Source organism: Papio anubis, chromosome Y (assembly GCF_008728515.1).
Source record: "Papio anubis isolate 15944 chromosome Y, Panubis1.0, whole genome shotgun sequence".
NCBI classification, from domain to species: Eukaryota; Metazoa; Chordata; class Mammalia; order Primates; family Cercopithecidae; genus Papio; species Papio anubis.
Window position 1 is genome coordinate 6,115,500 of NC_044997.1, and position 72,089 is coordinate 6,187,588.

The window sequence follows — 72,089 nt, forward strand, 5'->3', positions numbered from 1 at the left end:
AAAAACTGGTCATCATCACTCACCATCAGAGAAATGGAAGTTAAAACCACAATGAGATACCATTTAGAATGGCACCAGTTAGAATGGCAATCTTTAAAAAGTCAGGAAACAATACATGCTGGAGAGGATGTAGAGAAATAGGAACACTTGTACACTCTTGGTTGGAGTGTAAACAAGTTCACCTATTGTGGAAGACAGTGTAGTGATTACTAAAGGACCTAGAACTAGAAATACCATTTGACCAAGACATCCCATTACTGGATATATACCTACAGGATTATAAATCATGCTACTGGGGGCAGGCGCCCAAGATGTCTGAACAGGAATGGCTCCAGCCTCCAGCTCCCAGCATGAGCAACACAAAAGATAGGTGATTTCCGCATTTTCAACGGAGGTAGCGGGTTCGTCTCACTGGGGCATGTCAGTCGTGGCTGGTCAGCTGGTGCAGCCCAACCAGCGAGAGTTGAAGCAGGGCGAGGCATCGCCTCACCTGGGAAGTGCAAGGGGGAAGGGAATTCCTTTTCCTAGTCAAGGGAAACTGAGATACACAACACCTGGAAAATTGGGTAACTCCCACCCTAATACTGAACTTTACCAAGGATCTTAGCGAACGGCACACCAAGAAATTATATCCCACACCTGGCCCGGAGGGTCCCACAACCACGGAGCCTCCCTCATTGCTACCACAGCAGTCTGAGATCTAACTGCAAGGCAGCAGGGAGGCTGCCAGAGGGGCGCCCACCATTGCTGAGGTTTAATTAGGTAAACAAAGCCACCGGAAAGCTCAAATTGGGTGGAACCCTACGCAGCTCAAGAAGGCCTGCCTGCCTCTGTAGACTCCACCTCTAGGGACAGGGCATAGCTAAACAAAAAGCAGCAGAAACCTCTGCAGATGTAAATGTCCCTCTCTGACAGCTTTGAAGAGAGCAGTGGTTTTCCGAGCACAGAGGATGAGATCTGAAAACAGACAGACTGCCTGCTCCAGTGGGTCCCTGAACCCTGAGTAGCCTAACTGGCAGATATCCACCAATAGGTGCAGACCAACATCTCACACCTCACAGGGATGGGGACACCTCTGAGAGGAAGCTTCCAGGGCAAGAATCAGACAGCAACACTCACTGTTCAACAATATTCTATCTTCTGCAGCCTCCGTTGCTGATACCCAGGCAAACTGGATCTGGAGTGGACCTCAAGCCAGCTCCAACAACCTGCAGCTGAGGGTCTTGACTGTTAGAAGGAAAACTAACAAACAGAAAAAATACCCACATCAAAATCCCATCAGTACATCACCATCATCAAAGACCAAAGGCAGATAAAACCACAAAGATGGGGAAAAAGCAGTGCAGAAAAGCTGGAAATTCAAAAAATCAGAGCACATCTCCCCCCTCAAAGGAACCCAGCTCATTGCCAGCAATGGAACGAAACTGGAAGGAGAATGACTTTGACAAGTTGAGAGAAGAAGGCTTCAGTGGATCAAACTTCTCAGAGCTAAAGGAGGAATTACATACCCAGTGCAAAGAAACTAAAAACCTTGAAGAAAGAATGGAAGATGGATAACTAGAATAATCAATGCAGAGAAGGCCATAAACGAACTGATAGAGATGAAAGCCATGACACGAGAACTACGTGACAAATGCACAAGCTTCAGTAACTGACTTGATCAACTGGAAGAAAGAGTATTTAGTGATTGAAGATCAAATGAATGAAATGAAGCGAGAAGAGAAGTGTAGAGAAAGAGTAAAAAGAAATGAACAAAGCCTCCAAGAAATAAGGACTTACGTGAAAAGACCAAATCTATGTCTGATTGGTGCCTGAAAGTGAGGGGGGAAATGGAACCAAGATGGAAAACACTCTGCAGGACATCATCCAGGAGAATTTCCCCAACCTAGTAAGGCAGGCCAACATTCAAATTCAGGAAATACAGAGAATGCCACAAAGACACTCCTCGAGAAGAGCAACTACAAGACACATAATGGTCAGATTCACCAAAGTTGAAATGAAGGAAAAAATCTTAAGGGCAGCCAGAGAGAAAGGTGGGGTTACCCACAAAGGGAAGCCCATCAGACTAACAGCAGATCTCTGGGAAGAAACTCTCCAAGACAGAAGAGAGTGGGGGTCAATACTCAACATTCTTAAAGAAAAGAAGTTTCAACCCAGAATTTCATATCCAGACAAACTAAGTTGCATAAGTTTAGGAGAAATAAAATCCTTTACAGATAAGCAAATGCTTAGAAATTTTGTCACCACCAGGCCTGCCCTACAAGAGATCCTGAAGGAAGCATTAAACATGGAAAGCAACAACAGGTACCAGCCATCGCAAAAACATGCCAAAATGTAAAGACCATCGATGCTAGGAAGAAACTGCATCAACTAATGAGCAAAATAACCAGCCAGTATTATAACGACAGGATCAAGTTCACATATAACAACATTAACTTTAAAAGTAAATGGACTAAACAGTGCAATTAAAAGTCACAGACTGGTAAATTGGATAGAGAGTCAAGACAGATCAGTTTGCTGTATTCAGGAGACCCATCTCACATGCAGAGACACACATAGGCTCAAAACAAATGGATGGAGGAAGATCTACCAGGCAAACGGAAAACAAACAAACAAACAAAAAAACAGGGGGTGCAATCCTAGTCTCTGATAAAACAGATTTGAAACCAACAAAGATCAAAAGAGACAAAAAGGCCATTACATAATGGTAAAGGGATCAATTCAACAAGAAGAGCTAACTATCCTAAATATATATGCTATATCCTAAATATATGAGCACCGAGATTCATAAAGCAAGTCCTTAGAGACTTACAAAGAGACTTAGACGCCCATACAATAATAATGGGAGACTTTAACATCCCACTGTAAACATTAGATCAACGAGACAGAAAGTTAACAAGCATATCCAGGAATTGGACCCAGCTCTGCATCAAGCGGACCTAATAGACATCTACAGAACTCTCCACACTAAATCAACAGAATATACATTCTTCTCAGTACCACATCACACTTATTCCAAAATTGACCACAGAGTTGGAAGTAAAGCACTCCTCAGCAAATGTAAAAGAATAAAAATTATAACAAACTGTCTCTCAGACCACAGTGCAATCAAACTAGAACTCAGGACTAAAAAACTCAATCAAAACAGCTCAACTACATGGAAACAAAACAATCTGTTCCTGAATGACTACTGGGTACATAATGAAATGAAGGCAGAAATAAAGATGTTCTTTGAAACCAATGAGAACAAAGATACAACATACCAGAATCTCTGGGACACATTTAAAGTACTGTGTAGAGGGAAATTTATAGCACTAAATGCCCACAAGAGAAAGCAGGAAAGATCTAAAATTGATACCATAACATCACAATTAAAAGAACTAGAGAAGCAAGAGCAAACACATTCAAAAGCTAGCAGAAGGCAAGAAATAACTAAGATCAGAGCAGAACCGAAGGAGACAGAGACAGAAAAAAGCCTCCAAAAATTCAATGAATTAAAGGGGTATCACCACCAACCTCACAGAAATACAAACTACCATCAGAGAATACTATAAACACCTCTACCCAAATAAACTAGGAAACGTAGAAGAAATGGATAATTTCCTGGACACTTACATTCTCCCAAGAATAAACCAGGAAGAAATTGAATCCCTGAATAAACCAATAGTAGGCTCTGAAATTGAGGCAATAATAAATAGCCTACCAACCAAAAAAAGTCCAGGACCAGATGGATTCACAGCTAAATTCTAACAGAGGTACAGGGAGGAGCTGGTACCATTCCTTCTGAAACTATTCCAATCAACAGAAAAAGAGGGAATCCTCACTAACTCATTTTATGAGGCCAACATATCATCTTGATACCAAAGCCTGGCAGACAACAAAAAAAGAGAATTTTAGACCAAAATCTCTGATGAACATCAATGCAAAAATCCTCAATAAGATACTGGCAAACTGAATCCAACAGCACATCAAAAACCTTTTCCACCATGGTAAGTGGGCTTCATCCCTGAGATGTAAGCCTGGTTCAACATACGCAAATCAATAAACGTAATCCAGCATATAAACGGAACCAGAGACAGAAACCACATGATTATATCAATAGATGCAGAAAAGGCCTTTGACAATATTCAACAGCCCTTCATGCTAAAAACTCCCAATAAATTCGGTATTGATGGAACATATCTCAAAATGATAAAATCTATTTATGACAAACCTACAGCCAATATCATTCTGAATGGGCAAAAACTGGAAGCAGTCCCTTTGAAAACTGGCACAAGACACAGATGCCCTCTCTCACCACTCTTATTCAAAATAGCATTAGAAGTTTTGACTAGGGAAATCAGGTAAGAGAAAGAAATAAAGGGTGTTCAGTTAGGAAAAGAAGCAGCCAAATTTTCCCTGTTTGCAGATGACATGATTGTATATTTAGAAAACCCCATCATCTCAGCCCTAAATCTTCTTAAACTGATAAGCAACTTCAGCAAAGTCTCAAGATACAAAATCAATGTGCAAAAATCACAAGCCTTCTTATACACCAGTAACAGACAAACAGAGAGCCACATCATGAATGAACTCTCATTCACAATAGCTTCAAAGAGAATAAAATACTTAGGAATCCAACTTACAAGGGATGTAAAGGACCTTTTCAAAGAGAACTACAAACTACTGCTCAGTGAAATAAAAGAGGACACAAACAAATGGAAAAACATACCATGCTCATGGATAGGAAGAATCAATATTGTGAAAATGGCCATACTGCCCAAGGTAATTTATAGATTCAGTGCCATCTCCATTAAGCTACCAATGACTTTCTTCACATTATTGGAAAAAAACTGCTTAAAATTTCATGTGGAACCAAAAAAGATCGGCATTGTGACGACAATCCTATGCCAAACGAACAAAGTTAGAGGCATCATGCTACCTAACTTCAAACTATACTACAAGACTACAGTAACCAAAACAGCATGGTAGTGGTACCAAAACAGATATATAGACCAATGGAACAGAACAGAGCCCTCAGAAGTAATACCACACATCTACAGCCATCTGATCTTTGACAAACCTGACAAACACAAGAAATGGGGAAAGGATTCCTTATTTAATAAATGGTGCTGGGAAAATTGGCTAGCCATAAGTAGAAAGCTGAAACTGGATCCTTTCCTTACTCCTTATACGAAAATTAATTCAAGATGGATTACAGACTTAAATGTTAGACCTAAAACCATAAAAACCCTAGAAGAAAAGTGGGTAATACCATTCAGGACATAGGCATGAGCAAGGACTTCATATCTAAAACGCCAAAAGCCATGGCAACAAAAGCCAAAATTGACAAATGGGATCTAATTAAAGAGCTTCTGCACAGCAAAAGAAACTACCATCACAGTGAACAGGCAACCTACAGAATGCGAGAAAATTTTTACAATCTACTCATCTGACAAAGGGCTAATATCCAGAATCTATAAAGAACTCAATCAAATTTACAAGAAAAAAACCAACAACCCCATCAAAAAGTGGGGAAAGGATATGAATAGACACTTCTCAAAAGACATTCATACAGCCAACAGACACATGAAAAAATGCTCATCATCACTCGCCATCAGATAAATGCAATTCAAAACCACAATGAGATACCATCCCAAACCAGAGTGGCAATCATTAAAAAATCAGGAAACAACAGGTGCTGGAGAGGACGTGGTGAAATAGAAACACTTTTACATTGTTGGTGGGACTGTAAACTAGTTCAACAATTGTGGAAAACAGTGTGGTGATTCCTCAAGGATCTAGAACTAGAAGTACCATTTGACCCAGCCATCCCACTACTGGAGATATACCCAAAGGATTATAAATCATGCTGCTATAAAGACACATGCACACATATGTTTACTGCGGCACTGTTCACAATAGCAAAGACTTGGAGTCAACCCAAATGTCCATTAATGACAGACTGGATTAAGAAAATGTGGCACACATACGCCATGGAATACTATGCAGTCATTAAAAAGGATGAGTTTGTGTCTTTTGTTCTCACTCACAGGTGGGAAGTGAACAATGAGATCACTTGGCCACAGGAAGGGGATCATCACACACCGGGTCCTGTTGTGGGGAGTAGCATTAGGAGATATATCTAATGTAAATGACGAGTTAACGGGTGCAGCACACCAACATGGCACATGTATACATATGTAACAAACCTGCACGTTGTGCACATGTACCCTAGAACTTAAAGTATGAAAAAAAAAAAAAAGAAAATGTGGCACATACACACCATGGAATACTATGTAGTCATAAAAAAGGATGAGTTCATGTCCTTTGTAGGGACATGGATGTAGTTGGAAACCATCATTCTCAGCAAACTATCGCAAGATCAGAAAACCAAACACCGCATGTTCTTACTCATAGGTGGGAACTGAATAATGAGATCACTTGGACAGAGGAAGGGGAACATCATACACTGGGGCCTATTGTGGGGAGGGGTGATGGGAGACGGGGGAGGGATAACATCAGGAGATATACTTAATGTAAATGACGAGTTAATGGTTGCAGCACACCAACCTGGCACATGTATACATATGTAACAAATTTGTATGTTGTGCACATGTACCCTAGAACTTAAAGTGTAATTTAAAAAATATAAATCATGCTGCTATAAGGACATATGCACACGTATGTTTATTGCGCACTATTCACAATAGCAGGCTTGGAACCAACCCAAATGCCCATCAATGATAGACTGGATTAAGAAAATGTGGCACACATACACCAAGTAATACTATGCAGCCATAAAAAAGGATGAGTTTGTGTCCTTTGTAGGGACATGGATGCAGCTGGAAACCATCATTCTCAGCAAACTATTGCAAGAATAGAAAACTAAACACCGCATGTTCTCACTCATAGGTGGAAATTGAATAATGAGATCACTTTGACACAGGGTAGGGAACATCACACACCGGGGCCTATTGTGGGGTGGGGGACAGGGAACGGATAGCATTAGAAGATATACCTAATGTAAATGATGAGTTAATGGGTGCAACACACCAACATGGCACATGTATACATATGTAACAAACCTGCACCTTGTGTACATGTACCCTAGAATTTAAAGTATTAAAAAAAAAAAAGTTCTTTGAGCCTGGTACAAATATGAAATCCAGGAACTTACCTTTTGCTCTAAGCCTAGTGATGAAAGGTATAATATCATCTCCTATTGGCTAAATTTCTATATAAGCTTGACGATTATGCCTGTGAACTGAAGTAAGAAATATATCGTAATCCTATTTGTGGGCAAAATACTAGGCAGAAGGGTAACATCACATAGGTGCTGTGCCATGCAACAGACTAAGACAGAGCCAAATCATGAGTGAATTCCCATTCACAACTGTTTCAAAGAGAATAAAATACCTAGGCACTCAACTTATGAGGGATGTGAAGGACCTCTTCAAGGAGAACTACAAACCATTGCTCAGTGAAATAAAAGAGGACACAAACAAATGGAAGAACATTCCATGCTCATGGGTAGGAAGAATCAACATTGTGAAAATGGCCTTACTACCCAAGGTAATTTATAGATGCAATGCCATCCTCATGAAGTTACCAATGACTTTCCTCACAGAATTGGAAAAAAAAACTACTTTAAAGTTCCTATGGAACCAAAAAAGAGCCTGCAGTGCCAAGACAATTCTAATCCAAAAGAACCAAGCTGGAGGCATCATGCTACCTTACTTGAAACCACACTACAAGGCTACAGTAACCAAAACAGAGATATAGACCAATGGAATAGAATAGAGCCCTCAGAAATAATACCACAGATCTACAACCATCTGATCTTTGACAAACCTAATAAAAACAAGAAATGGGGAAAGAATTTCCTATTTAATAAATGATTCTGGGAAAACTGGCTAGCCATATGTAGAAAGCTGAAGTTGGATTCCTTCTTTACACCTTATATAAAAATTAATTCAAGATGGACTAAATACTTCAATGTTAGACATAAAGCCATAAAATCCCTAGAAGAAAACTTATGCAATAGCATTCATACCACAGGCATGCTCAAGGACCTCGTGACTAAAACACCAAAAGTAATGGCAACAAAAGCCAAAATAGACAAATGGGATCTAATCAAAGTAAAGGGCTTCTGCACAGCAAAAGAAACTACCATCAGAGTGAACAGGCAACTTACAGAATGGGAGAACATTTTTACAATCTACCCATCTGACAAAGGGCTAATATCCAGAATCTAGAAATAACTTAAACACATTTACAAGAAAACATAAAAAAAAACCCATCAAAAACAGGTGAAGCTTATGAACAGACACTTCTCAAAAGAAGACATTTATGCAGCCAACAGACACGTGAATAAATGCTCATGATCACTGGCCATCAGAGAAATGCAAATCAAAACCACAATGAGTTACCATCTCACACCAGTTAGAATGGCGATCATTAAAAAGTCAGGAAACAGCATGATATGTTCTTCCATTTGTTTGTGTCCTCTTTTATTAGAGGACACATTAGCTCTTAGATGCTGTGTGGGCTCCAGACAGGATTGCAGTCATTCATTGTAAAGGACACCAGATGGAGGTGGCATAGAGGCACAAGGAAATAGCAAGGCAGAGAAGCCAGGCAAGCAGCTATGTCCAACCTAGGTACTAAAAAGTAGACCCCAACCCTGCCACTTCTTCTACAGTCTTCCTTTACTGAAGCCCCAAGTTACTCTTCAAATGAGAGAGCTTGGTTTGAACAAGAGAGTGGAAGTTACATAGAAGGAGGCCGGTGGAAGTTCTCAGATGGAAGGCTAGCCATTCCAGATGCAATAGCCCCCTGATTTGTGAAACAGTTTCATCAAGGAACGCACATGGGTAAAACTGCTTAAGAGACTCTTGTAGCACAGCATTTTTATGTGCTGCACCTTACTGCTATCACTCAAGCTGTTTATGGCAATGCGTGACTTTTGCTCTGAACAATCCAAGGCAAGGGCCAACTCAGCCCCCAGGAATTCAAGGTACAGGAGCGACACCTTGTGAGAACTTGCTTGTGGACTTTACGAAACTGCCCCAAGCAGGGGGCTAATGGTGCATGATAGTGTTTGTTTGCAATTTTTCAGGATGGGGTTAAGCATTCCCCACAAGGACAGAGAAAGCCCGAGAAGTAACCAGAGTATTGCTAAAGGACATTATTGCTAGGTTTGGATTGCCTCTGACCCTAAGATCAGACAATGGCCCAGCATTCATGGCTGAAGTTGTATAGCAACTAACTCAGCTGCTAAAAATAAAGTGGAAATTACACACAGCCTACTTCCCACAGAGCTCAGGGAAAGTAGAATGGAGAAACCAGACATTGAAGCAGTTGCTGAAGAAATTCTGCCAAGAAACTCATCTTATGTTGGATCAGGTCTTGCTCATGGTCCTTCTCTGAGTCAGATGTACCCCTACCAAATTAACTGGGTATTCACCCTATGAGATTGTGTTCAGCTGACCACCCCCAATTATATATCAGATTATAGGTGATCTCTGGGAACGAGGAGAACTAACTTTAAGAACTAACTAAGGCAAATGCAGGCCTTAGGGCAAGCTATGCAGAAGGTCCACAGCTGGGTTCAAGAAAAGATGCCTATTAGCCTGACAGACCCAGTCCACCCTTTTACACCTGGGGATTTTGTTTGGGTTAAGAAATGGAACCCAACCACGTTAGGGCCCACATGGGATGGGACCCACCCTGTCATCTTGTCTACTCTCACTGCTGTTAAAAGTTGCAGCTATCATACCCTGGATTCATCACAGTCAACTGAAGCTGGCTGCCCAGGACCAGTGGACCAGTTGGCAGGACGCAGATCATCCAACATGACTGATTCGGTGGCAAAACCAAGCCACTGCTGAGAAGAACTGCCCTGCTCTGACCACACCAGAATCTGGTCTATGCATAGCTGAAGCTTGAGGAGTCTTCAAGCCCTGCTCTAGTCACACAACTGAAAGCTGACTAGTCTACCCACAGCTGAAGCTTGAGGAATCAGCAATAGATAAGTAGATGTGGATACAATTCATAAGTCTAGTTTTGATTTTATCAGTATTAATTATCTTGTTATAATGCTGTTACTACAACTATTGCCAATCCCTTGGCCCAGGAGAAAGCCCCCCCTGCCCATGTGTAGTGTAATCATGTTTCTATTATATACACTAATGTTGTTACCATTTCTGCCTAATTCTTCCTTGTCTCTTACCTCTTTTCCTCAGAAGTGTTCATTCAACTATAGAAGCAATCATGGTCAGACACACTACTGCATGAAAAATGGCATTGACTGAGTATCAGGCTTTGCCCCAAGAAGAATATGTACAAGCCCAAGAAGAAATAAACAATTTTGGTGCTCTCTATTAAACAACATTAATACAGAGCACCAAAGTGAGGATGAAGTGGGAAATTAAGAAAATAACAGAATAGTAGCATGAGTAATAACAGTAAAGATTATAATAATAGTAAGAAAAATAACAACAGTTCATAGAACGAATTTCTGTATTAACCAAGGCTGAGAAGAATTTAGCCCCCCAAAGTTAAAGTTAGAAAAGAATACTGTCTGTTCGAAGAAACACTAACTATATCTACCAACCACATATTTTGTAGGCTCTGTAAACTCCTGTTTCTTTCTTCCCTGCACAGCTGCAAGGTCACAAGACAGATAAGCATAAGCTGCAAACCAAGTTAAGACGTGTTACAAAAGTGTCACAGCAGACTTTTGCTCTCGTTTCTGTAAGCCTGCTTCACATAGTACCTGCCTGAAAATGCTTAAAAGGGAATCATTTTCTTTGTTCTGGCCTCAGCCTTTAGAACAAATGTCCGCTAGGCTGGTGTACACCTTAAAATAAACACTTTCCTACACTCCATCCCGTCTCTCTGGTTCCTTAAATCCCACTTCACAATGAAGCAAGAGAAAAAATAAAGTACTTTCAAGTTGGAAATGAAGAAGTGAAATTATCTTGGTTTGTAGACAGCATCATTTTACACACAGAAAAACCTAAAGGATTCATCAAAACCAGAACTAATAAAAGAATTCAGAGGTCGGGTGTAGTGGCTTACACCTGTAATCCTAGCACTTTGGGAGGCCAAGGTGGAAGGATTGCTCGAAATCATTCAAGATCTTCCCACCTTGGTGTTTAAGACCAGCATGGGCAACATGGCGAAACTCCATCTCTACAAAAAATACAAAATTAGCCAGATGCGGTGGCTCACGCTTGTAATCCCAGCACTTTGGGAGGCCAAGACAGACACATCATGATGTCAGGAGTTTGAGATGAGCCTGGCCAGCATGGTAAAACCTTGTCTCTACTAAAGATACAAAAAATTAGCTGGGCATGATGGTGAGTGTCTGTAATCCCTGCTACTCAGGAGGCTGAGGCAGGAGAACTGCTTGAACCCACGAGGCGCTGGTTGCAGTGAGCCGGGGTCGCACCATTACACTTCAGGGTGTAGTGTGAGACTGGCGACAAGATGAGACTGAATCTCAAAAAAACAAATAAACAAACAAAAAACAAAACAGCAGCAAAAAAATTAGGCATGGTGGTAGCTGCATGCCTGTAGTCCCAGCTACTTAGGAGACTGAAGAGTGAGCACTGAGCCTGGGAGGTTGAGGCTAACGTGAGCCCTGATTACACCAATGCACTGCCAGCCTGGATGCTAGAGGAAGACACTATCTCAAAAGAGACAACCTGTAATGCCAGCACTTTGGGAGACTGAGGCAGGTGGATCACTGGAAGTAGGAAGTACAAGACCAGCCTGGCCAATACAGTAAAACCCCATCTTTACTAAAAATACAAAATATTAGGATGGTAAGCTCCTGTAGTCCTAGCTACTTGGGACTGAGGTGGAAGAATCTCTTGAACCTCCTTAGAGGCAGCAGAGGTTGCAATGAGTCAATCTCATGCCACTGCACTCCAGCCTGGGCAACAGAGCAAGACTGCATCCCAAAAAAAAAAAAAAAAGATGAGAGAGAGAAACAATACATAAATAAAGCCAACATTAAAAAATAGCATTTCTACACACAAAGAGATTTATCTGAAAAAAGCAATCACAAAAAATAAGCCCACTTACAATACCTACAAGAAAGTTAAATACTTAAGAATACGTTTAGGCTGGTTGTGGTGGCTCATACCTGAAATACCAGCACTTTGGGAGGCTGAGGTGGGTGGATCACAAGGTCAGGAGATCGAGACCATCCTAGCTAACACAGTGAAACCCAGTCTTTACTAAAAATACAAAAAAAGTACCCAGGCATGGTGGCAGGCACCTGTAGTCCCAGCTACTTAGGAGACTGAAGCATGAGAATGGCGTGAACCCAGGAAGCAGAGCCTGCAGTGAGCAGAGATCACAACAGTGTACTCCAGCCTGGGCAACAGGGGAAGACTCCATCTCAAAAAAATAAAAAAAAGAGTATGTTTAACTGACTGGGCATGGTGGCTCACATCTGTAATTCCAGCACTTTGGGCAGCCAAGGCGGGTGGATCATCTGAGGTCAGGAGTTTGAGACCAGCCTGGCCATCACGGTGAAACCCGTTTCTACTAAAAATACAGAAATTAGCTGGGTATGATGGCACATGCCTTTAGTCTCAGCTACTCAGGATGCTGAGGCAGGAGAATCACTTGTACCCGGGAGGCAGAAGTTGCAGTGAGCTGAGATCATATCATGGCACTCCAGTCTAGATGTTGCAGCAAGACTCTGTCTCAAAAAAAAAAAAAAGTATGTTTCACGAAGGAAATGGAATCATCTGTATACTGAAAACTACAAGGTACTGATAAAATAAACTGAAGGAAAAGTTGCTGCCTGTTCATGGATTAGAAGAATCAATATGGTCAATTTTCAATTCTACTCAGAGCTATTTATTTCAGTGCAATCCCTATCTATGTCAAAAAAAAAAAGTGTCTTGAAAACAGAATAGAAGAAAAATCCTGAAATTCATCTGGAACCACAACAACCCTGAATAGCCAAGTCAATCTTGAGCCAAAAAACAAAACTGAGGTTATCAACTTACCTGACTTCAACATATACTACAAAGCTACAGTAACCAAAACAGCATTACACTCAAAAAGAAAGAAAGAAAAACAGCACTGACATATGAAACGGAATAGAGTCCCAAAATAAATCCACACTAATTTTTGACAAAGGTGCCAAGAGCACACAATGCATAAAAGACAGTCTCTTCAATGATTAGCATTAGGAAAACTAGATATTGACATGCAGAAGAATGAAATTAGGCTCTCTCACAATACACAAAACCAACCAAAATACATTAAGAACCTCAATGTAAGTCCCCACATTTCCACAACTAAGTATAAGGAAACACAGAGGAAATGTTCCAGGATACTGGTCTGGGCAATTATTTGCTTAATATGATGTAACAGGCAACCAAAACAAAAACAGAGAAATGGGATTACATCAAACAAAAAAACCTTCTGCACAGCAAAAACAAAACGAAACAAAAACCAGTACAAACAGTGAAGAGAAACCTACCGGGTGAGAGAAAGTATCTGCATACCATAGGAATGATAAGAAGTTAATATCTAACATATAAGGAACTCAAAACTTCTCAATAGAAAGTTTTCAACTAACTCAATAACAAATGGGCAAAGAACCAGAATAGACATTTCTCAAAAGACGACGCAGGAGTGGTCAACAGCTATTTGAAAATACTCAATATCATTAGTCATCAGAGAAATACAAATCAAAACTACAAAGAGGTGTGAAATACAAATCAAAACCACAAAGAGGTGTCACTTCACTCCTGTTACAATTGCTGTGATGAAGGAGAAAAAAGTTAACAACTGTTCACAACGATGTGGAGAAAACAAAATCAATGCGCGCTGTCGATAAGAATGTAAATTAGCACAGCCATTATGGAAAACAGTATGGAGGTTTTTTCAAAAATTACAAATAGAACTACCATAGGATCCAGCAATCTCACTGTTAGGCACATATCCAGAGAAAAGAAAATCAGTATTATCAAAGTGATATCTGCACTCCTATGATTCTTTCAGCACCATTCACAATATCCAAGATATGGAAGCAACCCAAGTGTTCATCATGGGAAGAACAGATAGAGAAAATGCAGTATGGAATCATCTTCAGCCTTACAAATGGAGAAACCGTGCCATCTGTGATGAAATACAGATAAATCTGGAGGGCATTATAAATGAAATAAGCCAAGCACACAGAAGGACAGATTTTGCATGATCCCACTCACGCCTAATTCAGAAACATCAGTCTCATAAATGTGGATTACAACAGTAGTTAACCAGAGCCTGGGGTACTAGGGGAGGTGGGGTTGAGGAGATGTTAGTCAAAGAATGTATATTTATAGTTACACAGTAGGACTAAGTTCAAGAGATCTATTATTCAGCATTATGACTACAGTTAATGACAATATAGTGTATTCCTGAAAAACGCTAAGAGATTGAACGTTAAGGGTTGTCACCACAAAAATGATAACAATACACATTTGTTAGTTAGTCACATTTAACCAGTCTACAATGTATGTGTATTTCAAAACAACATGCTGTACATACACAACACATATAAGTTTGTCAATTTTAAAAATATTTTTTTAAAAAGTAAAAATATAGAGAAAAAATGTCGTGTGTTATTCATCATTGGAATGGTTTGAGAAATTTCAGTATCGTAAGCCCTACTTTCTTTTCAAAATATCCATCAAAGACCAAATACAAATCTTACAGTGCTATAAGCACAAAGTCATGTGACATAAATCCTGGCTTTCAGACACATTATAATTGAGACTGCAATGTTAGTAAAGTGGGAAATGCACCATATAAAGCATTTTATCTCATTTCCCATGAGGGTGAGAGCACCAGAATTTTGGCAGTGTTGCCTGCAGTGGCCAAAATGCTGTTCTGATTACAATGTCTGAAGAGTATTGGCAGAGATCCCAGCATCTTGTGGAGCAAGAATAATGAGAAATGTTACATGAGACTAATTTATTTCATGCTTTTGGCATTACTCCAAGTAGGTTAGCATTAGTCGGCATCTCAAGTGTTTCAGCAAATCTGTTCAAGTTACCCAGTTTCCTTTCCTTTCAAAATCACATCTCAGTTGTGACAAATATACCCGTGTAATCAGAACTCCAATGCCACAGGAAATAGATGGCTTAGAAAGTTCCTACATGCCTGTTAACAGTCATAAGCCACCTTCCACACATCCTAGCCCTTAAAAGTGGCCACCCCATGCATTACTTCATCAGACTAATACCTTGTTTTTAAGGGTGGCATAATGTGTTTATGAAAACGAACACCACTTAAGGTATACAAATTGATACTCTTTTTACGTATTCACTCATTGAGTTTACTCCCCAAAAGTCAAGATGAAGAATAATTTTTCAGTACCCCAAAAGACCATTCTCAGTTACTCATCCCTACCTCAAGGTAAGTGCTCTTCTGTTCTCTGTGCACCAGATTTTTTATGTTCTTGAACAACATATAAATTAGAACCTCTTTTGAGTTTAGCTTCCTTTGCTCTAAACCATGTCAGTGATACTCTTCATGTTGCTCATCTTTTAAGTTTAGCTTCCTTTGCTCTAAACCACTTCACTGATACCACTTCAGTGTTGCTCAATGTTTTAGACGCGCTTTCCTTTTTATTGCTTGTGTGGCTTGTTCCATATCACGTCCTTTAAACTACCTCTCCTGATTTTCTTGTATACTGTTATATCTGCCTGCTTGTATTCAGAACATATCCATATATGTAACTATATGCACAAATGCACAGTAATTCTTCACATGTGACATTATGCACTGGTAGGCATATGGTATTTGGTTGACTTTCTTACTAGGAAAGGAGCTATTAAAGATGGTCAATTTCTAGGTGTTTGCAATTTGCAATGCCTGTTTCAACACAGCCATCCCTAAAATCAAGACTCTGGGATCCTTTCCAGGAACACATAAAGTCACAATTATTTTCACACAAAATATAACTTGCCCTTTTCACCATACTAATGTTTGCACTGGAGGTTCAATGGCACTGGTGGTTGAGACTCCTGGCTTCCTACCACTAATGGATCAAGACAGTAGCACCAAACTGCACTTGAAGTCATTTCTAATTTTCGCAATCATAAAAGCTTCCCTAAATATAAATAAGCAAGTTTCACTTAAGAATATCCCCAGCACACACGGAGAATATCATGTGAAGGCTAGTTATGTAGCCACAAGCCAAGGAACTGTAAGAGCTTGGAGAGGCCTAGAACAGATCCCTCCTATCCATTGAAGCAGTATGGCTCTGTCGACACCTAGTTTGGGAATTCTGGCCTCCAGGATTAGGAGACAACTAATTTTTGTCTTTTAAGTTACCCATTTTGAGTACCAGCAAACTAATACAAACGGAAAGCACGGATCCACCCTTTTAATTTTGGAGGGAAAGTGTTAACATGCCATTAACTTGTATGTACTCCTGGTTGACTCTATTCTACTGAATGTCACTGATCAAAGGCCTTTGTGTAGGGCCTGATCTAAAAAGACCTCTACCCCAGTTCCATTTTCTTTCTTTATAGACCTGTCATGGACAGAACCTTACTTTTGTTGACTCTAAATAATCAATTTCCCACACATGAGCTCAAGCTTCAGTATTTTCTGTCTGTTCTGCTCAGTGCATGTCAAATAGTAGGTGCTCAAAAAATATGCCTCAAGAATGAAGAAATGAGAAAGTAATGTTTAATTTGGGAATACAGATTTTTGTGTATGGTCAAGAGCTGTTGACATTGATGGTGCTCATTACTTTGTTCTGCTTTTCATCTCTTTTTTCCTTTTCTTCATCTCTCTTTGGGCTGGGATTTAAGTATTTGGACTTGTTGCATGAAGGTCATGGGCCTGAGTTGCTCTTTCCCTGCTGTGGATATGTGTGTTTTTGTACCAGTTTGTCTATGAGTTGTATAGAGAAGATGAGTTCTTAGTCCTGCTCTGCCACCCCTCTTGGTAGGAGAGTTGGAGGAAACCAGACCTTCAAAGCTTGAGCACAAAGGCCTGAGGGCTTGACCTCTGCCAGACAGAAAGTGGCTGTCAGGTTACGGACCTCTGTAGGGCAAAGATTAGGACCCAGGTGCAGTCATAAAGTTTAAGATATCAAACAACAGAGGAGCAGTATTTTGTGAAAGCCCAGACTTGTTGCCTTTTGAGGACCAGGGCAAGCTGAAAGAGACTCAAAACAAAGTTACGGGTTGACAGTGTAGCTCTTTGAGCTCACCAGCTAGTGAAATAAAGGAAGAACAAACTCAAATAATATGCAGTGCACAGAGGAGGACATTAAGTCAGAGATGAACATTTATGGGATAAAATCCTCCAACAGAGCAGGCAATAGATAGAAGAGATATATGCCAGCTGATGTTTGGTGGCTTAGTTTTACTTACATATGACTTAAAATTCACCTACTTACAGAAAGGATTTGAGGGAGATGATGAGATGAGGGTGAGGGATAAGGTACAATAACCCAAGGTTGTCAAGCATGATGAGGTAAGGAATGTCCCTACTTCAGGGAGGAAGGACTGGAAAGAGAAGACATTTTTTAACGTGTTCAGTATTGCAATTGTGAGTCATGAGATGGAGGGACACTGAAATAACAGTGTCACGAAACAACAATAAACATGGTAGTCAGAGAATTACCCACCTCTTTTCAGTGTAGTATCTTTGTTGCACTGAGTCAAAATTTTGACTATCAGTCGGGGTGAATGGCTCATGCCTGTAATCTCAGCACTTTGGGATGAGAGGTCAAGAAGGGCAGACCAATTGGGGTCAGGAGTTTGAGACTAGCCTGTCCAATTTTTGTACATCCAAACTACAAAAATTAGCTGGGCATGGTGGTGTGTGCCTGTAGTCCCAGCTACTCAGCAGGCTGAAAGGCACAAGAATCGCTTCAACCCAGGAGGCAGAGGTTGCAGTGAGCTGAGATCACACCACTGCACTCCAGCCTCGGCAACAGAGTTAAGACTGTCTCAAAAAACAAAACAAAATTTGATTATCACAGGTGCATGCACACATGGACCCAAACACACCCACACCCATTTCGGCAGTTGCAACCGGGATCTTAAAATTACACCAAATTCCTCAGTTTTTAAAGTTTTTCCTTCCTGTGTCCTGAAAGAAACCCCCTGGTTTTCTCTTTCATTTATGTGGTCATTTCACTTCAGTTCTTTCAGAAACAACAGATGTGATACACAGGAAGAACTCAAAAGCAAGCACCAAATGAGGATTTACAGCAAAACAGCAGTTACAACCATAGGTTTTTGATCTTGTGGATGCATAAAAATACCCACTTGGCAAGTACCTCCTTTAAGACTCCAAGGAAGAAGACTATTGACTCTTATTCCCTCTATAACTGATTCATTTATAGAATCCAACAAGAGACAGTGTCTTGCCCTGTCGCCCAGGCTAGGGTGCAGCAGCAGAATCAGGGCTCACTGTAGCCTTGAACACCTTGGTGAAAAAAGCTATCAACTGGTCCTTCCACCACCACCTTCCAAGTAACTGGCAGTACAAGCATGCACCACTACACCTGGCTAATTTATTTTGCTTTTTACTTTTTGAAGAGACACGGTCTCAATATGTTGCCCAGGATGGCCTGAAACTTGTGGGCTCAAGTGATCCACTCCCAAAGTGTTGGGATTACGGATGCGAGCCACTGCAATAGAAAATAACCTTTATTTTTACTTCCTGTTATGTATCAGAATTCAGCATTTGCTTTTCAACAGTAGACAAATCTAAAACTGTTGGCGTCAACTGCCCCCCCGCCCCGCCATTTTTCTTTTGTTTGTAAGTCTTTACAAACATCAAAGATGCCCATATCCCACTGCCTAGTACTTGTAAATGCTACCTGCCAAGACAAAGTGGACTAAATGTGATGTCATTTAAGTGACAGTCCATGAAATAGATGTTATCCTGGTGGGCCCTTAAAAGTGGAGAACTGTTCCTGACTGGGTCAAAGAAAGACTATTCAGTGTATCTGAAGGATAGGACCACTAGGCAAAAAATGCACGTGACCTATAGAAGCTGAGAACAGGCCTCAGCTGCCAGTCAGCAAGCAAACAGGGAACGTGCCCTACAGCCATGGAGATCTGAATTTCTACCAATAATGTGGAATGAGGAAGGAAACTAACACCTTCTCCAAAGCTTGCACAAAAGAACACAGTCCTTTTGGAGAGAGAGGCCAGACTTTGGAACAAAAAAATTGTGAGGTAAATTCCATAAGGTGAAAAAAGAGGGGAGGAGGGAAGCGGGGGGGAAAGAAAAAGCATAACCATGGTAAGGCACGAAAAATTATTTTAAAACTCCCTAACTAATACAAACACATTTTTCTTCTATGATTTCAACAAATGTTCATTCCCTCAGGCAGCCAGAAGTATCATGCTTTTTGCACTTTATTTAGTGATGTTATTGCCATCATTCTGACCAGAGAAGATGTGAGTAACACGTATGAGGGAAGGAACGAAAAGGTTTATTTCCTGGAGGGTCAGAGGAAGAACAAGTGGTGCCTAGAGATCTTAAGATGGTGCCAAAACTAGGCCCAAAATTCAAACCCTACTATTATCCACAAAGGGGAAAACACACATACACACACACACACACACACACACACACACATTAGGAAACAGGAATTCATTGTTTATTTGTGCAAAGAGAAAAAATATGCCACTACTGTAACTTAGCCACTGCTCTGTTTGGCAGCCAGTCTCTTGTCTCTCTCTTCAGCAATAGTAAGTCGGATGCCCTTTCCCCTGGGCAGGGAAATCCAAGGTTTATTACCCTGCAATTGAGAAGGAGATAAAATAAGTACATAAAGGGATGAAAAGGGAGGAGACGAAAGAAAGCGGGAGGGAAAGACAGAAAAAAAAGAAAAAAAAAACAAAACCCAACACTTCACCAAAACACGTATGCCTTGTACCTTCCTTTACATTAAGGGGCACCTAACAGAACACTACCAAGCAAAATTCCCAACAAAATAAAAACTTCCCTCTACGTGTTTCCTGAGAGTTGTCTGCCTCTCACTCTTCCTCCCACTTCCCACTGCTGAGCTGCTGAATACAAGTCTTCCTGCTTCTATTTTGTGTGAAGCAATCAGTCAAGAAGCTTTTCATGAACACCTTTTTCTATGAGGCACTCACAGTGCTGAGAAAAAAAAAAAAAAAGGCCATTAACCTCAGCTTCTCAGTTTTGAAGTGCAGAACTGTCAGCTCCCTGTCATCAGCTTTACAGAGCTTTCACATGCATCTACTCACTCCCCTGATTCCCTGCTTTCAAAAGTACAGAATGAGGTGTCATAATTCAATACTGAGAAGAGAAATGGACCAACTATAGAGCTGCCAAGTGGCACAGCCAAAGAGGCAACAGTATGCCTCCCTCTGTACCATATCGTCTCTCAAGTATCAAATGGCTGCCAGCGTACAAGTGTTAAGGTGCCGCTCCCAAGGCTAAATTGCTTGATGAAAAGCTTTCGATTAAATCCCTTGCCCTTTGCTTAAGTCATACAGTAATGGACTTTCATGTGAGGGTACTGTGTGACTCCAAAGGTGCTCCTTCACTGAAAAGGTCTTAAAGTATCTCAGAGCAAGGTCATCTTTAATGAGTAAAGGAAACTAACAGGTGGTATGTGGCTTGTAAATGCCCTTATTCTCAAATTAGCAACTCACTCATAGTCCCTTACATCAATCTTCATTATCAACTCCATGTTGAATGGTGAGGTATATGATGTAGTCTCAGAGCAGTTGGCAGACAGTGACCTTAACCCAGCACATACCAGTGGTATAGCCCTACAGAAGTTACAAGGCTGAGTTTAACTTAATTTGTTGTGTGACAGTGCTGGCAAGTCACACAGACCTCCTCAAGAGGCAGGTGCAAGGCTCTAGATCTAACTAACACTCTTTCTGGGTCAGAGGCTCTAAATACAGAGCTTGCTGCACTCGGTGCACCTTAACGAGTGCACCTTAACAAAAGAAAAAGAAAAGAACAAACAAGCACCAGTAGTGATTGCAGGTCTTTATGCTTTTTAGGGTGAGTCTTCTTAGAAAGTAGTAAAGATAGTGGAAGTCTTACATTGCCAATGACAAAAATGTTGGAAAGCCTCGTGGCAAAGCTGTTGCCATTGGCATCCTTCACATGCACCACATCGAAAGAACCAGGATGTCTTTCCCTGTTTGTGATCACACCAACACGACCGAGGTTAGCTCCACCAATCACCATACACACATTGCCTAGAGGGAAAGGAAAACAAACAGAAGAGCACTCATTTTAAAACCAGATAGAGGCCTGCTGCCTTTAAAACCAATTAACACAGATGGGCTCACTGGGACAAAAAAATGGAGGATCATTCCAAAATCATAATTTCAAGAACTCTTATCACTATGAACATGCTTTTTGTGAAGCAGATTGCAGTCAGCATTTTAAGGCAAGCCCCTAAGGATTTTTCCAACAACAAGCTTTCCCTGCATTGTTTGTCCAACAATAATTCTTCAAAGGTTAAATAAATAATCATTTTGGGGCGGGGGGCGGGAGAAAAGATGGCACGGAAGAGTACTAGGTGGGTGGGAAGAAAGGAAGGATGACTGAGAGGGAGGGAGAAATGGAGAAATTCAGGCTAATCAGAAAGATACTAGACAATAGTGAAAGGCCTTTAACTGACTGCTAGTTAATCCAATCCATAGAGGGGGAAACTTCCAATGTTCTGATGGCTGTCATGGAGTCCCTGGAACAATAACGTTCATTTCAGATATCTGGACTTATTTTTGTGGGACATAACCACCTAATATAAGCATCCTATACAGGGCACAGGCCACCATGTCAAGGAAGTTTTATTTATCACAGAATAAGCATGTTTTAAGAAAAAGTTTCCCTCAAACCATTGCTAATAAAGACTCAGCCATGAGTCCACTTTTTTATGTGAAGACACATTAAAAAAAAAAAAAAGAAAAGAAAAAAAACAGAAGACACACCAAAATCAGAGAATGCAGCCCTGTCTTAATGTCAACAAAACAAAACACAAACTAGTAACCTAGCCTAAAAAACTCCAGGGTAAGTTTGAAATTATAATCTATGAATCAAGGGGAAAAACACTTACTGAGCTCTCAAAACCTGACGGGAAAAGAAGAAACCAACTCAGCCTGAGGGTCTTAAAGATGAGGTTCTGGGATAAAAGAAAATTAAAATTATGTTTAGGGTGAAAATTGCTCAATTTGACAATGAACAAAGAAATTTCTGTAGTTTGACCCTCCCTACCACAAAGATGTTTGCTGATCCAAAATGCAGATTTTTAACAGAAATCCAGGGCCAGTGGGAAATATGTGTTTGGGTACAGTGAGAAGTCACAGGAATTAAAAGGACCAAAGGTTTTGCCTCAGCATTAGCAAGTATACTGAGAGTTAGAGAAGTGATTTGAAAGTAATTTTTTGTAAGTGCTGGTATTGCATTTATTGCAGATGGTATGGATACCCAATAATGTGCAGGTAAGTCACAAGAAAGTACCCACACACTCCTACCAGAAAGATAAAAAAAATCACATTAACAGCCCAAGATTTTGTTTCTTAGGTCAGTATACTTGGCCAGTTCTTTAGGGTTCTTGTGGCAGCCACTGAGAACACAGTTAAACGAGCAGCACCCAACATCTTCAACTACAAAAAAATTTTGTACACTATGCTTTAGTGCAGAGTTTAGGAAGATCTGGACAAAAACACCTGGTCAGTAACAAAATGCAAGGTTTGTTCTATCTGATAAGCAGAAGATGGCACCTGAAAAAGAGGTGAGATGAAATGCCAATGAAAGCTTGGGTGTTTTGTTCAAAAGACCCAATTGCAGAGACTCCTGTAAAAGAAACTCAGTACTTGGGAAAGAGCAGGAGAAATGCCTCGGACTGCTTATGTCAATAATAAGGTCCACAAAGGTTTTTCAGTTCATTTTCCAGAGTCCTTATGTGGGAACACTATGGACTTAGGATGCACAGGGAAAAAACAGAACTAAGTTACTCCTCATAAGATTCAAATTGTTAATAATAGTTCCTTCCCTTCACTTGTTTGCCACTGCTTCTAGAAGTGAAGAAAGGGTACAAACTGATGAAAACACTGACTCTTTCAAGGTGTGTTAAGTTCCAATAAAAAGCCCCTGACATTTAGGAAAGTACTCACCAGGGCACTTTAGTATATGTAAGTTGAAAGCTAAGACCTTTCACAAGAATCACTGTCACTCTTGAATGTGTCAGATGTATTCTTTATATCTATTAGACAACCCTCAGGAAAACAGATTAAGTGGAAACTACTGTTGACTTTTGTTGTGAGACTCTGCCTTCTTTCTGATGGCCTCACAACGACAGTGGAATAGAAATCAAAGCGCTGGGTTCAGTCTCCAAGTGAAAGCTCTAACCGGAGACCCTCAAGGCAGAACCCTCACAAACACATGAGCCCAAAAACAACCCTGTCTTCCTAACAAAATACAGAATTTAGCCAGGTGGTCATGTTTGTAATCCCAGCACTCTGGTGGGTTGAGGTGGCAGTTCACATGAGGACAGAAGTTGAATACCAGTTTGGCCAACATGGTGAAACCCAATCTCTACTAAAAATACAAAAATTGGCTGCATGTGGTGGTGGGCAACTGTTTCCAGCCTCTTGGAAGGCTGAGGCAGGAGAATCACTTGAACCCCAGAGGCAGAGGCTGCAGTGTGCCAAGGTTGCGCCACTGCACTCCAAACACAGCGAGACTCTGTCTTAAAAACAAACAAACAAAAAAAATTGACCTCATATTGTTCTTACTAACAATACTTTACATATAGTGTATAGCATGGAAGAAACTAAGACACCATGATAAAGAACCACCAACATCACCATATCATCAAACCAAATGCAGAACTTGGAAATGCCTTGAAAGAGTCTACAAGGACACAAGCAAAACAAAACAGAATAAACTAATGTAAATCAGCAACAAGAAGCCCACCTTTGCAAAGTGACCTACTGGATCTGAAAATCAAATAATGAAAAATTTAGTGACCAAAATTAAGAATGGAAAGGAACAGGTTTAAAGAAACATGCCCACAATTGGTTGCAGAGAGAATCAGAAAAACAGAAGGTGCTGGGAGGAAATGCTCATGATGTACCATGGAAAGACAAAGGATGAAAAACAGAGAAGACTGGATGACTGGGTCTACTTTGAGAAGTTCTAATACAAGTTAAATGCAAGTTCAGAAAACCAAGGTGAGAGGTTAGGGACAAAACAGTATGTGAAAACACAATTTTCTAGAATGATGCCAACCCAGATGCATGAAATCCGTCAAAAATCTCAAGAACAGTAAAAACAGAAACAGGATATTCCCACCCACATCCTGCCACTATCACAGAGGAGAATAAAGAAGGTAGTTAATCCTGAGCTTTGATGATTTCAATATGCACACTGTAATCACAAGCACAACCACTTAAAAATAACAGAAACAGATGTGGCTTTATTTCAAAACCACCAAGGAAACATAAATAAAAACTAAAACATTAAAAAATAATAACACAGTAGACATCAGTAAAATGGCACAAGAGGAGGCCCCAGGCTCTCCCTCCCTACTGGACATACAGACTTCACAACAACATATGCAACTAAACTGCACTGGTGAATACTCCACAAATCAGTTAAGAAGCTGCAGGACCCCAGGCCAGTACAAAGCCAAGAAAAGAAGCAATAACCCAACAGAAACATTTGTGGCTTTTTACGTGCACAAGACACTCCACTTCCCCAGCACCGCATAACACATTTGTGAGAAAAAAATCGAAAATCCTGGCATCTCCCACAGGAAGGAAAGAGAAATGTCAATGATGGATGGACGTTCTGGCTTTTCAAGGGGTCAAAAGCCACTTGAAAAACTGTTTTCTGTCTTATGTAAGTTAGTACTGACAAGGAAGGTAGTTTGGACACCCAGGCTCAAGAGACTCAGAGAAAGAAGACAAGGCATGCAGGTAGGGTGTGGTGGCTTGGGCCTATAATCCTAGCACTTTGGGAGGCTGTGGTGGACAGATCACTTAAGGCCAGGAGTTAAGAGACCAGCCTGGTCAATATGGTGAAACCCTGTCTCTACTAAAAATAGAAAAAACTAGCTAGGCATGTTGGTACATGCCTGGAATCCCAGCTACTAAGGAGTCTGAGGCAGGAGAATGCTTGAACCCAAAAGCTGGAGGTTGCAGTTGAGATCATGCCACTACACTCCAGCTTGGGTGACAGAGCAAGACTGTCTCAAAAACAACAACAACAACAACAAAAACAAAGACCTGTGAGTTTTGGGAGGTCAGGACAGTTGTTACAGCACCAGACAGGCTGTACTACCACAGACAATCATCAGGGAATGAAAGAAGTTAGGGGCTTCAGAGAAGTACAGCTAGGAAAGTGCACACACAAATTCCGAGCTGAGAGATCTCCAGAACCTCTGGCCTGGATGACTGATGAAAGTCATCGTTCCTGTATGAAGACACCTGGTAGAGACTGGAGGAGGTGGCTGTGTTTCTCTAGAAAAATGAGCCTAAACAAATGATGATCTATGAGTTACCCACAAGGAATTCAAACTAACCATCTTAAAGATGCACATCAAACTAAGCGAGCACAGACAGGCAGACAAAATCAGAAAAACAACACATAAACATGAGTTACCAAAAAAGTGAAGGAAACCCACAACAAATAATCAAACTAGAGCTGAAAACCATTAAAATGAATTGAAAAATTCACAGGTTCCAAACAAGTTTGCAAACCTGAAGACAGGCTATTGAAGTTAACAAGCTAGAGGAGCAAAAAGGAAAAAAAAAATAACAAAGAAAGGTGGGCCTAAAGAAGGGAGTATGAGACACCATCAAGAGGAACAATACACAAATTACAGGAGTCATAGAAGAAGCAGAGACAGAAACAGAGAATATGAGAAGGTGATTTGGGAGAAAGAGGGGGAAGGGCAGAAGGACTACCAGAAAAAACATAATGGCCCAGGCGTGGTGGCACACGCCTGTAATCCCCGCACTTTGGGAGGCTAGGTGGGCGGATCACAAGGTCAGGAGATCGAGACCATCCTGGCTAACATGGTGAAACACCGTCTCTACTAAAAAGACAAAAAATTCGCCGGGCATGGTGGCGGGCGCCTGTAGTCCCAGCTACTCAGGAGGCTGAAGCAGAAGAATGGCATGAACCCGGGAGGCGGAATTTGAAGTGAGCTGAGATCGCGCCACTGAACTGCAGCCTGGGTGATAGAGCAAGACTCCGTCTCAAAAAAATAAAGAAAAAGGCCCAAACTCCCCAGTTGTAAGAAAGAACAAAGAAGATGGACATACAAATTCAAGAAGCTCCAACTAGGATAAGCCCAAAGAGACACACATCAAGAGACAATATAATCAAACTGCCCAGAGTCACGGAGAAAGAATCTGGGAAGCAGCAGGTAAAAAGTGACTCATGATGTGCAAGGGAATTCCTACTAGATAAGCAGTTTTCTGATAATCTCTGATAACTCTGCCATCCAGAAGACAGTGGGATGACATACTCAAAGTGTGCAAAGGAACAAATTGTCACCCAAGTGTCAATGAAAAGAATTTAACTCTGTAAAATATTTGAAGAGATTTATTCTGAGCCAAATATGTGTGATCATGGTCCATGAGACAGCTTTTAGGAGGTCCTGAGTATATGTGCCCAAGGTGGTCGGGACGCAGCTTGGTTTTATACATTTTAGAAGGGCATGAGACATCAAACACATTTAAGAAATACACTGGTTTGGTCCAAAAGGCAAGACAACTCAAAGTGGGGTGGTCCTAGGGGGTGGTCCAGGCTACTGGTGAACTTCAGCATTCTCTGGTTGACAACTGGTTTGCCTAAGATGAGTTTGCCTAAAGACCTGGGATTGACAGAAAGGGAATATTTTAGTTAAGATAAAAGATGGTAGAGATCAAAGCTGAAGGAGTCTTATAATGGCTGCCCTTGGAGACAGACATGAAAAATGTTTCCGATACAGATTTTAGTTCATCTCTTTAGGGCTGGAAGGATTTAGAAGAAAAAAGATCTAGCTAAAGGAGACTCTTTACTGCAGATTTTCCCTTCACAAGAACAGCTTTGTAAGGCCATTTCAAAATATGGCAAAGAAACATGATTTGAGGTAAAAATTTTAACTTTCTCCATTGTCTCAAAATGTTATGCCAGTGTCACGATGGAAAGTAAGTCATGATATATAGGGTTAAATAAAACCCATCTGATGATAAGTCATGCCCATTTGTAGGGCATGATTCCCCAGTCCCCTTAAGACAGGAATTTAGGCAAGATAAAAATCAGAGTTCAGTCCTCACAAGAATACCAATCCAGCAAAGGTGTCCTTCAAAATTAAAGAAAATAAGACCTTCCCAGAAAAACAAAAGCCACTAGGCTTGCCCTAGAAGAAATGCTAAAGGGAATCCTTGACGTGGCAACAAAAGGACATTAGACACAAAACAGTATGAAAATATAAAGATCTCTAGTAAAGGTAAATATACAGAAAAACAAAGAATCCTGGATCATAATGGTATATAAATCACTTTTAAGTCTGGTATAATATTTAAAACACGAAAGCATAAAAACAACGATAAACCAATGTAAATGGGTACACAATAGAAAAACATTAATGTGTGGCATCCATAACAAAGTTGGTCTGAGGGGATATGGACATACAGCTTAACAGCTGAAAACAGACTGTTTTCAATTTAGGATAATTTATATAATTCCCTTGGTAACCACAAAGAAAATAACCAATGAAGGACACATACAATAAAATTAGAAAGGATTCAAAGTATTCTTTTATTTTTTGTCAATACGAAAAAAGAAAGCAGCAAAACACAAAAGGCAGGTAATAAGGGAGAAAAAAAAGGGACAAAATATCTACAGAACATACCGAAAATAGCAACAGAGCTATACTGATGCTTTCCTTAACAGTAGTTATTGACTGTAAATAGATTAACTCCCCACCCTAATCTAAGGACACAGACTAGCTAAATGAATAAATCCAACCAACCAAAGTACAACAATATGCTACTAAAAAAGACTAGTTTTAGATTTAATGACACACATAGGCTGAAAGCATAAGACTGAAGCTGATGTTCCAGGCAAATGGTAACCAAAAGAAAGCAGAGCTGACCAAATTTGGGTCAGACAAAATAGACTAAGTCAAAAACTGTCACACAAGACAAGACAGCTCAAAAATATTTATGTTACAAAAGACCTCAAATTAAAACCTAACTAAATCACAAGAAACTAGAAGAAGAACAGAATAAACCCAAGGTTAGCAGAAGGAAAATAAAGATTGGAGCAGACATAAGAGAAAAAAAAAAAACAGAAAAAAAGCTAAGGGTTGATTTTTTTAAAAAAGAAATTAACAAAAGGGACAGAACCTAGGCTGGGTGTGGTTAACTCCTGCCTGTAATGCCAGTACTTTGGAAGGCAGAAGCAGGTTGATTACTTGAGACCAGGAGTTCGAGACCAGCGTAAACAACATGGCAAAACCCCATTTCTATGATAATAATACAAAAATTAGCCAGGTGTGGTGGGTGTGTGCCTATAGTCCCGGCTACTCGGGACAGAGGCAGGGAGAATCATCTAAGCCTAAGGAAGTTGAGGCTACCATAACTAGTGATCGAACAACTGCACTCCAGCCTGGATAACAGAGTGAGACCCCATCTCTAAAAACAAAACAAAACGAAACAAAAATTCTGACAAAACTTTAGCCAGATTAAGAAAAAGAAGATTCAAAAAAATTAAAATCAGAAATGAAAGAGGAGATATAACCAACGCCATAGAAATAAAAGCACCATGAGAATACTATGAACAAGTATACAACAACAAAATGAAGAACCGAGAAAAACTGAAAAATTCCTAAAAACATAAAATGAACCAAGACTGACTTGTGAAGAAATAATAATTATAATAAAAAAAAAATTAACAGATCTAACTAGACCTGAAATTGGAATCAGTAACAAAAAAGTTCGCAAGAAATAAAAGCCCAGGACGTAAGAACATTAAAAGAATAATTACTACCAATCCTCTGGAAAAGGCTGGAGAGGAGGGAACACTTTGAAGCTCATTCTGTGAGGCCAGAATTACCCAGATATGAAACACAGACAAGGACATCACTAGGAATGAAAACTACATGCCACTATCTCTAGTAAGTACGATGCAAAAATCCTGACCAAAATGCTGGCAAATCAAATTTGACAGCACATTAAAAGGATTATACACCACAATCAATGATGATTTACTCCTGGAATGCAAAGAATAATGAAAGATACAAAATTAATGTTACCTTAACAGAATGAACGACAAAAACCAGGCAGTCATCTCCACTGATGCAGAAACTGCATTCGGCATGATTCAACATCCTTCATTAATAAAAACACTCAACAAATTAGGAACAGGAGGATGTGGCCAAAACATAATAAAGGTCATATATAATATAAAAAGTCCACAACTAACAGTATACACATGGGTGAAGGAATGAAAGCCTTTCCTTTAGGATTAGGAACATGGCATGGATGCCCACTCTATCACTACCTCTGTACAACACAGAACCAGAAGTGCTGCCCAGGGCTATTAGGCAAGAAAAAGTTTATAAATAAAAGACACCCCAAGTGGAAAGAAGAACCAGGTCCCAAAGGGTACTAAGGGATAGCTATGCAATGAAAACTGCAAATGTCCATATAACTCAAAGCAACCTACAGATAGTTTCATTGCAATCCCTATCAAAATACCAATAGCAATTTTTTCTTCTTTTTGACAATAAAAAAAAAAAAAAAAAATCAGCTGTAAAATTCACACGGAATCTCAAGGGACACACACCCTCTAACCTCTGACCACCAGAGATAGCCAAAACAATTTTGAAAAATAAAGACAGGCCAGGCATGGTGGTCCATGACTGTAATCCCAGCACTCTGGGGGCCAAGACGGGCAGATCACCTGAGGTCAGGAGCTTGAGACCAGCCTGGCCAACATGTTGAAACCTCATCTCTACTGAAAATACAAAAATTAGCCAGGCATAGTGGCTGGCACCTGTATTCTGAGCTACCTGGGAAGCTGAGTCAGGAGAACAGCTTGAACCCAGGAGGCAGAGGTTGCGGTGAGCCTAGATTGTGCCACTGCACTCCAGCCTGGGAGACACAGCAATACTGTGTGTCAAAAAAGAAGAAAGAAAGGAATAAAGGAAGGGAAGAAAGGCAGAAGGGGGGAAGGGAAGAAAGAGAAGGAGGGAGGCAGGGAAGGAAGGGAGGGAGGAAGGGAGGAAGGGAGGGAGGGAGGGAGGAGGGAAGGAAGACACGAAGCTGGATAACTCACACTTTCTGATTTGACACACAATACAAAATGACAGTAATCCAACAGTGTGGTATTAGCATAAAAAACAACAGAAGGAGGAAAACAGAGTCCAGAAATAAACCTAAGGGTATATGGCCAAATGATCTTTAACAAGGGTGCCCAGAACTCTCAATGGAGAAAGGATGGTTGCTTCAACAAATGGTGGTGGTAAAACTAGGTCTCCATATAAAAGAATAACATGGGGAAGACTTTACCTTACACCATACAAAAATTCAGCATTAAATGGATTAAACATAAGGCCTCAAACTGTAAAGATCCACAGCCAAAAACAGAGGACCACAAGCTTCTTGAAATTAGAGACATGATTTCTTGGGTATGACACCAAAAGCAAAAATAGACAAACTGAAAAACACCTGCCAATCAAAGGAAACAACCAGTAAGGGTGAAAAGACAACCTAAGGAATGGAAGAAAATATCCGCAAATATTAAATCTGATAAAATCTAAAGAACTCCCACAAAGCAATAGTACCAAGAAACAACCTGACTAAATACTGGGCAAAGGACTTGACTGACACCTTTCTCTGAAGACATACAAGCACACAAAAAGATATTCCATATCTCAACTCATCACAGAAATCCAAATTTAAAACAACAACAACAACTAACGAGATATGATTTCAATGCCTATCAGGGTTGTCAAGAGAGAAAAAGAAAAGAAAAGATACAAAAAGCAAACAACCAGTAAAGTTTGGGCAGGAATATGGAGAAACTGAAACTCTTGTGCACAGTTGATGAGAATGTAAAACAGTGGGGCTGCTATGAAAAGCACAAAAATTACTCAAAATTTATAAAATTTCCACATATGATCCAGCAATCCCATTTCTGAGTGTATAGATAAAAACATCCAACAGGATCTGGGAGAGTTACCTGCACAGCTGTGTCTGCAGCAACATTACTCAACAATAGTCAAGAGGTGGTGGCAACCGAAATGCCCATCCAGAGGAATAGATAAAGATAATGTGGTATACACACAATTGAGTATTATTCTGCCTCAGAAAGAGGAAGGAAATACTGTCACATGCCACAACATGGATGATGAACCTTGAGGACACTATGCAGTGCAAAGTAAACTAGTCGAAAAAAGACAATCACTATGATTTCCACTTATTAAAACAAGCTCAAAGAAGTCAATTCACAGAAGCAAAGAGGGGGATGGTGGTTGTTACGGGCTGTGGATGGGAGGAAGTGGCAGAGTTGTTTAATAGGCAGAGTTCCAGTTTTACAAGATGAAGGCATTCTGAAAATCTGCCACACAACAATGTAAATATAGTTAACACTAATGGACTATACAGTTAAAAATAATTACGATGGTAAATTCATGACTATCTTTTTTTTTTTTACCACAATTAAAAATTATTTAGGCATTTTAAACCAAACAAACCAAGAACTACAAAGAAACCTTTGCCCTTATTCAGTTGGTTTCTTCTTACCAGGAATATTGGCTCTGTGAAATTATTTTATGTAAACTCCTAGGAGTACACTTAATAAGTAATAAATAAGCAAACTAATAAATGCCAAAAGTTTTGTGTAAAACAAAGATCTATATATTTCAAATAAAGTTAGGTAGGGGAGAAAAAAATCTGTTGAATTTTAACAGGGAATTTCATTTAAAAAACGAACAGCAAATATTTCACTTAACTGGAGATAGAAAGTCCATGTCCATTTAAAAAATTATTTTCAAAGGTATGCAAAAGTTGACACAAGCATAATACGCTCCTACCTATCCACTCTCCAGTTTCAAAACATTTGAAAAATCATGGCCAGCGCTGATTCATCTTTACCCATGTAGTCCCGCGCTGAATCACTTAGAAACAAATGGCCACTACCAAATTGTTTGAACCTGAAATATTTTGGTAAGCCTCTCAAAAAGGGAAGTAACTCTGCATATGATTGCTAGGTATCTTAGGCATCTTCCAATATATACACGCTTTCTTTTCTCCCTTTATCCAAGTTTGTCTTGATTCTTTGACAAGAATACTTCCTCAACAGTACGGTGCACTGCCACTACTGGGAGATGCATGATATCTAGTTATGTTTTTTGTGGTCACACTGAAATCAACATGTTTAGGCGTCATAAGCATGAAACATCCAGTTTCATATCCCCTCTCAATGTTTTCCCCTAATGAGAAGGCCTCTCAACTTTCACAGCCCAACATTCTTACCTAAAATTTCCAGCTGAACAGTAAATACCAGGAGTGTAGGCAGCACAGGCACAAGGTCATAGTGGTCAAACAACAATCAGCCCCAGCGTGTGGAGTACTGAATTCAAAAGAGCCAGCTTGGGCTCTTTAAACAGCAAGCCAACTGAGGACTTTGGCTGGGTCTTAAATCAGGGTCCAAGCAGGGACTATGGAAGTGCACATAAGCAACAGAACAAAGTATAAAGTCATCAAAGGTAGGCAGGAGTTGCTACTGTTTGTTGTCCCTATCCTGTTCTTTCAGTGTTTCTGCATTTCTAGAAATTTCTGTTAAACACGCTGGGCAAAATATTTTACTTCATTAGCACATCAGATACTAGCAAGCACTTGGGTGTAAACCTGTCAGGAGTCAGAGCCTGGGGTGTAGGAAGGTGAAACAAATCTGCAGACACATCTTTTCCTTATCACTAGTTTAAGGTCATCCGGACAACTTCAGCCCTTCACCTCAAGGAACACACATAAAATTTATCACATTTAAAACAAAGTTCCCCTCTCATGACAAACCAAATGGACACACAGTTTACATAGCTATGGTTTACATTCTTAAAAGAGGCTGGGCTGTTGCATGTAGCCCAAAGGGACATCACACCACTACTCAGCATCAAGAATCCACTGCAAACCCAAGAGACCATGAGGCAACATACTCTCTCTTAGGGAGAGCCAAATGTGTTCTGTTTCTCTCCAATCAAGATAGTAGTACAGATAAAATAGAATAAAATAGAAAGAAAAGATAGGAAAAGAAAAGGCAAGGGAGGTGGCCGAGAAGACAAGGAAAACAAACAAACAACAACAACAACAAAAAACAACTTACCTGTGTCAAATTTGATAAAGCTGGTTATCTTGCCAGTCCCTAAATCAATCCGGACAGTATCATTCACTTTGATGACAGGATCTGGGTAGCGAATGGTTCGAGCATCATGAGTCACCAGGTGTGGAATTCCCTTTGTCCCCACAGTAATCTTCCTCACTTTGCACAACTTGTACTATACACATAACAAGGAAAAACCAATTTAACAGGTAAACACAAAAAGTCAGCCCAAAGCAGTCACTCAACCATTATTATCCCACCAATTTTCAGCATTTCTTTAGTTAGAGAAGCAGTGCTCTTGGGAAAATTGTATTAGCCACTCACAGAGCTGATGGTCTGCCACAATGATTTAGTAATTTAGACATCTGGGAAACCTCGCCAAGGGGGAATCTGTTTCAGAATCCTCTGGGGGCTCTGGTAGCTGAACTAACTTCTGGTCCTTTATCAGAGGCTACAAGCCTGTTGCCTGTACACCTGAGCAGTAACACAGAATCAACTGACTGGTCTATCATTTTCTCCTCAAGGATGTTTTTCCCGAGAGAACTCTCATCTTGCTACTCTGGAGAGGTGGCTAGTGCCCTAGCAACAAAGTTAACTCTCCTACTGCTAAACACATGATGCTTTTATGACCAGGTTAGATAAAAACAGCTTTCTCAGCCAACCAGGTGCCTTCCATACACAATGCTCCTCTTCCTCATCTGATTTTTCAGTGGTACATCCCATTATCTATGGGCCTTAGTTCCTTGTTAAAACGTATCGCTCTGGTACTGCTCAAATGACATCTACCAGTAGAAGCTGTTCAAAATATCTCATACCAACTATGTGTGTCAGCCCAACAGTTAGCCAAGCCCCATTATGTTCCAGAAGCAATCTTCAGAAGCTTCAAATGGTATACTTTGTAATCTCAAATGAACATAACCCATTTGTGGCTGTTAATGTCCATCCTAGTTAACACAGGCCCCCCTCCAGAGTGTCACTGTTCCAAAGTAAAAAAGTGATTTTCTTTTAGCTTTGCTGGGAGAAAAAGCTTCTCAGGGCAAGTTTTGGGTAAATACGTAAATAACAAGGACAAGTAGAGTGCCAGGTGACAAAAACCCCCCATGAAAAGATGCGAGAAACCCTCCAAAAAGTGCACAATAAATGAACTCCAGGAGCCACTACCTCTTTTTTTTTTTTTTTAAATCAGCTCCTGCATTTCCTCTACAGATATTTCACTCTCTCCCTCATCTTTGAGCTCTCAGGACTGCCTAGATTTGCCAGTTTGTCTCTATCATTGCTTTTGACCTGCCTAGGAGGTGTGGAAAGAGACATGGCAAATAAAGAAATAAAGTAGCAAGAGCTTGGGCTCTCACTCCTATAAAAAGGCCCCAAGTTCAAATACTGTATCCTTAAGCTTCAGAAGACAAGTTGGGAATAATTATTGCATACTCCTACATGTAATACATTTATGAGATGAAAGAACATAAAGGACCTAGCAAAGCAGTTAATGCCAGCTAATATTACTTCTGCTGCTACTACAGATCCAACACTATTAAAAGCACTATGGAGATGTGAGGCCATTTAATATAATGCAACAGTCCAAGAAAGTGATGACACTCCACATGTGGAACTTAGGTCATATTAATTCTACCAGTTAAGGTAAGGGGATTCACCAGCCAGGCATATCCAAGCCCACTTATATGTGTTAAGGCCTGGCTCCTAGGCAGTCAATCTAATGAGAGCACTCTCCTCTCTCCATCTCAAAAGTTCACAGTTGACACAACCCTCCAGGCACTCTCTTTAGTGAGTGTTCAGTTTGTTTACCAACACCAACCCACATTTACCCCCACTACAAATACAAACCCAAGATCATTTTCAGCTTTCTTGGTCAAGGAGTTAAGCACAGAAACAAAAGCTGCCTGGCTCCCCAATCAGAGCTGCCTACTGGACCAACCAACTGAAAACCTTAGATAAAAGAGAGGTCCCACACAAATGCAGAAATTGAAGAAACCCCCAGACACTGTGTGAAAACATACCAACTAAAACTCTTAAAGAAAGTCAGAAGTAGTCCAAAGGACAATTAAGCAGATGGAGCTCTTTTCTTTCAAAATGAAAACCAAATCCTTCTTTCCTGTTGCCCTGCCAGTACCACCCCCAAATTAACTTCAGGAATACCTTCGGGTACAGATTTCTGTTTGACCCTAAAGGACGAGACATCAGAAACTTGCCTGCATACATACAAAAAGGCCCCAGTACGTAAAACTTTTGTTCTACTGCCAGTCATAGTAAGGCAAAGCAGGGCAAGAGTCCTCTAAAAGTTTAGGGCCTGTGTGACAAGTTTGGATGGGACGTGGAGGGAGTGAATGGTGGCAGGGGAGCAAAGCAAACATACTGCAAACCAAGGTGACCATGGGAATGGATTCACCAACCAGGGATGTTTTAAGTACTTTGCATTCATAAACATGTGTATTGAAGGTTAAGCATGCAGAGGTAGGGTCAGGAGGTGTTGTCATCAAGACACTGAATAAAACTTGGCACACTCCTTCCAACCACACATAAATACCCCCATAAAGGAAAAAAGATCCAAATCCAACATACAACCAAATTCAGCAGATAGAATTACATACCAGAATACAACAACATCAAGCTATGGTGCCACAGTAGGCAAAATATACTTAAGTGTGATGAGGCAGAAGGAGAATATGGACACAGACAGAGTGACCAGGGTGCTGAAGGAGGTCTTTTTGAGGTTCAATGAGCAGCCAAGCAGAATCACCTCAGACAATAAATGGCATACAAGGGTTACTAACCTGCCTGCTTCGCGTGAATACATGTGGATGGGGTACAATATGATAATCAAAGCCCACTCTTTTCTTTGCCTTCTACTCCTAAATGGAAATCTACCAAGCTACAGTTCATAAGCACCACAGCAGCTGGCCAAGAAACCAGGCTTGTTCAAGCCTAGGGTAAATAACTGAGGAGTTATTTACTGAGGAGTAAATAACTGAGGAGTTATTTACTGAGGAGTAAATAACTGAGAAATATATTTTAAAAAACTGAGGAGAAAGCAAGTAGAGAAAACACATTTTCCCCTTTTACCTCCAAAGGCCTTGGGACAAAACCATAAAAAAGAGAACATCACTCCACAGCCTATATTCTGCAACCAGTGAGGTCAGACTTGAAAACAGTCTGTCTCTGTTGACTTCACTCTTCCATCCCCATCTAGGAGAAGGACAACTTGCAATTTGCCTTTAAAAGTTACTCTCCAATCAACAGTATGCCTTCCTCCTTTATTCTGCTTTTGCAATCCCTATCTTTCATAGTGCCAGTCCAGTGACCACTTATTAAGGCAGTATACAAAACCTAGGGCTCCTAGTGGACAGTCTCAATCTCTCCAGCTATATTCCATGCCAGATTTAAGAAACCTGTCCTTGATAACATGAGAAAAGAACTCTGAAATGCCATGCTCTAGCTCTCAAATGGTTCTACGCAGTTACCAAGATCCCTATTACTGATACATGTATTATAATCACTGCTCTCTATTCAGAATAAAAACTGCCCTCCCAACTTCATGAGGCAAGTCTTTGCATCATGGCCTGCTGAATGCATCCTTGTCACCCAACTGTCCTGCACATTTTTTTGTATGTGACATCCTGAACCTACTTGGGGATTCTAAAATGTTTCCAGTGAAAACTAATTCTGTTGCCTTTCCACCCTGGCTCATTAGTTCTAAATATCCCAGGTAAGACAGGTCCAAGCAAGTTCTATAGCTGTGAACTCACAGAAGGCCTATTCACACCTCAAAGTCTACCTGCTGCCTTCCACTTGTCACATACATCCTGTGCAGTATACTGTCTCAGCTGAGATGACAACAGTGCTAAGATAGTCATAATAGTTAGCAGGTATAGGTGACAGTCAGGAGAGAGACAGCAAAAACAAAACAAGTAAAAATACTTTCTTCTTCTGTATCTTTCACAGATTTTCTCACTAACCAAAACTTTCTGCATGACAGCAATAGCACCACCATGGCATCAAACTTGAAACCTTGGGCCCAAAGGTCCTTTGTCTTTAAATGCAGGCAAGAAACACCCTCTGAAAAAGGCACAGCCTCTCCCTTTAAAAGTGCCACCAGTTCCAAGTGGCCTTCCTCCATCCTTTGAGGTTCACTCTGGAACCATTAATCCAAGCTTCATGATGCATGTCAGTTCTTGAAGTATCCACAGGTAACTTGACTGCCACACAAATGACACTCATTAACTATCCACAACTGAGTAAAATGCCTGTAAGCATGTTAGCATATTAACAGGTAACAATTCTGTCTAACCTTTATGCAGAGCTGAGTGACCAGGTCTGCAGTACTTTCAAAACCAGGCCCAAGACAGGCTAAAAACTTCTGATCACTTTTATTAAGAAAAGTGATCCAGCAAAAGCCAACACCATGGCAGGCTTTCTTCATATTCACTACAAACAACTTTACTACCTGTGCACCAAACCTTCATGTGGCCAAAACAGTTCAGGATTTAGATCTTGGGTCCTCTTGCTTAGTAAAGGCCCATCCCGCCAGGAAACCAGAGCTTCACTAAGGGTAAGGCTGGACGTTTCATGAGGGGAACTTCCAGATGAGTAAACCTCTTAGCATAGGGGTAGCCTCAACATCTGCAGAAAAGCAATCACTTTTCCTTTGACCCACAACTGAAAAGATGGTCTTCAGATTCTGAAGATGTGACTCCCCCATCATCTTCTGACCCCACCTCATAATGAACAAAATGTCTTTTGAAGCAACCTGAATGGAGCTGGAAGCCATTATTCCAAGTGAAGTAATACAGCAGTATAAAAAATCAAAACTCTTATGTTCTTGATTGTAAATGGGAGCTATGCTATGAGTATGCAAAGGCATACAGAATGATACAATGGGCTTTGGAGACTTGGGAGGGGACCAGGAATAAAAATAACTATACATTAGGTATAATGTACACTACTAGGGTGACAGGTGCACTAATATCTCAAAATTCACCATGTATAATTCATCCAAGTAACCTAAAAACCACTTGAATATAAAAAGCTACTCAATTTTTAAAATTTAGTTACTGTTTTTAAAAGAAATGTGGAGAAAACGACTTCGTGTATGGCTAATGTGCAGCACTCTACCAAAAGAAAACCTCAACTCTGCCGCCTGTCTCTTCAGCAATCTTGATGAGCGATGATTTGTAATCACATCACCACCTATTACAACATGCCTGCCCCATCAACACCCTTTCCATACAACCTTGACTGCAAGGTGAGGCCCCGTGTCATTCTCCAAAATGAAATGTCAAATATGAGGCTTCACTGAAAGCATTCTACTCTGTCCTTCTCGAACTGCAGATTAAAGAACTCTTTATTTCCAAGTTTCCACTGCCTTTTGTAGAACACCCACACAAACCAGTCGGAAATCTTTCCCACCTGGCCTCCTTTAGAAACAAACAAATGTTAACTGCCCAGGTTCCATCTTTTCTGAACCTTAAAATTCGACTGCCTATTCTCTCCACCAGTTTTTTTTCCTTGCCCAACAAAAAACCACTAGTCTCCACACTCATCATCTTGATCTCAACCACCTCCTTTTGCACCAGATTCCAATGGTCTAAAAAAAAAAAAGGGCAAGCATTGCCCCTTATCTTAAAAGAAACTCCCTTTTAACAAAGTTACCTTTTTCTAGTTACCGCCCTCTATCTTGTACTTTGGGAATAACTGCCACCTTTATGAGGTTCAGTCTTCTCAATGTTCAAGAATGACAATCAACAAACACATCTCTGGTTGGTTACTCTCTGACATTCTCTTTTTGATTTCTTTAACCAGTGTTTTCTACTTTTCAAGAAACAGAACTTATACCACCTAGATCCTGTTCATAAACTCTCTGCAATATGAAATCTCCCTCTCCCCATGCACATTCATCATTGAATACAAGCTGCCCAATGTCAAAGAGGATTCTGTGCTACCTATTCAGACAGCTTCTATTCTAACTCATACTTGAGCAGTGTTTCAGTCCTCTATTTCAGTCAGCACCTACTTCTTTCTGTCTCATCATCAACTTGCAAGTTCCAATGCAAGCAGAACCCAAAGCATTAACGTACTGTCCTTCCACAACTCTCTCAAGCATCCATGTATTTCATCAAGATCTGCAGCTACCATCTCCTTACCCTACCAGGAAATACTCAGTCACCCTGTCACACATGTTCTTCCCCTCTACCACAATAGGGGATGCATACTCTAAACCCTTTGTCTTCTTTGCCATGTCCCAGGTGATACTTGTGTCTTTTACCCCGACTCACAGTGGGAACAGGCACTGCCTTAGTTCCCATTATTCATGTGCAGGATCATCACAGGCTCACCCAAAATCTTTCCTTTTCTCCCATCCACTGTAGTAGCAATCATAGAAAACAAAAAAAAAAACAAAATCCACCTTATCGCCCATTCGTAAATCCAATGACTTCCATTTCTGTGATCTTCAACTAATACCAAGTTGTTAAAGGAAAAAATTATGTCTGAAATCCATCAGGCTGTTTTCTCAAGACCCACAAAATACCCCTTTTCTAGTTTTATTTTCGAGAGTGGAGGGCTGTTTGGATATTCTGTTTCTCCACTAACCTGTGCTACCTGGAGGACTAATAGCCTGTATAAAAAGGCTCCATTGTGTGTCCCTGACTCACTGAAATCCAAGAAGCCCATCATTCTCCACTCTAAAAGTCACTGTGCCCTTCAACCTGTGGCTCCTGGGTGGGGTGTGATAGGGAATGCTCCCTTTCCAGCTGTCCTAAGAAACAACCAGCAAAGACATAAGCTCAACCAAAACTTCCCCAAATCTCTGATCTCTTGCACAAAGATAAGGTCCTTACCCTAACCCAGAATAGCCATTTGGCACTTGTGGCCACTATGTGATACTCACTTGGGCACAACCTTTTTACATGGTGGCTGGCCAATGTAGTAGAGCCAGTACTAGGTATTAACAACACTCCAGTATCTCCTTCTCCTACTCTATCTCTCCCCATTTAAAAATTCACACCAACGGCTGGGTGTGGTGGTTCATGCCTGTAATCCCAGCACTTTGGAAAGCTGAGGCAGGCAGATTACAAAGTCAGGAGTTCAAGACCAGCTTGGCCAATATGGTGAAACCCCACGTCTACTAAAAATACAAAAATTTGCTAGGAGGGGTGGCACATGCCTGTAGTCCCAGCTACTTGGGATGCTGAGGCAGAAGATTAGCTTGAACCCAGGAGGCGGAGGTTGCAGCGAGCAGAGAAGGCACCACTGCACTCCAGTCAGGGTGACACAGGCAGATTCCATCACCAAAAACAAAACAAAACAAAACAGAACAAAACAAAAAAAATCACCGGGGCTACCAATCTGTATTGTCTCTTGAGATCTAAATTCCTTACAAAAGCAGAAACCAGTCATCAGATTTGAGATTTCCCTGTGCTTTCTAGCTTTTGGGCACAACAGAACCCAACAGCCTGGGCAACTGAACACACTTCAGGATGCTAGACCTAATTCCTATCACCTAAAACAAAGCACCTCCTTGTGGGAACAATCCACGAAACAGAAGGGACACTGCATCAAGGGACACTACCAAAGAAGTTAAAAATAACCAAACAACTGACCAATTAAAAAACTACCCAGACATGAAAATATTCGTGAATTCTTATAGGGACTCCAATGTGTTTCCCCCAAAGAAACAACTGAGAAAAAGGCAAGCTGGTTAAACGAAGTGGAAACAATGTCCAATAAAACACTGAGATTCATCTGTAGAATGTGTCTCACAGTTAGATGGCATTTGGTCACTGTGCAGGTGATTTGTGTTATGTGAGAAATAAGGAAGAAGTCACCCCATGACCTTAAATCCAGGGAAAAGAGGAACGGATGACTGAGGGGTGATCCTGGTTTCCAAAGAAGTGTTCCCTACACAGAAAAAAGGCAGGTGCTGTCCACACAGAAAGGAACTCCCTTGAAAAGTTTCCCCAATGATACTGACTTTGGCCATTACATTTGGAGAGGGGGTAGTTTTAGGATTGAGGCAGACATCAGGAAGTCAACAATCTTCTATGTCTAGTAAGTGTGAGGCACCACTACTACTAACATAGTCACAGAAACCTGGCAAAACAGCATATTATCATCATTTCAGAGAAAATGAAGGCTTAAAAAAGGTTCTACATACTGTTGCCCACGGTTACATAATTAATCTATGACAGCGTTCGGATTCTCACCCAGGCCTTCCTGGTTCCAATACCAGACCTTCCTCAGAGAACTGCTTACTCTGTACCCTGCTTCTAAAACAGCCTCGTGTGGAAAATCTATTGTCTTGTAACACGGTTGGCAAACCTACATGCCTGAATTAAACAACCAGACAGACAAGCACAGACAGCAATTATTCCCAGAATATGTTCTAAATGCCGTCTGACAACCTTAGCAACAGACCTATCTGTATGGAAATTATAAAGCTCACTTAAAAGCTCACATACCTTTGCCTCTTCCGCTGTGATACGATGAACAGCAAAACGGCCCTTGGTGTCATAGACCAGGCGGAAATGTTCACCTGTCTTCTCGATGCTGATGACATCTGATCACAAACAAGCATAAGGAACATTATTAATGTAAAGTTTCTTTGGCCTACACAGCAAGAGCACTCTATGCCAGGCTGAACATGAGAACATTTTAGCAGCCTGGGGATCCCCCAGTGCTTGATGTGGGTGCTTGAACGAAACCAACCAGCCCCAGTCCTGTCCCAACAAATTATATCCAATAAAAGGAAGTGTCTATATATATGGCTACTCTACTGCTTTTTATGTTGTGTAATGGCTGCTTGCGACTGTGTTCTGGGTTAATGCACTCAGGATGCAGAGGAAAAAACACACATAAGCATACCCACACACACTAGGAAACCAAATGAATGAGCAGTCCTCACATTTAAGCAGGCAAGGCTCAAGGCTCTGCAGGTTGCCCAGTCAACGGCTTGGCAAGCCTCGCCATGACTCTATGACTTCCCTTATCAGGAGTCTTGCCTTGCTTGGGACCTGGGGTTTCGAGCAAAAAAGCAAAATACAAAATGCAGTAAAAAAACAAAAGAAGCAAAGAAGGAAGGAAAGTAGGAAAAGAAGGTCTGTCTTTTCTAATTCAGCAGCTGGATCCTGCAAAGTCTGGTCTGGAATGCCTCTCACCTCTGTAGCTTCCACACCACCTGATAAACCAAACACCCCCCAGCTTTCTGGAAAATACTAGGCTAAAAAAGTGTTACAAAGTATTGACCGGCTGGGTGCAGTGGCTCAAGTCTGTAATCCCAGTACTTTGCGAGGCTGACGTGGGCAGATCACAAGGTCAAGGGATAGAGACCATCGTGGCCAGCATGGTGAAACCCTGTCTCTACTAAAACTGCAAGAATTAGCTGGCCATGGTGCCGTGTGCCTGTAGTCCTAGCTACCCAGGAGGCTGAGACAGTAGAATCGCTTGAACCCAGGCGGTGGAGACTGTGGTGAGCCACTGTGCTCCAGCCCGGTGACAGAGCAAGACTCCATCTCAAAAAAAAAAAAAAAAAAAAAAAAAAAAAGGTATTGAGCCTGTTGCCATGGAAAGAAAGAGTGAACAAACCACTAGGTCAGAATTCCTCAGTGCCTTTTCCCTACCATCCCTCTCAGTACACTTTTTCTCTAGATGAGTGTGACCCTTCTCTCCCTTCTCCACTCTCCTCTCCTAGCAAGCTGCAAATGCATTGGTGGAGATCTGGCATGGTTAAGTCATCAACGGAGAAAGTGGAAAGACAGAGCCAAAACCCTGTTCACCGACAAAGATTCTCTCCTTGACCAGTCATTAGCCAGACTCCTCTGAGCCCTCTTGGCTGAGCTTCAACCCTGGCCTATGAAGATCTGAACACTAACATGGCTTATAGAAGCTCAAGATGAGCCCAATCTCTGTCAAAGTGCCTGCCTGAGAAAACTCAAGGCTGCTAAAAGAATTTACTGTTTTTTTTCAGTCAACACCTGAGGACAGCTCTTTGGTCAGGAACCTAAATTTGATAACTGCCAGCTAGCAGCCACTGCTGGTCTCATCCCATTTACATTACCAACCCCTTTCCAGCTTTTCACTTGAGCCTTGCCACTCTGTCCCTATCCTTCATTCTCCTTCTGAAATGACCATCAGTAAATCGTGTACAAATCAAAGTTCAGAGTCAGGTTTTGTTTACCGTTGGCAACATGTAAGTCCCACACCTTGCATTTCTCTCAACCTGTTCCTTCTTCAAAACAAAGAGCTCTTTCCTTACCCATGAATCCAGCAGGGTATGTGACATCCACTCGAACCTTGCCATCAATTTTGATGAAGCGTTGCATACATATCTTCTTTACCTCATCTCCAGTCAACGCATACTTAAGTCTATTCCTGAGGAAGACGATCAGGGGAAGACATTCCCTCAGCTTGTGGGGACCTGTCGACGGACGAGGTGCCTGTAGAAGACAATGGCAGGCAAGCTGATCTCTCAAGATCCACCCCTTATGTAATCAGATTGAGTAGATGATTTGCCTTAGTTCAGCATTAGTTGAACTTGTTGAGAAAGAGGAATAAAAGAAGGCAATTATTTCATCGATTTAGAGAGGTATGTCTTGTTAGGAAGATCACACCCCCAACTATGGAAGTCCCATTTTGTGCCCCTTTCTTTCACAAACCCAGGCTCACAACCATCTCCCCATTTTGCCCTGCCCCAAGCACCACCACCACTAGTACTGCCTCCTTAAACTTTCCTTGAATACAACACTACATCCCATGTATCTCGGGTAGAGCTTACACTTTACCCACAACCTACGAAGACATATTCTACTACTTTCTCACCATTCCAGGCCTCAAAGTCCCACACAAGCCCTGCCGACGCTGTTAGACCACGCCTTAACATGGACTGTGTGTCCTTCCCTTTCTTGGCTGCTTGCCAGCTTTAGTTCATCAAATTCACACTGCAACAAATCCTGTAACCTATACTTTTGCAGTTTTAGTGTTATAACAACTTTTGACTATTTGCTACCAGTACATAGAAAGGTCTCAAGTTCTGGGGCTGTACTGTTTTGAACTCCACTCCTCAATTATCTCTTAGTCTCAGACCACATAGGAATCCTTCCTAATGGAGACTATTCTTAAAGCTGCTTCTACAGCTCCCTCTTTAGCTTTATCCCTTTTAAAATGGACTCACAATCATTAACCACACACTTTCATCAACACTAAGGGGAAAAGAGGGGAGCCCACAATACCGAGGACTAAGTTCCCAGCAAGTCTTCTTTCTAAGAGTGCCTTGGCGAAGCACAGCAGCTCAACACTGTAATCCTAGCACTTTGGAAGGCCGAGGTGAGTGGATCACCTGAGGTCGGGAGTTACAGCCAGTCTAACCTATGTGGAGAAACCCTGTCTTCACTAAAAATACAAAACTTTGCTGGGCATAGTGGTACATGCCTGTAAACCCAGCTACTTGGGAGGCTGAGGCAGGAGAATCGCTTGAACCCAGGAGGTGGATGTTGCAGTGAGCCAAGATTGTGCCATTGCATTCCAACCTGGGAAACAAGACTGAAACTGTCTCAAAAAAAAAAAAAAAAAAAAAAAGAGTGCCTTGCTTATCCTCTCAACAACAGAGGGAACAGTGGCCCACCAAGGGGGGGTCAGATACTAGGGGGCAGTAGCAGAGGTAAGACCTGGAAGCAGAAACTGACAGGGAAAGGCTGCAAATCCAGGTCCCCAGACAACACACAGCCAATGTTCTCTCTGAAAATACCAGCATGAGGAACACAAGTTTCTGCTACTCAGTGTTCAGAGTTCCACCTGTCCCAAGAAGAAGCTATGTAATCTATCAAGTTAGTTACCAAGTGCCTACTATGTGGATGTGGACCCTGAGGGCTGCATATTTTCTCTTGGATGCCCCATGTTTATTCCTGCCCAAAAAACTTTTGGTATCTTAATCATCTCGCTTCCGTCTTCTTCTTCACATGGGCTCCCTTTCTATCTCAGAAGACCCAAAACTTTCTTACGGCTTCAACCACTCTCTTCCATTGTCACCACACCAACAATGTGGAAACTGCCTAGTCTGCCTCTTTTCAGAGGTTTGCCTTCTTTGCCTCTGGGAATGTGTCCTCATTCTGCCAGGTCTTCAAGGTTGAGTTCAAGAGACTCCTGCATTTCTCACACAATTTCCTGCCCTTGTTTCATGGGCTCCTGTAGCCTTTACTGTTAAACCTGTATCTTGGGCTCAACGTAAAAAACAGCTACTCCACCCTCTGAAACAAAGGGTAACTTCAAGTTAAATGTATTCGATTACTAATGGGGACTCAGTGCACTGTAACTGAACTCCTTTGTTATGTGGAATTCGGCACGTTCATTAACCCCCTCAGCTTTGGGCTCTGGGAGTGCCCACTAAATTGGGCAGTTCAAAGAGCAAAGGAGACCACCAGGACTTGATATCCTGGTGTTTTGTTGTTGTTGTTGGCATTTTTAATCCTACATCTATTTGAGAGCGCCAGCTCTAAGAAATGGTTCTGTGGTATGACACAATTTGAATAAATCACAACACAGCAGCCTAACAGCTCTTTTGAAAATATTAACCCTTATAATGGGCGCTGTGGCTAACAAGCACATTTTGTGGATAACAGCAAAGTGCTGTAATCCCAGCACTTCCGGAGTGGCCACAGCCGGTGGATCACAACGTCAGGAAATTGAGACCATCCTGGCCAACATGGTGAAACCTGGTCTCTACTAAAATACAAAATTTAGCTTGGCGTGGTAGCTCATGCCTGTAATCCCAGCTACTGGGGAGGCTGAGGCAGGAGAATCGCTTGAACCCAGAGGGAGAGGCTGCAATGAGCCGAGATCACGCCACTGCACTCCAGCCTGGAGACAAGCAAGACTGTCTCAAAAAATAAAAAAAAAATAAAAAAAGAATCCCAAACATCTCCCATAGTTCATTACTTTAAGTCTTTCTGATCTTCTGGAAGAGGCTTCATCATTTTACACTCTTTAAAACTGCAGTCGCTCAAAGCCCCATTCATCCTTCCCACGGCCCTATTATTTTTCTCCCAGCCCTCAGCACCTGTGAACATACTGTAACTTCCCTCTCCTCTCAGCAGGATGTAAGATTCAGCAAGAGAGAGGGATAGATTTCGTTGTCCAACCATTTTGTACAAGGGTGGGCCCACATAACACCACCTGGTATGTATTAGGCTTTCAATAGTTACTAAAAGATGGCACGCCCAGGTTGTCAGCGACATTATGGATCACAACAGTGCTCAAAGTTGAGGGCGGAGAGCTGTTCGACCCGCAGTTTCCCAACAAGATGTCATAACTTTTTTCTCAGGGTCCTTTTCAGAAGGGAGTAAGGACAAGCTCCTTGAGCGCCAAGTCTTCACCAACGGAAATCCCACATAATAAATAAGCAAACAGTATTCTCACGAAATAGCAAGTCACAGGTAACCAGCATGCACTCCTGACTAAAAATCAAATATAGTTATACTCACAAATACACCCGTTAGTTTGTCGAGCATCCAATGCTTCGGCGCTGCAACACGCTTCAAGTGCTTCTTGGGGCCCCGGGCCTGAAAATGACACCAAACTGTTTCAGAGAAATTCGTCTCATTTGACAGTAAAATGTCCTCATCTTCAGCTGTAAGAACTGCTAACGAGTAATACCTGATCCGAGGAGAAAGGATAGTCCAGCCTATTTCACGCCCAGTTTTGAGCAAATATTACTTCCTGCCAGATCCCAGAACAAACCCCGCAAAACTCACAGACCTTTGAAAATCTCACGAGTCTCCCTGGCGTCTTTCAAGAGAGCGTCCACAATGCTCTCTAAGCGAATCTGAGATTGCTTTAACGTATGGATATAAGCTAACATGGGTAAAAAGCCAGTGCCGGCCTGTGTAATCAAGGGTGGGCTTGCAAGGTTAGCCGAGGCAGCTTGTCTCTAAGACTCACGTGCCAGCAGCACCCCCGGCCCTCAGTCCGAGCACAAGAGCCAGCCCGGAACCCCCAGCCGCACTCTTCTCAGACCTCCGCTCTCCAAATCGGGTTTCCTGAAAGCAGCACAAGCAGCATTCCCATCCGCCAAGTAGCGGCACCCGAAAAGTGAAAGATCGCCAACGTGGAAAGGCCCTTCTTCAAAAGATGGAAGCCGGTAGGCCCTGAGGTAGGGCGCACACGTCTTACCATGGCGAAATCCTGCGACGGAAAAGAACCTCTTCTTTTCCGGTGCCACCGTACTCCGTGGTCGTAATCCGCGGGAAGTCAAATGAGTGAGAATTTCGGTTCCGGTTTCCGACTCTAGTAAGTAACCTTTTCCTATTCTAGAGTTGTAGAAGTCACACTTAGAACTGAATTTCTTAGCATTTTCAGTTCCTGATACCAATTCACAAGTGTCAGTTGTGCCACCGGACTTTTTGTTGTGCTTCCTCCCCTCAGGTCGGCTGAGCTGTGAGGACGCAGTTTACACTCTAAAAATTACCTTTCGCCAACTTTAAAAATATTTAACAGAAGCTCTGAAGGAGCACGATTTAGGAGCCTTAAAAAAACAAAACAAAACAAAAACAAACAAACAAACACACACACACATTAAGAAATAACCTATATGATTCCTTGTGACTGTGACACGTTGTGTTATAAAATCATGATTTGAGAAACAAATAATTCTTTCTGAATTGGGGCCAATTTCACAAGTTTGAGAACGTATTTAAATCGTCTGTATTGTAAACTTTGAAAGAATAGGTTTTACGGGACGTGAATTGTAAGATCAATAATTTGTTTTGGATAAACTTGTGGTGATGGTTGCACAACTCTGTGCGTGTCCCTAAACTCTTCACAAAATTCTCTTTTAGAAAGGTGAACTCGGCTATGTAAGTTGTACCTCGCGCGTGTGTGTGGTGTTACAGCTTTATTGAGGCCATGTAAAACACAATCAGCCAAATGAAGCTGGGCTTAATGTGTACCATTTGACGAGTTTGGACATAGGCTTAAACTCACAGTACCACCATCACAATCGAGGTAATAAACATCTGCATCACCTCCAAAAATTTCCTTGTGTTCTTTTCCGGATGTTTCTTTTCTTTTTCCTTTCCCTTTCTTTCTTTCTTTTATTGTGTTTTTGAATGAGGCAGGGTCTGGCTCTGTCGCCTCGGCTGGAGGGCAGGGGCGCCATCTCAGCTCTCGGCAGCCTCGACTTCCCAGGGCTTGAGTGTTCCTCCCACCTCAGCCTCCCACAGTGTTGAGATCACAGGCACCTGCTACCGCTTTCCGGATTTCCCCCCGCCCCCCTTTTTTTTTTGAAACGGAGTTTGGCACTGTCGCCCCGCTGGCATGCAATGGCGCGATCTCAACTCAGTGCAACCTCCACCTCCTGGGTTAAAGCCATTCTCCTGCCTCAGCCTCCTGAGTCGCTGGGATTACAGGTGCCTGCCACCAGGCCCAGCTATTTTTTTTTTTTTTTTTTTTTTTTGTATGTTTAGTATACACGGGGTTTCACTGTGCTGGCCAAGTGATGTCAGACTCCTGACTTCGTGAACCACCACAGTCTGCTTTCAAAGGTGCTGGGATTACAGGCGGAGACACCAAGTCCGGCCTCGGCTTTTCTTTTTTCTTTAACTATGGAGAGAACACAATACAGTAAGATCGACCATTTTTACCAATTTGTAAGCGCATTAACAGCGCCTGAAGTGTTTTTGTTGTTGTTTTGTTTTTGCATTCAATTCCTTGACTCATGTCTGTGCCAGTGTATGTGCCAGCTAGCAAGACAGCAGACTCCACACTGTTTGCTCTGTACTAGAAGTCACCTATCCTATTCTGAGACTCCTAGACTTCTTTTGTCATTTCTCAGGTCCCCTTGCTGATTTTGTGGTAGGAGTTATTACGAAATTATTTTAGGCAAATAGAGAGCAGTTTTCATTTTTTTTAAACCTGCTCCAGTAAAGTTTCTTATCTAGAAGGAAAGCCCGGGCTTTTAGAGCTTGGGCTCTTAGAGCTTGGCTGGCAACATTTGATATGCAAATGCAGGCCATTAGAAACTGAGTCCACCCAAACATGGAGATTCCTGTGCCCTCTTGCCCTTGCCCTGCATGTTCCTGGCAACATGGCCACCCCCACATATCCCCATGTGCATAGAACATCATGGCATCGTTTATTTGCACAGTAAAAGACTAGAGTAGCCCATGGCTTTTCCATGAGCTAAGTGAATGACATGCCTGGTCAAACCAATCCACTGCGCCCTATGCAAATCAGACACCTCCTCCTCCAGCCTCTGCATATACCTGGCTTGTTTCCTCCCCAACTGGGTTCCATCTTTTGGGTTTGGAGTTCCCCTCCCTCTGTCTCTGTACAGGGGAGCTTCTTCCTTCTTCCTTGTTTCTTGCCTGTTAAACTCTCTGCTCCTTATAACTCCACCTGTGTCCTGTTGCTTTATCTAATTCAATGTGAGACAAGAGCTCTGGTGTTGATAGCCTCATCGGAGCCCTATCAATTTCAGTTCTGGTCCTGGACAGCCCTCCGAGAGCCCTTAACCTTAATTGGGCTGATTCCTTCCACTCTCTGTGGCAGACGACTCACTTTTCTACTCTTTTGCCCATGATTTTCCTTTTTTATTGTTCTCCCCTGAAAAAGCATTCGCTCCTCCAGATATAACACTGCTGAATACGCTCTCTGACTAAAACAGGCTTTTCTGATTGAATCATTTTCAGAAGACTGTTAGTCAAATACATATGTGGACATGAGGAGAGCCCTTACCAGCCAATTATCCTTATTAAATTCTGATCCACAAATGCTAGGGGAGAGCGACTTGAACAATAATAAGATTTCCTGCACAGCTGACTCTGCATGGATTACTCTTTCTCCGTTGCAATTCTCCTGTCTTGATAAATCAGTTCTGTCTAGGCACTGGCAAGGTGAACCTGTTGGGCGGTTACAGAGCTGCATCCCTAAGCATGTCCGTGGCCTCCTAGAGCCTGGAGACCTTCTACTGTCCTGTCTGGGAGGCAGCCAGGCAGTTCCTGCTGATCTTCCAGCCGCTGGCCTTCCCCTGTCCCTGGAGAGCAGCAGCTCTGCCTAGTACTGAGCCACCTGGAGCTGCTGCCCTGCTGTCAGCCTGATTCCCCTGGCCCTCCCTGCTGCCTCAGCACATCCTGTCTGCTGCAGCTGCTTGGCTGACTGGGTAAGGGTGTGCTCCATCTGTGGGTTGAGACCTACTCAGTGCCCAGATGAGGACATATGGCAAACGAATTGTAACTAGATCTGTGCCTGGGTGATGGTGCACCACCCTTCTGCTGGATCGGGCTCCTGAGCACTTGAAGCACAGAGAAAAGGGAAGCAGAGGCACTTCCCTCGGGACCAGATGAAAAGAGTAGGTAATTTTTCCATGCAAAATGATTGGTAAAAATTCCCGTCCGCCTGAGGTTTGGTTTTTAAAAATCCATTCATTGTGTTTCTTAACAGGAAAATTTCAGAGAGTGCAGCTGAGCAAAAATTGCACCAAGGAGAAACTCACAGCTAACAGTGTGTGTATGTGTGCACACTTTTTTATTTTTTTAGGTGGAGACTGGCTCTGTCTTCCAGATTGGAGTGCAGTGGCGCCTTTGCGCCCCACTCCAACTTCCTCATCCCAGGTTCAAGCGATTCTCCTGCCTCAGCTTCCAGAGTGGCTGGGACTACAGGCATGCAACAGGACACCCGGCTCAATTTTGTATTTTCATAGAGAGGGGGTTTCACCATTTTGGCCAGGCTGATCTCAAACTCCTGATCTCAGGTGCTCTGCCCACCTGGGGCTCCCAAAATGCTGGGATTACAGGACTGAGTCCCCGCAAATTCTTTCCTGTTTTGCACCATATGTTATCTCCTGCGTGTTTTGTGACCTTAAATCGCCTCCTTATCCAGGCTTTTGAGGCTTTGTTTTTCCACCATAGGTGTGCAAACTGCAGCCCGTGAATGAAATCCTACCCATATTCTAAGGCCCATGAGCTAAGAATGGTTTTACATATTAGGTTTTTGTTTGTTTGTCTTGAGACAGAGTCTCATTCTGTTGTCCAGGCTAGGATCATAGTTCACTTCAGCCTCAACCTCCTGGGCTGAGACTACAGGTGCATGCCACCACACATGGCTAATTTTAAAATTTTTAGGTAGAAATGGGATATCACTGTGTTGCCTAGGCTGATTTCCAACTCTTTGGCTGTAGAGATCTCACACCTCAGCATTCTAAAGTTTTGGGATTACAAGCCTGAACCACCTCACCTTGCCTCAAAATGTTTTTAGAAATCAAAAGAAAAAAAAAATCCTGGCGTGTGAATATACATGAAACTTAAAAGTTAGTGTCCACACATAAACTTTGATGGGGCATGCAGCTATGTTGTATACTGCAGCCTGGGTGACAGAGTGAGACCCTGTCTCAAAACATAAAAATAAATAAATACAGAAGTTCTTTCTCTGTCACTCATGCTAGAGTGTGATGGTGCAATCTTGGCTCACTGCAACTTCAACTTCCCAAGCTCAAGCAATCCTCTTGCCTTAGCCTCCCAAGTAGCTGGGGCTACAGGTATGGGCCACGCCTGGCTGTATCCCACATTCCTTGACTCATGACCTCTTCTTCCATCTTCAAAGCCAGCAACTGTGGTTTAAGTTCCTTCTTATCTCTGGTTCTGTGCAGCTGACAGTCTGCTTTCCGGGATTCTGGCAGTTACATTGAGCCAACCCAGCTAATCCAGTATAACCTCCTCATTTCAAACATCCTTAATGTCACCTGCAAAGTCTCTTTTGCCATATAAGGGAACATTTTCACAGGTTCCAGAGATTAGGACAAGGACATCTTTAGGGAAACTTATTTGGGTTATCACAAGTGTTTGTCCGCTTTAACTTATATACATAGTTTCATCCAGCTGTGGAGTGTGGTGACTCACACCTGTAATCCCAGCACTTTGGGAGGCTGAGGCAAGAGGATGGTTTGAGACCAGGAGTATGAAACCAGCCTGGGCAACATAGCAAGACCCCATCTTTACTAAAAATAAAATTTAAAAAAAGTTAGTGGAGCATGGTGATATGTGCTTATTGCCCTAGCTATTTGGGAGACTGAGGGAGACGTGTCACTTGAGCTCAAGAGTTTGAAGTTGCCGGGTGCGGTGGCTCAAGCCTGTAATCCCAGCACTTTGGGAGGCTGAGACGGGCGGATCACAAGGTCAGGAGATCGAGACCATCCTGGCTAACACGGTGAAACCCCGTCTCTACTAAAAAAATACAAAAAACTAGCCGGGCGAGGTGGCGGGTGCCTGTGGTCCCAGCTACTCGGGAGGCTGAGGCAGGAGAATGGCATAAACCCGGGAGGCGGAACTTGCAGTGAGCTGAGATCCGGCCACTGCACTCCAGCCTGGGCGACAGAGCCAGACTCAGTCTCAAAAAAAAAAAAAAAAAAAAAAGAGTTTGAAGTTACGGTAAGGACTCATAATGCCACTATACTCCAGTATGAATGACAGAGAGTAATCCTATCTATTATAAAAAGAAAAAACACCCCCATAGTGTCTTATCTCTTAGATCAGCAACCTCCAACCTTTTTGGCAGCAGAGACCAGTTTCATGGAAGACAATTTTTTTCCCCCATGGATTGGTGCTGAGAATGGTTTTGGAATGATTCATGTGCATTACCATTATTGTGTACTTTATTTCTGCTATTATTACATTGTAATATATAATGAAATAATTTTACCACTTACCATCATGTAGAATCAGTGGGAGCCCCAAGCTTGTTTTCCTGCAACTAGACAGTCCTATTTGGGAGCAATAGGAAAGAGTGACAGATCATCAGGCATTAGATTTTCATTAGGAGCCTGCAACCCAGATCCCTCACGTATGCAGTTCACAAATAGGGTTCACACTGCTATGAGAATCTAATGCCACTGCAAATCTGACAGGAGATGGAGCTCAGGTGGAGTGATGGGAGTGGCTGTAAACAAAGATGAAGCTTCACTTGCTAGCCTACTGCTTACCTCCTGCTGTGTAGCCAGTTTCTAATAGGCCATAACCCATAGTGGTTCATGGCCTGGGGGTTGCAGACACTTGTCTTAGATTAATCACAGCTCCAAGCTCGATTTCATGTAAAATCTTCTTCCTCCAACCAGGGCCTGTGGGACTGGCCCATAGAGGGGCACAGGCAGGGACATCACACTGCTTCTTATATGTTGCCCTGTCAAGGTGGTTACCCCCATGTGGTCTGGGATCTTCATGTCCCCAGTGCCGAGAATGGCACGATCTTTGCTCAGTAAACATTCAGTGTACACTGAGTGAGACATACTGTGCTGGTACAACTTTATTACTCTTTAATTGAGATATAACTTAAATAGTGTAACAGTCACCTTTAAAAGTGTGCAGTTCAGTGGCTTTTAGTGCCATCTGCAGAGTTGTACATCAGTTAGCATCACTACTAATAGTTCCAAAACATTCCCTCCATCCCAAAAAGAAATCCTGTACCTATTAGCAGCCACCCCAATGTCAGTGGAATCATACCATATGTACACCTTTTGTGTTTGGCTTTTCACTCAGCATTCTATTTCTGAAGTTTACCCACACAGCAGCACACATCAGTACTTCATTCCTTTCAAGTGGATGTTACCTTTGCACATGCTGATGGCCATCCTGTAAGTTCAGGTTGTAGAAAGTGTCTGCTATCACTGGCCCCTCTTTCTCTGTAGAAAATGTATACCCGAAGGCAATTCCCAGAGTTATGGTGCTGATGGTCCAGCACATTTCTCCACCCTCCCTGAGCATAGGATGCTGGTAAATCCCACTGCTGGGGACTCCTGATTGTCCTCAAATTGAAGACAGCCAGACCTGCAGGGCAGGCCCAGCATTGTGGGAAAGTGGAGGCAGGCTTGGATGGCCAGCCTGCCCTGAAGAGCAGCGTAGTAGCAGAAAGCAGCCGGTCCTGATGTCTGCCCAGCCCTTAGCATAATGGCACAGGCAGGCTGAAACGGATTTCCTTGTTCACCCCACTGAGGAGAGCAACCCACAGCTCTGAGAAAAGGATCTGAGCAAGGCAAGGCAGGTAGTAATGTGCCAGATGTTTGGATTCAGGGTTCAGACTTCTTGAGCCTCAGAACATCTTCCTGGGATAAGGCTAAAGGAGGAATAAGTGGGGAGGCTGGGTGGGTTTGCAGAACTGGAAGGAGCACCTGGCAAGTACCATACTTGTGAGGTGGTGTCTTAGTCTTTCCAGACTGCTGTAGCAAACATCACAGACTGGCAGTGGCTCATACACAACAGAAATGCATTGCTCACAGTTCTGCAGGCTGGGAGTTCAAGATCAAGGCATGGAAGATTCAGTGTCTAGTGACAACACACTTCCTGGTTCCTAGACGGTATGTTCTTCAGTTTCCTCACATGGTGGAAGGGGTAAGAGAGCTCCCTGAGGTCCCTTTTATAAGGGCATTCATCCCATTCATTAGGATCCACCCTCATGACCTCATCACCTCCCAAGCCCCCACCTCTTAATACCATCCCCTTGAGGATTAGAATTTCAACATGAATTTACGGGGACACGAACATTGAAACCATAGCCAACGAGAAAAGAAAAATGCCGTCAGAGTGTATACTTTCATGAGAACTTCCTATTCTGTGGTATTATCAAGATGGGTCCTGTTTAGATCAAGTCTCAGAAACTGCAGTCACTCTCACTAGGATAGCTACAATCAAAATTGTAAAATAGGCTTAGCAAAGATATGGAGAAGTTAGAACCTTTGCACATTGCTGGTAGGAGTGTAAAATGGTACAGATGCTATGGAAAGCAGTTGAGCGGTTTCTCAAAATCGTGAACGTTGAAATATCATCTGACCCAGCAATTCCACTCCTACATATACACCCAAAGAAGTGAAAAGAGAAACTCAAATACTTTTTTTTTTTGGAGAACTGGCTTCACTCTGTCCCCTAAGCTGCAGTGCAGTGGTGCAGTTGTAGTTCGCTGCAGCCTCAACCTCCCAGGTTCAAGCAATCTCTTGTCTCAGTCTCCTGAGTAGCAGGGACTGTAGGCACACACCACCATGCTGGGCTAATTTTTTACTTTTTGGCAGAGATGGGGTCTGGCTATGTTAATCACGCTTGTCTCGAACTCCTGGACTGAAGTGATCCTTCCACTCTGGCCTCCCACAGTGCTGGTATTATAGGCATGACCCACTATGCCTGGCCTTAAACTAATCCTTGTACATGAGACATATTCACAGCAGCACTACTTACAGTAGGCAAAAGGGTAAACAAATTAAATGTCCACTGAAGGCTGAGTGGGGTCTGATGATACAATGGAATGATATTTAGTCACAAAAAGGAATAATGTACTGATCCATGCTACAACATGGGTTTACCTGTTATAGTGAGTGAAGGATGCCAGATGCAAAAGGCCACACAGTGTATGCTACCATTCACAGGAAATGTCCAGAACAGGCAAATCCACAGATACATAAAAGCGGGTGAGAGAAAAGGGAATAATGGCTTAGTTGATACCGTATCTCTTTGGGGGATGATGAAAACATTTGGTTGGCCAGGCACGGTGACTTATGCCTATAATCCCAGCACTTTGGGAGGCCAAGGCAGGAGGATCACTTGAGGCCGGGAGTTTGAGACCAGCCTGGGCAACTTGGTGACATCCCATTTCTACAAAAACACAGAAACAAAAACAACCATTATGGTGTTTTCAGTGGTGATGGCTGCACAATGTTGTGAATGTACTAATTGCACTGAATTGTTCACCTTAAAATAGTTACTTTTCTGTGATGTTATTTCCACTTCAATGAAAAACAACCAACCAACCTTAGCAGCATGAGGAAACTCTTTGCTGAGGGGATTTCCTTTGTGTACATTTTCCTGACCCATCCAGAGTGCAGGAGCTGGCCTTGCTATTCCAGGCAGGGCTCTCTGCCCTGCTGTGCTGTGGTCAGTGTTGTGCTTGCCCCCTAGCACCATCCTGCTGCACCATATCATGGCATGGAGCCTGACCACCATGCTTTAGGGTGAAGGGAAACACCATGCTCTACCCTTTCATGTCCAGGGAAACCAGGAGGACTCCAGTACCCTAGGTGGCTCCATCCCTGACCCCTCATTGCAGGGGGCCTCTTGCAGGGAATGCAGAGACCCTGACCCACAGAGTGGGCTCCTTGGAGGTCAGGTCTCAGGGCCACGTGAGGCCACGCTCACAGCCCAGACATGGAGAGCTGACTCCAATAGCCTGACCTCTAGAATCATTCTCCCCTGCTTCTGCTTTTCTTATTTGTGTGCATAGGGCCTGTGCACACAAGCATGCATATGAAGCTTTCAGTATATCTCCCTCCATGTAAGTCTGCATGCAGAATTTTTGTGTATTCCCAGCACCCATATATGTGCACTTTTAAATTTTTGTTCTTCAGGCTTCCTCTGAATGATCAGGTGAGCTTAGCATTCATGGATTGAGTGTAGGATAATGTGGAAGAAGCCAAGGGGAGCCTTGGGAAAAGCCCATTCAACAGCTCGACTTTCTATGCTTTCTCACCTCTCTTCCATCATGCACAGAGAGGGAGATGTGGCTGCTGAAACTGTCCCAAACAACAGAGACACAGATAGATGTAACCACTGTAATTGTCTTAGGCATTTCCTCAAGTTTACATTCCTGTCTATGCAACCCTCAGTTGTAAAACCAAGGTCCTTCCAAGGATATATAGTCTAACTTCCAGTAGAAAACTGGAAAACAGCAATAAACAGTGTCTTTATCTGTGATTTTATAACAGGGATCAGCACATGGCAGCCCTCAGGACAAACCTAGGCCACATCTGTTTTTGTAAATAAAGTTTTATTGGATTACAGCCACACCCATTTCTTTATGTACTGCCTATGGCTGCTTTTGCACTACATTAGAGTTGAGTGGTAGTTGCAACAGAGACCACAGTGTGGCCCAGGATGCTAAAAATATTTACTATGTGTTCCTTTACAGAAAAAGTTTGCTGACCCATGGTGTAGATCATTTCTGTGTCTCTCTTTTCTGGCTTCTTGCAGCATCTCAATTAGATGTCTCCAAATGGGTGTTGTCATGTCAACTGTAAATACAAGCAGGGAGCTCAGTGATAGATCCATCTGTATGGTCTGTTTTCCTAGGGAACTTTAAGAGTACAGATGCGGTATCAACAGCTGTTATAACAGAATGTACCTAGTTGGAAAGTGAGTATCTGTCACACTCCCTTGCCTATGGTACCCTGGAGATTCCTGGCAAAGTTGCATCTGAGCCTGAGGGTGCCATTACTGCAGGGCTCACAGGGAACCCTGAGATGCTCCTAGGGTCTTAGGGAGTTGCTCCTTTTAAGTATTTTATCTGTAATGATGTCTTCATCCTCACATTGCATGACGCAGGGCCCTTCACACACACAGCCTCACTCTCCTATATGTGATTTCCTTTCTGTGTTTGCATTGGAGTCACTTCTCTTCCTTGTTTCTCTTTCTACTCTCAAGGCTTTTCAGGCTGAATTTTAGCCTCTATAGCTGAGGATAAAACCACCTCTTAAAAGAAAATGGCAGTGTTGAGAGGTGTTGTGGTAATCCTTCCTATGGCAAGAGGAGATGGGTATAGAATTTTTCATACCTGCTTTATTATTATTATTATTATTTCCACTTTCTCTCTCCTTCCCTCTTCTGGTTTGACCACTCTGTGAATATTAAGAATACTTTCATCTATTTTTGGCATCCCTTCTTCTGATGCCATGAGGCTGTTTGTTCAGTTGCTTTTCTGCCTCCTCTTTGGTTGGGCTGGAGCACTCCTCCTGCCCCTTGGCCTTCAGTTCTCTCTTCCTCTATGACATTTTGCTTCTTTCCTACATTAAGCATTTCCCATCTTATAGTTGTTACATTGGTAACATATGTTTGTGAGGCCCTCAGCACATTCTATGGTGAACAGTGATTCCTATGACCCATCAGTAGAAATCATTTTCCTTTTCCCTGACAAGAACCTCTGAAATTGTTGTTATCCATAACCATGAGAACACATTTTCTCTGAAATATGTACATTTTGAGTTACTCAAGCCCAAGAACTGTATCTTATTCATGTTACTGCCCAAAGCCATGTAGTAAGCACTCAAACCTAACTACTTAATGAAGTGCCTTTGTCTTTACTTAAATTGTGTTTTTTCATTGAGACTCAGTGCAGGGAATCCAACATCCTAGAGAGTCATTTCTTTTCAGACATTTTCCCATTGGGGACCTTTAAAAGCTCCCTCCAATGGAACACCTTAGAGGATCTCCCATTTCTGAGACAAAAACATGGTTGATCTTCCTTACCTACAATTAACTGCTTGTTCCAGACATGAGAAATGACTCACATTTCCTTTGGGCAGTCAGAAGCAGATTTATGCATTTCCTTTGTTGTTCTCATCCTCTTATCTTGGCTCTCAGATAAGCGGCCAAAGCTTTGTTTTTGAGAAGAATGACTTGGCTTTCCTCTCTCAGTTGTGAGCGGGGCCTAACCATGCCATCGCCCACTATGTCACCATGTACCTGCCCCTGCTGCTGGTCCTCATGGCCAACCCCATCCTGTTCCAAAGACAGTGACTACAGATAAATAGTAGGAAAGCTCTCTGGGGACATGGCCACTGGGAGTGGCCCCACGCCTTGGGTTCAGACAGTGACACATGTTGTCTCCTGGAATTATTCAGGACAGTTGACTTTATTTGTCATCCTTCAGAGATATCAGCAGAATACAGCCACAGAAAGTGAGCAGGTTCAATAAATGAAAATGTAAGGCTCTTCTGGCTCAAGTTCTGTGCCATCATTCGTTAGCTCAGCACTAGGACTCGGTGACTTTTCATTTCTCCCCTGGGATCCCGCTGGGTTGGCTCCAGGACTGCACTTGGAGCTCTGTGGAGGTGTGTGAGGAACAGGAGAGGAAAGAGAAGAGGGAAGGGACTGAGTGCAGACTGAGGAGGCTTCAGTCCCATAATGCACTTGGCTGACGTCTTTTCTCAAGAAAGAAAACAGGGAGGGGAGCACAGGAAGTCAGTCAAGGGCAATGGTTAGAAAAGGATAAGAGGAATGGAGCTCTTGACAACATCCTTGGAAAAGACTTCTGGGCTGGGGCTGATAAACTGCAGTTGAGCGCCTACTTCCTCCTCTAGGAAGTGTGTCCTGGAGTGAACCCCCAACCTCCTCATGTTAGCAGTGGTAAATCCACATATCTCTGAAGGAACCTCACTTCATGCCTCCTCAGAGGAAAGATTTCCACTGAGAGGCATAAAGCAGAGTGACAGACTGAGGCATGTTTCAGAGCAAGAGGGAAAGTTTATTAAAAATCTTTAGAACCAGGAACAAAAGAAAGTAAAGTACACTTACCTGGAAGAGTGCCAAGCGGGCAACTTGAGAGAATCAAGTGCACTGTTTAGCCCTTGACTTGGGGTCTTATATGTTAACATGGTTTATGTGGTCTTGCATCCCTTCTTCCATGATTCTTCTCTTGGAGCACGCTGTATGCTTGCACAGTGGCCTGCTAGCATTTGGGAGGGGCCACATCCGCAGTGTGTTTCTTGGAGTTGTACGTATGCTCATTTGAGGCAGTCTCCTCCCTTACTAGTCGAGTGTTCCTAGAAGAGGGTCAGTTTACCAACTACCTGACAATCACTTGATGGTCACCTCACATGCCTGGGGAGGTAGATTTTCCTGCCATACTCATGTCTGTCTGACTACCTACTGTAACAATCCAGAAGGCAAAGCACAATCAAAGCAATGTCTACCAAGGGGTCCAGTGAAAGCAAGAGCAAACTGGTCAGTAGGTCATGACAACAGTTTTTGTTTCTTTGTTTTTTAACAGTCAAGGCATTTTCTAGGTGGAGGGCCAAAGAATGAAAGCATCTACTTTTTAGGAGAGTGGTTTTGAGAAAGTCAAAACTTTGGCACAAAAAATGCCCAGAAAAAGTTTCACCAGAGGGTCCTTTTTCACCATGACAACATTCCTGCTCATTCATCTTATCAAACAAGGGCAATTTTGCAAGAGTTTTCAGGGAAATCACTGGGCACCCACCTTATAGTCCTCATTTGGCTTCTTCCAGTTATACAGCCAAGATGACTCCCAGATTAGGACACCAAGCATCAGCAGCTGATACTCATGCAGGTGGCTTTGACCTGGCAAGTGGAGCTGAATGAGATGGTGAGTGAATGCCTTCTCATGGTAACTTAACAGGCACTCGGCCAGGCCTAGGTACTGGGGACAGAAAAATTACCATCAGGGTATGTGGTAGGGCAGTCTAGCGACTGATGAGACAATAGTGCAAACATATGAACAAACAAGATGACGGCAAGCCTTGGTTCTGAGTGACTTCCCCATAAGGCTGATTGCTCCAGAGAATGTGGCTTGTTTTGTTGATTAGTATTTTGAAGATGGCAGGTGATTGAGTACCTTAGGGGTGCTACAGGAATGATGGAGTGGACAGAAAGTGCTTGTGATGATGGGAGGGAAGTTCTTGAAGAGTTGTGAGGGAACTGGGATGTACAGCCAGGAGTGTGGGTTGGCCTGTGAGAAGGAGGTGACAGCAGAGGTGTAACTTGGAGCGAAGGTTTGGTAGAAAGAGCAGACCGTTCCCGTCAGATAGGTTGTATTTGATTTTGGTTCACTGACCAGCGCTTATTAGTCTCAACATAAAAAGCTGTTTTGCTTTGTTTGGCAGGGTCTCACTCTGTCACTCAGTATAGAGGGAAGTGGCACCCTTGCCTGGGTAACTGCAGATCTCAACTTCCTGGGCTTAATGATCCTCCCACTTCAACCTCCCAAGCTGCTGAGACCCCAGGTTCTTGACACAATGCTCAGCGAAGTTTTTTGTAGAGATCTGCTCCCACTGTGTTGTCTAGTTTTAAAAAACTTTTAATAGTTTACTCATTCCACCCATTTTAGACTGAGATATCATCATCATCATGAGTAGGTATCAATACAGAAGAGTGCATACTTCCATCTGTTCACTTCCTGCAGCTTCTTTAAATAAGTATCTTCTACATGACGATAACTGTTCCTAAGAAAAGTCCCATTCTGCAGAGCATTCACCTCATGTTCTGAAGGTTGGTCCTATAAATATCATTTGCCTCTCTCCCTGCTGTTCCCTCTCCCTGTTTGTCTCCAGAGGGGAATGATAACCTCTTCTTGCTTTCCTTAACATTCCTTGAATGAGACACTCCAGAGACAAAGAACCCAGACTGGAAAAAAACTGTTTGGCACAATCAGTCTTTTTGAAGCACATACATCTGTTCCCCCACGCTTTTTACACTTTTACAGTACTTCAGAAATGACTTGCAGGTTTCCGCCAATAACCGTGAAAAGCCAGCTTCCACCAGTGCACAGAAAGCTTTCTATGAACATGAAGAATGTCCTCCAATATCCTTTTGAAACAGCACCAAGATGGGGGCAGTTAAAAAAAAAAAAAAGAGAACTTGGCTGGGCACTGTGACTCACTCCAGTAATTTCAGCACTTCGGGAGGCCGAGGCAGGTGGATCACCTGAGGTCAGGATTTCCACACCAGCCTGATGAATATGGTGAAACTCCATCTCTAAAAATACACAAATTAGCTGGGCATGATGGCTGTCACCTGCAGTCTCATCTACTCAGGAGGCTGAGACAGGAGAATTGCTGCAACCCGGGAGGGGGAGTTTTGATAGAGATAAGTTGCTGACACTAGTCTTGAACTGCTAGGCTGCTGGGCTCAAGCCATCTTGCCACCTCTACCTCCAAGGTATCTGGGATGAAATGCAGACACCACCATGCCCAGTTAATTTTTTTTTTTTTTTTTTTTTTTTTTTTTAAATAGAGAGGGTTTCCCAAGCTTGTCTTGAACTCCCAGGCTCAAGCAAACCTCTGGCCTTGGCCTCTCAAAAGTGCTGGGATTACAGGAATGTTTCACCATGTCAGATGTCCTATGCACTTTTTTGTTTTTGTTTTTGTGTTTTTGAGATTGAGTTTTGCTCTTGGTGCCCATTCTGGAGTGCAATGGCACGATCTTGACTCACCGCAACCTCCACTTCCTGGGTTCAAGCGATTCTTCTGCCTCAGCCTCCCGAGTAGCTGGGATTACAGACATAAGCCACCATGCCCAGCTAATTTTGTATCTTTAGTAGAGACAGGGTTTCTCCATGTTGGTCAGGCTTGTCTTGAATTCCTGACCTCAGATGATCCACCTGCCTCGGCTTTCCAAAGTGCCGGGATTCCAGGCATGAGCCACCAAGCCCAGCCAGTTCTATGCACTTTTAATCCAATAGTTCCTTCCCACATGTACACCCATTAAAAGGCATTTCTCTCTGCATATGAGTGGAAGTGGAGGGAGGGATAAACTCAAGAAGTGAAGCCTCAGCTGTTATGGAATTCAAGCTGGGTAATGGCTGACTTAGATAGAAGATGGGTGACCAAAATGCACACACAGACAGATACACACGTGCAAGGGAAATGAGAGCCAAGTGCTGAGCAGCAGGAACACAAACAACACAGGCAAAATCCTGGCCAGGGGCTCCTGATCCACTGCAAACAGCCAGGTATCTAAAAGCACAGGGTGAGCGCTGGAACCTGCAGATCTGGACACCTGGGGACCCTGAGGAGAAACCCTGGAGGATAAAGTTCAAAGTACCCAGGGACCAAGGCAGAAAAGGACACACTGAGACAGACACATGTAAGAGAACCACTTGCAGCAAAGGCTTAGCTGGGAAACAGCCTGCCCAGGAGAAATGGGGCAGGATCCTTTCTGCGGGGTGACAATAGAGTCCCATATGCCCCAGACAGTCCCACTATCTGATGCCTATTGTCCTGGCCTACCAATTAACTGATTTTACACTGAAAATTAATTTTCTAAATATTTTCAAACTACTGAGGGCTCCAGTTTGGATGATAAATTGTATGGTCATGCTGCTTTCTAAGGACATGGAGTTTTGAAGGGTGTGAATGGGAGAGTGACAAGCCACCTGTGTGCTCTGTGTGGTATGGGTGGCCCAGGAAATGGAGGAAGAAGTGTGATGGCCAAGGAACAGGCTGCTGTGAAATCCCAGGGACGGTGGAGGGGGCTGGCTAGAGAGGGGCTGACAGAGTGTGAGCCTGCAAAGGTGTCTATGAGAATGGATATGTGTTCCAGGAGTAGGCTGCAGGGTTGGCCAGGAGGGCAGACCAGGCCTGTTGGAGACGGGGCTATGAGCATGCTTATGTGTCTATGAGCATGGATATGTGTTCCAGAAGGCTGCTGGGAGAATCTGGAAAGGGTGGAGTGGACCGGTTGGAGAGGAGGTTGAGAGTGTGAGCAGGCTTAGGTGTCTGTGAACAGGGATATATGACCCAGGAGCAGCCTGCTAGAAGAGCCCAGGGAGGGCAGAAGGGGCCTGCTGAAGAGGGAGATGAGAACATGCTTGGATGTCTGTGAGCATGGATGTTTGTGCCAGGAGCAGACTGCTGGGAGAGACCAAGGATGGTGGAGGGACCACTGAAGAGAGGACTGAGAGAGTATGAGTATACTTAAGTATGTGTGAGTGTGAATGTGGGTACCACAGATTCACTGTATTAAAAACTTGAGGGCAGGCTGGCTGCAGTGGCTCACGCCTGTAATCCCAGCACTTTGGGAGGCTGAGGCAGGCGGATCATGAGGTCAGGAGATCAAGACCATCCTGGCTAACACAGTGAAACCCCATCTCTACTAAAAATACAAAAAAATTAACCAGGTGTGCTGGTGGGCACCTGTAGTCCCAGCTACTCGGGAGGTTGAGGCAGGAGAATGGCGTGAATCTGGGATGCAGAGCTTGCAGTGAGCTGAGATCTTGCCACTGCACTCCAGTCTGGGCGACAGAGGGAGACTGCATCTCAAAAAAAAAAACAAAACAAAAACAAAAAACAGATCTGTCCAGGGTTACAGGGAGAAATAAGTTTACACCAGAAAAAGAGAGTCCCTTTGGAGCCAGGAGATATTAATAGGACAATATGTTCCTGTGCTCTAAAAGTGCCTTCCTTTGGGGTGGGAACCCTTGGGACAGGGGTGGGGAGAGGTGAGCACTAGAGGATGAGGACAAAAGAATTTACAAAAATTTACATCGGTTAAGTTACTGGCATGATAGCAAATTTACAGGGACTGTGATCATCCTCTCCTGCTTTCACAGGGGACCACACCAACCATGGAAAGATATTCTAGTTGCTGGTAAGAAAAAGGCAAGACACCATGAGCCCTCCTAGGCTCACAGTTGATGTGCTCTGCATTTTCTGGAAGAGGCAGACAGGCCAGCAGCCACTGTCAGGGGTGCGGCATTCGCAAGGGCAATGGGAGCTCAAGAGGTGCCATGAATCTTCCTCAGGGTGTGCAGAGGACACATAAATGGGCCTGGAGGGTGGACACGCATCTGTGTCAGACTGAGGGCTGCTGTGACAGTATAAGTCAAGGAGTGTTCCAGGAAGGTCTTAGCATGGATTGAGGTGCTTAGTCACATGTGTCTTTAGGACAGAAACACATGGCATTTTTGGACACTAGCCCAGGAGGTCGAGGCTAATAAATGTGTTTAACAGTATACCAGCAATTGCAGAAGTAAGGTAGAGATCATAGAAATTGGAGAATTTGAGAGATATTTGATGAAAGACCAGAAAGAGCCTCAGAGCCCACACTGAAGAATTTGTTAAGTTGGTTATTGTTCATATTGTTGTTCTTTGGTATATAGTGGGAACATTTTCAGTCTCTGCTTACTTTTAGGATTTCTTTTGTCATTGGTTTTGATGTTTGATAACCACATGCCTAGGTGGGTAGGTGTGTTTCTGTTTATATTTATTCTGCTTAGGATTTCCTGAGCTTCTCAAATTAAATGATGATGTTTTCCACCGAATTTAGAAAAACATTGGTGATTATTACCTCAAATGAGTTTCCTGTTTCATTGTTTCTTCTTTCCCTATTGTGCACATATGTTTAGGCTGCCTGATAGTGTCCCATAGGTCAGTAAGCCTCTATTCATTTTTCAATCTTTTATGTATTCTTCAAACTGGCATATTTTTAAGATCTCCAACCCTACTTCTACTGTCTTCAGTCTGCTGATAGACCCACTAATGTGGTTGGATATTTTACTTCACCGAAATCTCAGGATGAATTGTAATCCCCAAAGCTGGAGGTGGGCCCTGGTGGGAGGTGTTTGAATTATGGAAGCAGATCCCTCATGGCTTGGTGCTGTCTTCATGATCTTGAGTTCTTGTGAGATACGGTGGTTTAAATGTGTGTGGTACTCCGCCACCCCTGTGTCTCTTGCCCCTGCTCTAGCCATGTGAGACTCCTGCTTGCCGTTCACCTTCTGTCATGGTTTTAAGCTTTCTGAGGCATACCCAGAAGCAGATGCTTTCTGTACAGCTTCAGAACGTTGAACGAATTAAATCTCTTATAAATTATCCAGTCTCAGGTATTTCTTTATAGCAATCCAAGAACCACCCAATACACCCACCTACTAACATTTTCAATGTTAACATTATACCTCTTAGTTCTCACATTTCCTTTTTAAAAAATTAACTAAAAGAGATCTCCCCCTATTGCCTAAGCTGGAGTACAGTGGTGTGATCACAATTCACTGCAGCCTAAGCCTCCTGGGCTGGGACTACAGGTGCACATCACTGCACCCAGGTAATTTTTAAAATTTGTTTTGTAGAAACAGGGCCTTGCTGTATTTCCCAGGCTGGACCTGAACTCAAACAGTTATCTTGCCTCAGCCTCCCATAGTCCTGGGAGTACAGGTGTGAGCCACAGTTTCCAGCCTCCATTTGCTTTTAAGTGATACAGTTTTTCTCCATTCATTGCACATTTTCCCCATCTATGCATTTATTGTGAGCATCATTTTCTTTATGTTCTCTACATTTTTCTCATAGTTACCTTAAAGCCCTGGATGCCAAATCCACCATCTATGTCATTTCCAGGTCAGCTATTCTCACTGCTGACCCCAAACTGAGTCAATCCAACCACCGGGGTTGGCCACAAAGCTCAAGCTGCCAAAGGCTGCAGAAGAACTGGTCTGCTGCTACAGTGTCTTTTAATTCTAGGCAAACAAGAATCGGCTCCCCCATCACATTCTCATGAACTCGAGTCCGATGACAAGAATTCCCACTTACTGCATGTCCCTGGAAGGTTTGACTGGGAGGTCACAACAAAGCCTGCACACATATGGATATACATGATACAGGAGGCAAATGTCATGTTGTTTTCTCAGTCCACATCAAGGGTGGGTGCTGTGCAGGGAGGGAGGACATCTGCAGTTATTCACTGTGCACACAGCTCCATGGACTTACAACAATGAAGGGCACAGTCAAGAAGCCTCTTTATTTTATTAATTTTTTTTATTTTAGAGACATGGCCTTCTATCACCCAGGTGGAGTGCAGTGGCTCAATGGCTCATAGCAGCCTTAACTTCCTGGGCTCAAGAGTCCTCTCACTTCAGCATCACAAGGGGCAGGAGATCCTCAAACCTCAGCCTCTGACTGTCTGGGATGACAGGTGTCTGCCACCTCACCTGGCTAATCTGAGAATTTTCTGTATAAATGGGTTCTCCCTACATGGTCTAAGCTACTCTTGAACTCAAGCTATCCTCTGGCTTTGGCCTGTCAAAGTGTTAGGATTACAGATGTGAGCCACTGCACCCAACCAAGAAGCTTTATTCAGTAACATGATAAAACTGTCCCCAAATGTGATCACACTGTCATTTTCTCTAAGACCTTAAAGACCTTCTCCTGCCATGTTGGCAGGAATAACAAGATATCCTGGAGGAAAGGCTTTATGACACTTCCTGTGCTCCTTGGACTGCAGAATCTGCAGGTACCATGGCACAGGTAAGAAGGGCTTGTGAGAGGGCCACCATGCCTGCTCTGCACTTGGCTGATTCCAGCAGTATCACTACAATGAGCTAATTTGATTCTGTTTCAGACAGAGGGGAGAAAAGAGGAGAGGAAAGACATCGTTCCCTATTTTCAGGATACTTCATATATTTTTGAAAAAAACAAAAAAACCTTCTTGCAGCACGTTAATGCATCCCACTGACTGGGAAACAGAGTCAACAAAAACCACTTTGGGGATGAAATGGTCATATGCTTTAGGGCCTTGACCAACACCTTCCCTGACTTTGCGTCTTTTTTCAGGTCCAGGTGTTCAACCTCACGAAGACACAACAACAAAAAGCTGAACTCCCCTTGTACACTAGTTACATCTAAGGGTCTAATTCTTTTATTTTTTAATATACTTTAAGTTCTAGGGTACATGTACACAACATGCAGGTTTGTTACATGTGTCTACATGTGCCATGTTGGTGTGCTGCACCCATTAACTCGTCATTTACATTAGGTGTATCTCCTAGTATTATCTCTCCCCGCTACCCCCACTCCATGACAGGCCCCAGTGTGTGATGTTCCCCACCCAGTGTCCGAGTGTTCTCATTGTTCAATTCCCACCCATGAGTGAGAACATGCAGTGTTTGGTTTTCTGTCCTTGCAATAGTTTGCTCAGAATGATGGTTTCCAGCTTCATCCATGTTCCTAAAAAGACATGAAATCATCCTTTGTTATGGCTGCATAGTATTCCATGGTGTATATGTGCCACATTTTCTTAGTCTATCACTGATGGACCTTTGGGTTGGTTCCAAGTCTCTGATATTGTGAATAGTGCCCCAATAAACATACGTGTGCATGTGTCTTTATAGCAGCATGATTTATAGTCCTTTGTGTATATACCCAGTAATGGGATGGCTGGGTCAATGGTATTTCTAGTTCTAGATACTTGAGGAATCACCACACTGTCTTCCACAATGGTTTAACTAGTTTACAGTCTCACCAATAGTGTAAAAGTGTTCCTATTTCTGCACATCCTCTCCAGCACCTGTTGTTTCCTTACTTTTTGATGATCACCATTCTAACTGGTGTGAGATGGTATCTCATTGTGGTTTTGATTTGCATTTCTCTGATGGCCAGTGATCATGAGCATTTATTCACGTGTCTGTTGGCTGCATAAATGTCTTCTTTTGAGAAGTGTATGTTCATAAGCTTCACCTGTTTTTGATGGGGTTTTTTGATGTTTTCTTGTAAATGTGTTTAAGTTATTTCTAGATTCTGGATATTAGCCCTTTGTCAGATGGGTAGATTGTAAAAATGTTCTCCCATTCTGTAAGTTGCCTGTTCACTCTGATGGTAGTTTCTTTTGCTGTGCAGAAGCCCTTTACTTTGATTAGATCCCATTTGTCTATTTTGGCTTTTGTTGCCATTGCTTTTGGTGTTTTAGTCACGAGGTCCTTGAGCATGCCTGTGGTATGAATGCTATTGCATAAGTTTTCTTCTAGGGATTTTATGGCTTTATGTCTAACATTGAAGTATTTAGTCCATCTTGAATTAATTTTTATATAAGGTGTAAAGAAGGAATCCAACTTCAGCTTTCTACATATGGCTAGCCAGTTTTCCCAGAATCATTTATTAAATAGGAAATTCTTTCCCCATTTCTTGTTTTTATTAGGTTTGTCAAAGATCAGATGGTTGTAGATCTGTGGTATTATTTCTGAGGGCTCTATTCTATTCCATTGGTCTATATCTCTGTCTTGGTACCATTACCATGCTGTTTTGGTTACTGTAGCCTTGTAGTGTGGTTTCAAGTAAGGTAGCATGATGCCTCCAGCTTGGTTCTTTTGGGTTAAAATTGTCTTGGCACTGCGGGCTCTTTTTTGGTTCCATAGGAACTTTAAAGTAGTTTTTTTTTCCAATTCTGTGAGGAAAGTCATTGGTAACTTCATAGGGATGGCATTGCATCTATAAATTACCTTGGGCAATAAGGCCATTTTCACGATATTGATTCTTCCTACCCATGAGCATGGAATGTTCTTCCGTTTGTTTGTGTCCTCTTTTATTTCACTGAGCAGTGGTTTGTAGTTCTCCTTGAAGAGGTCCTTCACATCCCTCGTAAGTTGGGTGCCTAGGTGTTTTATTCTCTTTGAAGCAATTGTTAATGGGAATTCACTCATGATTTGGCTCTGTCTTGGTCTGCAATTGGTGTGTAGGAATGCTTGTGATTTTTGCATTGATTTTCTATCCTGAGACTTTGCTGAAGTTTCTTATCAACTTAAGGAGATTTGGGACTGAGATGATGGTGTTTTTTAAATATACAATCATGTCATCTGCAAACAGGGACAATTTGACTTCCTCTTTTCCTAACTGAATACCCTTGATTTCTTTCTCTTGCCTGATTGCACTAGCCAGAACTTCCAACACTATGTTGAATAGGAGTGGTGAGAGACGGCTTCCCTGTCTTGTACCAGATTTCAAAGGGAATTCTTCCAGTTTTTACCCATTCAGTATGATATTGGCTGTGGGTTTGTCATAAATAGCTCTTATTATTTTGAGAAACATCCCATCAATTCCTAGTTTATTGAGAGGTTTTAGAATGAAGGGCTGTTGAATTTTGTCAAAGGCCTTTTCTGCATCTATTGAGATAATCATGTGGTTTTTGTCTTTGGTTCTGTTTATATGATGGATTATGTTTATTGATTTGCATATGTTGAACCAACCTTGCATCACAGGGATGTAGCCAACTTGATCATGGTGGATAAGCTTTTTGATGTGCTGCTGGATTCTGTTAGCCAGTATTTTATTGAGGATTTTTGCACTGGTGTTCGTCATGGATATTGGTCTAAAATTCTCTTTTTTTTGTTGTGTCTCTGCCAGGCTTTGGTATCAGGATGATGCTGGCCTCATAAAATTAGTTAGGGAAGATTCCCGCTTTTTCTACTGATTGGAATAGTTTCAGAAGGAATGGTACCAGCTTCTCTTTGTAAATCTGGTAGAATTCAGCTGTCAATCCAACTTGTCCTGGACTTTTTTGGTTGGTAGGCTATTAATTATTTCCTCAATTTCAGAACCTGTTACTTGTCTATTCAGGGACTCAACTTCTTCCTGGTTTAGTTTTGGAAGCATGTATGTGTCCAGGAATTTATCCATTTCTTCTAGATTTTCTAGTTTATTGGTAGAGAGGTGTTTGTAGTATTCTCTGATGGTGGCTTGTATTTCTGTGGGATGAGTGGTGATATCCCCTTCATCATTTTTTTATTGCATCTATTTGATTCTTCTCTCTTTTCTTCTTTATTAGTCTCGCTAGCAGTCTATCAATTTTGTTGACTTATCAAAAAACCAGTTCCTGGATTCACTGATTTTTTGAAGGGTTTTTTATGCCTCTATCTCCTTCAGTTCTGCTCTGATCTTAGTTATTTCTTGCTTTCTGCTAGCTTTTGGATGTGTTTGCTCTTGCTTCTCTAGTTCTTTTAATTGTGATGTTAGGGTGTCGATTATAGATCTTTCCTGCTTTATGTTGTGGGCATTTAGTGCTATAAATTTCCCTCTACACACTGCTTTAATATGTCCCAGAGATTCTGGTATAATGTGTCTTTGTTCTCACTGATTTCAAAGAACGTATTTATTTCTGCCTTTATTTTGTTATGTACCCAGTAGTCATTTCAGGAGCAGGTTGTTCAATTTCCATGTAGGTGAGCGGTTTTGAGTGAGTTTCTTAATCCTGAGTCCTAGTTTGATTGCACTGTGGTCTGACAGACAGTTTGTTATGAATTCTGTTCTTTTACATTTGCTGAGGAGTGCTTTACTTCCAACTATATGATCAATTGTGGAATAAGTGCAATGTGGTGCTGAGAAGAATGTATATTCTGTTGATTTGGGTGGAGAGTTCTGTAGATGTCTTTCAGGCCCACTTTGTGCAGATCTGAGTTCAATTCCTGGATATCTGTGTTAACTTTCTGTCTTGTTGATCTGTCTAATGTTGACAGTGGAGTGTTAAAGTGTCCCATCATTATTGTGTGGGAGTCTAAGTCTCTTTGTAAGTCTCTAAGGACTTGCTTTATGAATCTGGGTGCTCCTGTATTGAGTGCATATATATTTAGGATTAGTTAGCTGTTGTCGAACAATCCTATTGTTGAATTGATCCCTTTATCCTTATATAATGGCTTTCTATGTCTCTTTTGATCTTTGTTGATTTAACGTCGGTTTTATCAGAGAATAGGATTGCAACCCCTGCTTTTTTTTGTTTTCCATTTGTTTGGTTGACCTTGTTTCATCCGTTTATTTTGAGCCTATGTGTGTCTCTGCACATGAGAAGGGTCTCCTGAATACAGCACACTGATAGGTCTTGACTCATCCAATTTGCCAGTCTGTGTCTCTTTATTGGAGGATTTAGCCCATTTACATTTAAGGTTAATATTGTTATGTGTGAATCTGATCCTGTCATTATAATATTAGCTGGTTATTTTGCTCTTAGTTGATTCAGTTTCTTCCTAGCATCAATAGTGTTTACAATTTGGTATGTTTCCGCAAAATGTAAATTGCAAATGGCACTGGTACCAATTGTTGCTTTCCATGTTTAGTGCTTTCTTCAGGAGCTCTTGTAAGGCAAGTGTGGTGGTAACAAAATCTGTCAGCATTGCTTGTCTGTAAAGGATTTTATTTCTCCTTCACTTATGAAGCTTAATTTGACTGGATATGAACTTTCAGATTGAAATTTCTTTTCTTTAAGAATATTGAATATTGGCCCCCACTCTCTTCTGGCTTGTAGAGTTTCTGCCAAGAGATCTGCTGTTAGTCTGATGGGCTTCCCTTTGTGGATAACCTGACCTTTTTCTCTGACTGCCCTTAACATTTTTTCCTTCATTTCAACTTTGGTGACTCTGACAATTATGGGTCTTGGAGTTGCTCTTATCAAGGAGTATCTTTATGGCATTCTGTGTATTTCCTGAATTTGAAAGTTGGCATGCCTTGC

The 72,089-nt window shown here is 42.3% G+C and overlaps 1 protein-coding gene across 6 annotated transcripts; it reads right to left on the bottom strand.

Moving 5' to 3' along the window:
* Positions 1–19,614: 19,614 nt before the first annotated feature.
* LOC116272386 (40S ribosomal protein S4, Y) lies at positions 19,615–47,632 on the bottom strand. 6 transcript variants are annotated; one of them, XM_031661123.1, is made up of 7 exons: positions 47,524–47,632; positions 46,836–46,913; positions 43,616–43,796; positions 41,823–41,920; positions 33,355–33,526; positions 21,064–21,221; positions 19,615–19,777 (listed from the first exon to the last, which is right to left on the bottom strand). In XM_031661123.1, exons 1-7 carry the CDS (start codon positions 47,524–47,526, stop codon positions 19,676–19,678), a joined length of 792 nt encoding a protein of 263 aa, XP_031516983.1. In that variant the 5' UTR covers positions 47,527–47,632; the 3' UTR covers positions 19,615–19,675. The 6 variants fall into 6 exon arrangements, 5 of the variants coding, with proteins under 5 accessions (XP_031516983.1, XP_031516982.1, XP_031516984.1 ...); XM_031661122.1 differs by having other exon boundaries at positions 47,368–47,553; XM_031661124.1 differs by lacking the exon at positions 47,524–47,632 and adding an exon at positions 47,110–47,342.
* Positions 47,633–72,089: the final 24,457 nt, after the last annotated feature.

Bases quoted from the DNA above. Each gene is read 5' to 3' on its own strand.
- LOC116272386 (XM_031661122.1), bottom strand. From the start codon at position 47,526: ATGGTAAGACGTGTGCGCCCTACCTCAGGGCCTACCGGCTTCCATCTT. The intron at 46,914-47,367 runs GTCTGAGAAGAG...TGTCATTTTCAG, and splicing joins ACCCGATTTGGAGAGCGGAG to GCCCGGGGCCCCAAGAAGCA. The intron at 43,797-46,835 runs GTGAGTATAACT...TGTCTTCTACAG, and splicing joins ACAAACTAACGGGTGTATTT to GCACCTCGTCCGTCGACAGG.